General features: G+C 36.8%; 6 protein-coding genes, 1 long non-coding RNA gene and 2 pseudogenes across 7 annotated transcripts; 4 read left to right on the top strand and 5 right to left on the bottom strand.

The window, feature by feature from the left end:
• LOC120203174 overlaps window positions 1–572 on the top strand; it is a 1391-nt pseudogene extending 819 nt beyond the window's left edge.
• A 14884-nt stretch (window positions 573–15456) lies between these two features.
• Window positions 15457–17945, top strand: LOC120203179 (probable protein phosphatase 2C 27). Its single transcript, XM_039203525.1, has 4 exons — window positions 15457–15744; window positions 16231–16425; window positions 16773–16978; window positions 17069–17945. The coding sequence occupies exons 1-4, from the start codon at window positions 15565–15567 to the stop codon at window positions 17622–17624; spliced, it is 1137 nt and encodes a 378-aa protein (XP_039059456.1). The 5' UTR covers window positions 15457–15564; the 3' UTR covers window positions 17625–17945.
• Window positions 17946–18063: 118 nt separating this feature from the next.
• LOC120203173 (protein seele-like) lies at window positions 18064–21017 on the bottom strand. Its single transcript, XM_039203520.1, has 9 exons — window positions 20868–21017; window positions 20706–20732; window positions 20525–20604; window positions 19718–19790; window positions 19335–19392; window positions 18796–18847; window positions 18627–18651; window positions 18460–18551; window positions 18064–18309 (listed from the first exon to the last, which is right to left on the bottom strand). Exons 1-9 carry the CDS (start codon window positions 20961–20963, stop codon window positions 18264–18266), a joined length of 549 nt encoding a protein of 182 aa, XP_039059451.1. The 5' UTR covers window positions 20964–21017; the 3' UTR covers window positions 18064–18263.
• Window positions 21018–44376: 23359 nt separating this feature from the next.
• On the bottom strand, window positions 44377–45173 carry LOC120203177 (vacuolar protein sorting-associated protein 32 homolog 2-like). Its single transcript, XM_039203524.1, has 3 exons — window positions 44933–45173; window positions 44683–44797; window positions 44377–44556 (listed from the first exon to the last, which is right to left on the bottom strand). The coding sequence occupies exons 1-3, from the start codon at window positions 45022–45024 to the stop codon at window positions 44377–44379; spliced, it is 387 nt and encodes a 128-aa protein (XP_039059455.1). The 5' UTR covers window positions 45025–45173.
• A 2306-nt stretch (window positions 45174–47479) lies between these two features.
• On the top strand, window positions 47480–50377 carry LOC120203176 (F-box/kelch-repeat protein At5g42350-like). Its single transcript, XM_039203522.1, has 2 exons — window positions 47480–47707; window positions 48310–50377. Exon 2 carries the CDS (start codon window positions 48393–48395, stop codon window positions 50112–50114), a length of 1722 nt encoding a protein of 573 aa, XP_039059453.1. The 5' UTR covers window positions 47480–47707; window positions 48310–48392; the 3' UTR covers window positions 50115–50377.
• Window positions 50378–50790: 413 nt separating this feature from the next.
• On the bottom strand, window positions 50791–52213 carry LOC120203171 (annotated as a pseudogene).
• Window positions 52214–53804: 1591 nt separating this feature from the next.
• On the top strand, window positions 53805–54130 carry LOC120203178. Its single transcript, XR_005523792.1, has 2 exons — window positions 53805–53843; window positions 53924–54130. It is a non-coding gene; the product is annotated as an uncharacterized LOC120203178 (long non-coding RNA).
• A 389-nt stretch (window positions 54131–54519) lies between these two features.
• On the bottom strand, window positions 54520–65294 carry LOC120203175 (epidermal growth factor receptor substrate 15-like). Its single transcript, XM_039203521.1, is given in 14 exon segments — window positions 54520–55220; window positions 55622–55703; window positions 55790–56084; window positions 56187–56255; window positions 59842–59956; window positions 60033–60104; window positions 60558–60656; window positions 60741–60812; window positions 61130–61204; window positions 61590–61846; window positions 61942–62160; window positions 62960–63117; window positions 63119–64098; window positions 64774–65294. Coding segments are annotated over 14 exon segments (3099 nt in total). The 5' UTR covers window positions 64909–65294; the 3' UTR covers window positions 54520–54749.
• A 2252-nt stretch (window positions 65295–67546) lies between these two features.
• LOC120203172 (WUSCHEL-related homeobox 13-like) lies at window positions 67547–68558 on the bottom strand. Its single transcript, XM_039203519.1, has 2 exons — window positions 68224–68558; window positions 67547–68149 (listed from the first exon to the last, which is right to left on the bottom strand). The coding sequence occupies exons 1-2, from the start codon at window positions 68414–68416 to the stop codon at window positions 67659–67661; spliced, it is 684 nt and encodes a 227-aa protein (XP_039059450.1). The 5' UTR covers window positions 68417–68558; the 3' UTR covers window positions 67547–67658.
• Window positions 68559–72089: the final 3531 nt, after the last annotated feature.

Here is a 72089-nt window from a genome sequence, read left to right as displayed (position 1 = left end):
ATGCTCATGCATCTTACGCCATGAATGCTTATTACCAGATGCACGGCAGGAACTATTGGAACTGTGATTTCAAGGCAACAGGGCTTGTCACCTTCAGTGATCCAAGTAAGTTCACAAAAGACACCACCATTAACATGAATGTTCATTAAACTTAGAATCATAAGTTTATTGTTTGTTGGTCAGGTTATGGGACATGCAGGTACCCTCAACAGTGATTCACAAAGCCGAGATGTGGACTTTTGATGAACTCCTTTGTATTGTGCAGTGGATTTGAAATGTAATGTGAAGTAACATCAATCTTAGTATGTTTGTGAAATGAGTTTTGGTTTTAATGGGCGCCGAAAGGCAATCAATTATTGGATTTTGGAAAAGGATAATCCAATAGATTTTTAGCGTTTCTCCTTTGAAAAGAGAGAGGGAGAGAAAGGTGTTCCTCTTTCTCGGGCGGGAATCTTGGGTAGGGCTGTGGACCCCTAAAAATGGGCCATTGAACCATGTGCTGGACCCATAATCCCTATGTATCTTCTTGTATTTGCGTCTTTTTTGGTCAAATTTTGGTTTCGGCCTTTTACTATAATCAAGCTCTAAGCTTAATCTTTATTATTATTTGTTTTTGAAAAAAGTGAGGTCATCGTTAAAAATCCCTTTTACCAACATAAGATTGGGGTCCTATAAAGATAAAAGAGTACCCGACATTTTATTCATCAAGGTGGAAACATGTCCGTTTTTACATCGTTGGCAATAAACTCGGAATAATTCGAGCCAAAAGGAAAGACACCATAGAATGGAGGGCTCGCGTTGCCGACACGTGAGCCACTGTATTTGCTTCACTACATACAAAGATTACATTACATTGGTTGAAATTAACACAATTACGACGAATAGACTGCATATGAACCCCTAAAGTAGAATCGTCAACATACCGACTATGAAATTTGTTCACGAAAACGGTAGAATCAAGATCAAAAGCAACGTTTGTCCATCCTTCTTCTTGATCCATAGTAACCGCTTCAACGAGCCCATGAAGTTCGGTAAGTTCGGGTCGAAGCAGCCGACAGAAGGAAGAGCTAGACCTCCAAGAACAACTCCATGTTCATCATGTGCAATGACTCCCCACTGCCGTGGTTCAAGAGATTCGAAGGCTCCATTTAAATTTATTTTAATAGTTCCCACAGGCAGAGGCAACCACTTATCATCGTGAAAAGGTCTGATAGTCGGGCGATTGACAGAATTTTGAGCAGCAAGAAAGTCTAGGTATAGTGCCCGAGCGTTAGCTACAGTTACCCAGGTAGGTTGAACTCATCCATCATGAACAATCGAATTCCGTCCATTTCACATGTTCCATAGGATCATAAGAAAACCTACGAATTCCTCAAGACCTAACGTAGCTACTGCCGTTTCTAACCAAAGTAAAGGAGAATAACAAACTGAATCGATAATCGTACTTGGAATACCAACAAGCTGCAATACTTCCATCTCAAAACAACAGTCTCGTACCGCATGTAAGATAGTTTCCACGTCAAGTCGGCGACAAGGACATAATCCATCACCAATGCCCGCCGCCCGAATCCTAGAACCCACCGGCAAGGCTCCATGCGCTAAACGCCATGCAAAAATGCGAGCTTTAGGGAGTATCTTTATACTAATGGACAAGCAAAAGAATTTATGTGTCAGGAGATAACTTGAACTTATAAAATTTAAAAGGGGCGAATTTGAACTTGTAAAATTTAAGAGGGTCGAAAACATATTTTTAATAAAAATACATAAATTTTTAAAATATATAATAACTTTAAATTTTTAGGGGGACAATCGCGCCTTGAATAAGTCCATATCTATTTTAACTAAAATAATTTTTCCCTAGATTATGGATTCAATACCTTATTAAGAACAAAATTTTCTTTTCCTCCTCCTAAGTATCGTAAGGTGTTAGATTCTTTTTTAAATAATATTTAAGATTCGAATTTTAACATTACGAATGAACATAATAAATTAAAAGGATCATCTATATATAATGAAACCCTATAATATCTAATTCAATTTAGTCGATCAATTAGTCAGATAATAAATGTTATATCATCACATTCATATGACATAAAAAATTTAAACTTTTATATATGTATTAGGATACACTTACACTATGCAAAACTTTTTTAGTTTTATATAAATTTAGAATTATTTGCTGAGTGAATATAAATTTAATTTTATATTGTTATTAGATCTTATATGTATACATAAATGTGTATGATGTTTCAATTTTTGCTTGCTATAAAATTTAAATTTATATTATTATGTGATTATAATTTATATTACCAAACATTACATACAAAATTAAAAATATTACAATAATAATTGTATTTTCATACAATTATATAATAATATCTAGACACCAAAAAAACATCTTGGAGCACTAATAATTTTTAATATATATCGAGTAGGATTGTATTGATATAAATTTATAAACAAAATAAAAACAATAAAAAGCCATATTATTAAAGTTCTTTTTATAAATATTATCATATGATATGATTAAAGTTGACTTCTGTTATTTCTTTCTCGTGTTTTTTTTCAAAATTTTAATACATTTATATTATCATATAATTCTTATTTTTTTTAGTAAAGTATTAAATGGTTTGCGACTATATGACACTACTTTGTTGAGTCTTTTGATTATTAAAAGTTATAAAATAGTTCTTTGACTATAGAGAATTGCTTTGTTGAGTTTCTCGACTATTAAAAGTTAAAATGGACACCCAACTATTCATTATGTTTCAAACTCGTCATTTTCTGTTAAAAAATTAACGATCGTCTGAGTTGGATGTTAACAAGTTGACCGAGATATAATAGTCGTTTGAGATTATGAGATCAAATTTTATCATATCCCATTCAGCTTGTTAACATCTAACTCAGATGACCGTAATTTTTTTAACAGGAAAGGACGAGTTTGAAACATAGTGAATAGTCAAGTGATCATTTTGTAACTTTTAATATCGATGGACTCAATAAAACATTATCCTATAGTCAGGGGAGCGTTTGTGCATTTTACCCTATTTTTAATAATAATGACGTCATGTCAAGTTTAAAGTTGTACAATTTGTTCACATTAATGTTATATCTTGGCCTAACCATATACAAGAAATAATTACCAGAAGCAGATTAACATAAAAATATATATATTTTGTTCCCATGCTAACATCGAACAAACCCACTGGAATTTGGAATTTTGCAGAAAAATATTAACCCGAGTCTTTACATAGTATTGGAAAGGGGGGGGGGGTGTATATATATATATATATATATATATATATATATATATGCATGGTATTTGGTAGGAACATCATCAAAGGTGACATAAAAGAAGAAAGAATAAGAAGGCAAAGTAATGTATAGTGGAAAGCAGAATCAAATGAAAACCCAATGATAGCAGAATATAAGGCAGGAAGAATAGCATATAAGCTTACCCAGTAAATGCAGTAAAGTTTATTGTCTCTTCAAGTGGCACAAGGAAAAGCTATAATAATGAACTAAAACTCATCAGCACGATCCAAAATCAAACTGAAAAATTAGGGGATATGTTCATGTTCTTTTATATACAGACAATAATAACTATTTTTTCCGTTAGAATACCACCAGAAAAGATTGATCTTCGGAGAATTTCTCGGCAGTTAAGATATCCTAGAATATACGAATGTTACAACTCATTTATACGATCTCTGACGGATTCACGTGATCTATCAGAATCAAAATTAATTTATAGTTGACTACATTAATCGAGCATGCCAATTTATAAGAACTTGTAACATTTTAATCCGGTCCGACCCGATATCCAAATGATTAAAATGTCACACGAAATCACGTAAGTGACTAACTATTTTTTTAATTCATTTAACCAATATGACATCCAAAGCTCCCAAAATATAATACAATTACAAAATATAAGTGTTTAAATGGGGGAGCTACCAACAAAATCTCCAAAAATACATAAGTGAAAATATAGTTTACAATTCAAATAAATATTCAAGGTCTATGACAATACATGCCCACTATAATACTCGAGACGTATTCTACAAGATGAACAAGTCTGGAAATCCCAAATTTGGCAAAGAACTCCTCAGTTGGCACCTGAAAACTTGCGCACGAAAACACATTTCATATGCTGAGCTCACAAGCTCAGTACTCCAAATTCCCGTCTTTCATCCTTCCAATTCAAGCGAACCTTTTAACCCAAAAAATCACGAGAGTACCAATACTCCCCCTTGGATATCAGTACTTCATATCTTAGGGTATAGATACTTCCCCGAGTATCAATACCAATTTTACCTACAATGTTTTAAAAAATGCCTCGGTACCAATTCCCTCATATGGGAGTATTGATACTCTACCTGAGGTATCGATACTCTATACTAGGCCCTGACTATCGATATCATCTGAGCAATATCGATACTCCTTAATGGGGTATCAATACTCTCCTTGCAAACTCTTTTGAATTTTTGTCCATCCATGATGAACAATATCAGTACTATTCTTACAATACCGATATAATATGCCTAGAAAACTATTTACTCGTCTAAAACTTTCCAAATTCTCCTAAAGAGTCCCCAAGACACCTAAATGATGTTTAAAATTTATTTAGTACTTACGGGTCATAAAATGTCATCACTTCATGCATGAATAACAACAAATTCTCGTTTTCATGCTTTAAGCCCCCAAATGCTTCATAGACTCATACAAGCACCAAAACTACAGATGATGGTCTACAAGCAGTGAGGAAAGGTTAGAAGTGTGTTACCTTGCACCTAATAGTTGTAGGAACAACCTCAAGCTCACCCAAGCACCTAGTAGTTGTAGGAACAACCTCAAACTCACCCAAACACCTTTTTCTCTTTGCCCTTCTTCTTTGAGCTTGCACCCACTTCTATCACTAGAGCAATCAAATATTTTGAGTTATTGGAAGTTCATATAGGAGACTTAGGAAAGGTAGAAACATGATTCTAAATCTTAAAATGGACTAGATTCCTCTTAGGGTTTCTAAAACTCATAAACCCCCATTAAACCTCTTTCATGGCTAAAACTCTAAAATATGAGCTAGAATAGAAGCTTGGATGATTATGATTCTATTTTTTACATTCTTTAATCCGGAATTGAAATGAAGATTAACAAGTCTTCACCTTTGCTTGGCCACAAGAAGAAGAAATGAAAAAGTTTGGATAGTGAGAAGAAGACGCTGATAGAGGAAAAAGAGATATGAGATTTCTACAAGAATGACTCCATACAAATTAAGGATTTTCATCTTTTGAAATAAAAGGGGTAAATTGTTATTTTGTTCATTCTTAGTTTAACCCTAAAAAATTAAATACCCTTTTTACTATTAATTATGCCTCAACCAAGCCTAATCACCTCATTATTGGATATGTGTTTTACATAAGCTTATTAGGTTTATTTAATTCTCTCTCGGGTTAGCATGAAACTTCTAACCTGGAAATCGGGACGTTATAACTCTCTCTTCCTAAAAGAATTTTTATCCTCGAAATTTACCTGGGTAGAACAGATGTGGATACTGAAGTTGCATATCTTCCTCGATCTCCCAAGTTGCTTCCTCGGTACTATGGTTCCTCCACAATACCTTCACTAATGGATCTGATTATTCCTCAATTCCTTGACATCTCAATCTAAAATTCTTATCGTCTCTTCTTTATAGGTCAAATCTTAACTTACCTCGATTTTATTTAACAGAATGATGTGGGAAGGGTCAGACCGATACCTCTTAATCATTGACACATAGAATATATTATGGACATTCTTCATATTGGCGATAAGGCTAGTCAGTAGGCTACGGGTCTGACTCTTTCGAGAATCTCATAGGGTCCAATGAACCACAAAGTTAACATCACTTTGCACCCAAAACTAAGCACTCACTTCGAAGGTGACACCTTTAGGAAAACCTTGTTGCCCACCTCAAACTCTATGTCTTTACACTTCAAGTTTGCGTACGATATTTAATGAACAAAAACTTCCTTTAATAAACTTTGAATCAACCAGACATTCTCTTTAGATTCCATGATTAGCTCATGACCAACTATTTTCCTTTTGCTAGGCTTTGTCCAATATAATTATTTCCTACACTTCATTTTATTCAAGGTTTCATAGGGAGTCATCTAAATACTCGATTGGTAACTGTTGTTGTATGCACACTCGACTAACGACAGATGATCCTCCTAACTATCTTCGAGGTCTATCACGTAACATCTAAGCATATATTTAAATATTTGAATCACACATTCAGACTGACCATCAGTTTGCAGGTGGAAAGTGGTACTGAAGTGCAATTAGGTACCTAAGGCCTCGTAGAGTGGTTTTCAAAACCTCGATGTGACATGCGGATAACGGTCGGAGATAATCGATGTTGATACCTTATGTAATGTTACTATCTCCTAAATGTATAATCTAGCCAACCTCCCTATGGTGAAATCCGTCTGAACTGACAAAAAATGAGCATACTTAGTTAATTGATTGACCACTACCCAGATTGCATCGTGCTTCATTCACGTCATTGGTACCTATTCACAAAATCCATGGTTACTCTATCACATTTCCATTGTAGAATCTAGATAGGTTAAAGCAACCGTGATAAAACATAATATTTCACTTTAACTTACTCACAAACCAAGTACTTTAACACGAACTTGAATATTTCTTTTTTCATACCTGACCATCAATACAACTGAAGAAGATCTTGATACATCTTGTTCCCTCCAAAATGGACTGAAATAGACTAAAGTGCACCTCACTAAGGACTTTGGCTCATAAATCCTTGATCAATGGAACACACAAATACCCCTAGAAATACAACACATCGCTATTTCTCAATTCAAAACCACATGTTTCACCACAACGAGTTTGTTCGACCTTAGATAATAAGCGGATTTTGGTCCTCTAAAGTCTCTTCACCTCTTTAACTAACTCGATTTCAACTTACAACTCATCTAGAAATACCATCGGTGGTCAAACACAAGCGCGTAAGTAAGGCTTGGAGATAGGACATTTTCTTTTGACTAAAAGTGTCTGACACCACATTTTCCTTACCCGGATTGTGATCGATCACACAATCATAATCTTTAAGCAACTTCACCTAATGATGTTTCCTCATATTCAACTTTTTTTGCGTGAGCAAATACTTTAAACTCTTATAGTCGGTGAAGATATAACACTTCTCTCCAAAAAGGTATGCCTCTAAATCTTCAATGCAAATACCACAGGGCTAGTTCTAAATCATTAGTGGGGTAGTTGTGCTCATGCAGTTTGAGTTATCGGGGTACATACACTATTACATTACCCTTTTATATCAACACACAACCTAAATTGTTCAGTGAAACATTGCTAAACATAATATAGTCCTTACCTAACTCCGGTTGAGTCAACACTGGTGCTTGATTCAAATCTCCTTTAGCCTCTCGAAACTCCCTTGACACTTATCATCCTATACGAACAGCACTCCTTTTTGTAACAACTTGGTCATAGGATCGAAAATCATAGAAAACCCTTTTACGAAACGACAATAGTAACTAATAAGTCCTATAATACTGCGCACCTCGGACACATTTTGTAGTGGCTCCCACTCAACCACAGCTCGAATCTTTAGAGGATTAACTTGGATACCCTCTAATGACATAACATGGCCCAAAAATGATACCTATGATAATTATAACTCGAATTTATTGAACTTACCGAATAACTAACGCTCCCTCAAGATCTGAAGCACAATACAGAGGTGATGGTCATGCTCTTCTTCCGAACGTGAGTATACCAAGATGTCATTAATGAACACCACTATGAACTGATCCATATACTAGTGGAAGATCATATTAATTAAATTCATGAATGCAGATGGGGCATTGATGATCTTGAAATGTATTACTAAGAATTGATAGTGATCATACCGATTCTTAAACTTAGTCTTCATTGTTTCGGCCTATTTAACTTTCAATTGGTAGTAGCATGACCTCAAGTCAATTTTGGAGAATACCCTAGCCCCGTTAATCTGGTCAAACAAGTAATCAATCCTCGAAAGTGGATATCAGTTCTTTACGGTTAATTTGTTCAATTAACAATTATCAATGTAAAACCTTATTGACTCGTCTTTCTTCTTTACAAACAAAATTGACGCTCCCTACAATGAGATGTTGAGTTAGATGAATCCTCACTTTATAAGCTCTTGAATTTGCGCCTTAATTTCCTTTAACTCTAACAGTTCCATGCGGTAGGGAGCGATGAGCACCATAACTAAACTTGGCATAACCTCAATGCCAAACTATAGTTCTCTATCGAGTGTCAAACACGATAACTCTTTTGGAAAAACATCAGGAAAGTCTCTCACTGTGTAAATCTCCTTAAGCTCTAGACTCAGAACACGAGTGTCTACTATATGAGCTAAGAAAGCCTCACAACCCGCACTCAACAACTTGTGGGCCTCTAAGACTGAAATAATGCTCGAGGTAATACTGAGCTCCTCATTGCCCATCATTTTGGTTCTATCGGATTACGAAGTGAGTTGTCTAGCTCTATACCTCAAACTCACATCATGCTTATATAGTCAATCCATTTCAAGAATCACATAAAACTCTCGAAATGGTTGCACTATCAAGTCGACTAGAATTTTTATCCTCATATCTCTATTAGGCACCTACGGTAGACCTTGTCCACTAACACATCTAGTCTTACAGAACTTGATACTTGAAATTTTATCTCTAAATCTTTAATTGGGATAACTCTCTCTCGAATAAGGTCACAAAAAATATAAAAATGGGTTAATCCAGAGTTTACTAAGGTATTAATAGGCATACTAAAAACTGTAAAGATACCTAAGATAATGTCAGTAACCTCACAGTCCTCCTAAGATCTAAAGGTGTACTGGCGAGAGGCAACCTAGCCTCAGGACCAGTTAAAGATCTGGTGGTACCCCTACTATGCTATATATAGGTGGAATTATCTACCCTCTAAAAGGATCATCGACTCATCGGAGATGACTGAGTTGATCTTTGAACAGTTGGTGCCCACTACAAATACTGAAAAAGTGGCCTCATACAACCCTCTGATATCTGTCTGCAGATCAAATCCTATCCCGACCTCTGGGACTAAGAAGGTGTAGGTCTCCATGACCCTTACGAGTGTATGGCTCTCTTAGCTGAAGTCTGGGATGATCCAATAGTGTCTTGGCTCTACAGCTTTGTCCCACAATATCACTCAAAAGATAGGCCCTCATAATCAGGACCCGCTCAATAGCCTTGGCCTGACGAGTCAGCTCAGTGAAAACTCTAGTGGACTGGAAGCTAGATGAGTAAGGAGGCCCTCCCTAAACCTCATAGAACGATACTCCTCCATAACCACTAACTTCTGGGCATAGCGACACAAGTATAAGAACTCGTTCTCTTACTCATACACGGAGCAATCACCCTAAGTTAAATGTATAAATTAGTCCCTCAGGTTGTCGATATGGTTCTCGTCGATGTACTTTGCTCTGAACTCTGACAGAAACAATAACATGTTGCTGCTCAAGCTTTAGCGCCAACTCTATGGTCTCCCACCAGTCTATCGCATCACCTTTCAACAAGGCGGTGATACACTCTAAGTTACCCTCAAGGGTAAGATTAAGTTGTCACAAAGTACGAAATGTCTCATGGAGTTACTAGTCATCAACTACAGGGTTGTGTCACCAGAACCCAGGAAATCGGTTGTCTTCTAATGACAGATTTTCTCAGCAATAGACTCTTAAAGGGCTACAGGGGTGGAACAGATGAGGTGGGTACAACTTGTGTCCTAGGGATAGCCCTCACGATGTGCCATAGTGCTTGTGTGAGGTCTTTAAAGAAAGTAGCCTCGTCTATGTCTGCCTCCTTCGGGATACCTATATCATTGGAGTCGGGAACAAACTCGTCTCTCGTGTCTCTAGCAAGAGAGGAATGACTCTCCTCACGACCCTCCTAACTATAAGTGGGATCACTTACCTTATCCTATAATTTCCCAAGAAATGAGAAGAGTCAATAGTGTCATTTCCAGACATTTAAGTACACTTGACACTCTAGAGACATGTACATTATTGACACCTAACGAATCTAGCATGTGGGTCTTAGGAAAGACTGAATCTGGCCCTATGATATCACTAAATGTAACACTCTAATTTGACCCGACCTTAAATTCAGAGGATTAGAATATCATACGGAACCAACTAAGTGTCTAACCATGTTTTTTAAAATCATTTAACCAGTATGACATCCAACATAATATAGCTACCAAAATATAATACAATTACAAAATATAAGTTTTTAAATATGGGGGAGCTCCCAAAAAATCTCCAAAAATACATAAGTGAAAATAGAGTTTATGATTCAAACAAATATTCAGGGTTTATGACAGTACATGCCCACTATAATACTCAAGACGTATTATGCAAGATGAACAAGTTTGGAAATCCCAAATCTGGTGAAGAACTCCTCAACTGGCACTTAAAAACCTGCGCACGGAAACACATTCCATACACTGATCTCACAAGCTCAATTCCATACACGGAACCCTACTTTACTACATGAATCCAACATATATACATGCTACAAGTATGATTATTAACATTTGCATACACAATCATAACAACAAAAGTAAGCATCATGGTGTAGCTCGGGGTCACTTAGCATCACACCCCTCTTTGCTTACTAAATAACCTTAGGTGAGACCTGGGCTCCCTATCATTCGAGCTAGGTTCGAGTCACATAGCATCAAAACCTTACCCGACTAGTCTACTCCTCTAGAGTACTCGGTATATGGCTGGGCCACTTAGCATCGACACAACATCCAACAAGTATTTAAAGTGTCCAAACACTGACTTGGATATATCCAAATAATCCCCAACTCAATTATACTAACGTCGAGCATGAGTAACTCAAGTGCCCTTAATGTTATCCCGAACATCAAGCAAGGCATAACTCTTATGGAATCTTACCTCATAAAGATCTTATATTATCACACAATTATTAAGGTTTTCACTTGTAATCTTATTGTAAGGTTTTCCTCAACCCAAAACCCTTCTTTCATCCTTCGAATTCAAGCTTACCTTATAGCCCAAAAATTCATGATGATACTGATACTCCCCCTCATATATCGGTACTTCATCTTCTAGGGTATCGATACTTCCCCGAGTATCGATACCAATTTTACCTTTGATGCTTTAAAAAATACCTCAGTACCAATACCCCCATATGAGAGTATACATACTCTACTCGAGGTATCGATACTCCCATGAGTACCAATACCAAAATGGCTTACTAGAATCTGATCAAATCCCTGAGTACCGATACTAGGCCCCAAGTATCGATACCATTTGAACTATATTTGTACTCCTTGATGGGGTCTCAATACTTTCCTCACAAAACCTTTTGTATTTTTGCCCATATATTCCCAGAAAACTTTGTTTCACTCGTCTAAAACTTTCCAAAACTCTCCTAAAGAGTCCCCAAGACACCCAAATGGTTTTTAAAGTTTATTTAGTATTTAAGGGTCATAAAAGGTCACCAATTTATGCATGAACAACAACAAATTCTCTTTTTCATGATTTAAGCCCCCAAATTCACCCAAATACTTCATAGACTCATACAAGCACCAAAACTACACATGCAACTTTATAAGAAGTAATGAAAGGTTAGAAGTGTGTTACCTTACACCTAAGAGTTGTAAGAACAACCTCAAGCTCACCTAAGCACTTCTTTCTCTTTTTCTTCCTCTTTGAGCTCTCACACATTTCTCTCACTAGAACAATCAAATTTTTGAGTTACTAGAAGTTATCTATAAGACTTAAGAGAGGTATAAACATGATTCTAAGCATTAAAATGAACTAGATTCCTCTTAGGATCTCCAAAATCCATAAACCCCCACTAAACCTCTTCCATGGCCAAAACTCTAAAAGATGAGCTTGAATGGAAGCTTGGAGGAGGAGGATTCTATTTCTTACATTCTCTAATCCAGAATGAGAATGAAGATTAACAAGTTTTCACCTTTGCCTAACCATAAGAATGAGAAAGAAAAAAGTTGGGATGGTGAAAAGAAGACAAATGATATAGGAAAAAGACATATAGAATTTCTACGTGAATGGCTTCATACAAATTAAGGATTTTTAGATTTTGAAATCAATAGAGTAAATTGCTATTTTGGTCATTCTTAGTTTAACCCCAAATCATTAAAGTAATTTTTTACTACTAATTGGGCCTCAATCAAGCTCAATCACCTCATTATTGGACATGGGTTTTCAAAAACCTATTAGGCTTATTTAATTTTCTCTCGGGTTAACACATAACTTCTAACTCAAAAAATGGGGCATTACAGAAACCATCATTACAAATCGTATGATATCAACACTAAAGATCACTATGAAATATCTTAACCAAAAAAAATGGTTTGAAATTATTTTGCATAAATTATTCCTCTTTCTTCTTATGAAGATAGAGAACTCAACATCAGCCAATTATCGTATCACCATCAGCTGCGGTTCTTCATCTAAATTAATAAAGATAAATTACCAAAAGGTGACACAATTTATTTATTTATATTAACAATATAATGTCTCCTTATAAAATATTAACACATATGTTTATCTTATGGTAATTTTATGAGCATGAATGCCTTGGTTGCTTGCTCTTATCTTACTCTGCGTAACACTCTAATATAATCATGCAATATTTTACTAACAAAAATAAGCATAATAAATAATTAACATATACATGAGTAAACTGATAATTATATAATCGATTTTGGGTTACTTTTTTATTTTTTTTAAATCAATTTTAATTTAGGATAAATTATGCATTTAGTACCTACATTATCTTTTGGGTTTGTTTTAGTACCTAAAATTTTAATTTTTTCAAAATCATATCTAATATTTATTTTTGTTGCATTTTAGTACATCACCGTTAAAAACTTAATGCGTTTAATACGTTTAATACCTAAACTTTTTTTTTTCAAATTTATAGTTAAGTTTTTAACAGGGGTACTAAAATGAAATAAAAATTAAATTTTATGTATAGTTTTGAAAAAAAAATAAAAGTTTATGTACTAAAACATACTAAAATTAATAATTTAGGTACTAAACACGTAAATTACCCTTTAATTTATTGTATATATGTTTAATTATTTGTTCTAAAATTATATAATAGTAAGGCTTAATTCCCAAATAAGTGCCCAAACTATTCCTTTTATGCCAAATAAAAGTGTCTACGGTTTTTTTGGCTCATCCGGGTGCCTAACGTTACAAACATTATCTTTTTAGGTGCTCAGGTCGTCAACGCTGTTAGTTTTCCCCGTTAAGTGACACGTGTCAACACATGGTAATTTTTAAATTTTATATTAAATTTTAAAAAATAAAATTATATATATTTTTTAAAAAAACATAAATTTTGAAATAACCCCTAAAATTTGAAAACTTTCATTTCAACCCCTAAACCCACGTCGATCGTCGCCCTTTACCGTCGAAGAAGTTCCACCCAACCTTCCCTCTCCCGACAACCATAACCCCTATGAAATCATGATTGGTTGACGACCAATCGACCACAAATCAACGTTTTAAATCTCATAAGTCCTAGGATGGAAAACATGATCCCATGCGATTTCTACGACGAATCAATGACAATTAAACGACATATAACTAGGATAATGTCAAGGACTACGTCGGCGATGACGGTGGTGGTCGGAGAAGGCACTGGCGGTGGATTAAGGTTAAGATTTAATATTTTGGGGTTGTTTTATAATATAAGAAAAATTAAGGTTATTTTATAAACATAATAATATTTTTAATAATTTTTTAAATAAATTTTAAAATTATCAGGTGTTGACACGTGATACTTAACGTGAAAAACTAACTGCGTTGACGACTTGAGTACCTAAAAGGGTAACGTTTGTAACTTTATATACCCGAATGAGTAAAAAAACCGTACACACTTATGTGGCAAAAAAGACATAGATTGAACACTTATTTTGGCATTAACCCTAAGGGTGCGTTTGGTTCACGGAATGTAAGATTACCAGTAGGAATAAAATATTACCAGGGAATAGGATTACTGGGAATGTTGTATTTTGTGTTTGGTTGGTTTAGCAGGAATGTAAGATTACCGTGTTTGGTTAAAGGAATAAAAGATTATTGGAATGTATATTTGACCAAATTGTCCATATTATATATTTGTATAATATTACAAATTGTAAAATATTTATATATTTTCTTTAAAAAATTAAATTCATAATATTTATATAATTTTTTTACAAAATTAAAAATATAAAAAATGTTTAATGAAAGGATAATTTTGTTTAACCCTGAACTTCATATAAAAGTTTAATTATAGAATTTTTTTGTAAATCTAAAATAATTTAAGGATAAATTTATAATTTAACATTCGTAGAATTTTTATTATTCAATGACAGAAGAATGATATTTTTGAAAAAAAATAAAAATTTAAGGGCATTTTAGTCCAAAACGCCGGTAATGTTACAATACCTAAGGGAAGGGAGGTAATGACATTCCCGATAATATACCCCAAAAAATCTAATATCGGTAATAAAATATTATCGGAAATGAGATTCCCGGCCAACCAAACATGGGAATGTGGGAATCCCACAATCCTTGAACCAAACACCCCCTAATAGATAACAACCTCCATCCAATGAGAGGCAGCCACGCCAACCCCGGGAATGGTAACCTAACCTCTATGCTCTTTAGTAGAAGCGTTGAAGGAATCAACAAGGTAGAGATCCAACGGCTGGGAAGCTCCGGCGGAAACAAACTAAAACGTAGCCCAGCCGGTACAACCTAGAGTTCTCACCAATAATTGACATCCACGTGGCTGAACGCCATCCTCTGTGATTACCTGGAATCGCCGGAGGCCAGCCGCATAGCAACAGAGGAACAACAACTTTAATTTTTATCTTTTATTTACATTCTTTTTCATCATCCAATTCTCTCTTTTGGACGCCTTTTGCTTCTTCTATCTTTCCCTGTGTGTTTTCAGGGTTTTCTTCCTCTCCTTCGGACCAATCTTACAATTTCACCAAAGAACAAAAATTAAACGCCGAGCACCGATAAGCCCATCATTTCTACACCCTCTTTGTGAGCTTTTCTTTTCAGCTTTACTCGAATCTCTGGAGCTTGTTGTTTATTGCTCTAATCATCTTTTTTTCTTCTTCTTGAAACGAATATTTCTTGTTTCTGGAGTTATGATCTGGTGTTCTTTTAATTTTACCAACTGCTTCGAGTTATTATTTAAGAGCCCAACTTCTACATGGTTTGCTGGACCCCTTTATCAAGGGTAATTTAAGGGCTTAGTTTCATAAAAAGTTTTGAGTTTTTTTATGCTATCTGCAGAAGAGTAATTTGATCTGGGAGTTGACTTCCATTCCTTGCTCTTGGATTGAAAATTTTTACAGCTTCCCTTGACCAACTGGTTTTCCCAGATCTTTTTATTGCTTGGATGATTTTTTCTTATATTGCTTTAACTTGAAAGTGTTCTTCCGAGGTCGTTGATATATGGTTGAGAAAGGAATATGGCTGCACGTATAGATATTTCATCTCCATTTCCAATTGTAGAAGGTGGTTACACTAAGGGTAATGTATCAGACATGGAGAATGAGAATTTGGATAATGAAAAACAAGTCACTCATGGGAAACCTCCATGCCACCTCTCGATTAAGCAGTCAGGGAGGACGATTGCTGAGGCTAATTTGGTATGTTTGATCCTTTTTCTCTAACCTGACCCATCTCTTTTGATCATTATGAATTGTAGGAGCCTGAGCTTTGACTTCCTATACTAGCATAAAATCTGAGTGCAGCTTAGTTACTAGTTTAAAAGGAAAATTCACTAATAATTCTGCTCCATGAGGATACTGGTGACTCTTAGTGATGACCATTTTCATCTGCATTTGTGAATTGTGATGCATAACCTTCTGTGTTTCAACATTTATCCTATTTGATCGAGTTTTTAGGAGAAAATAAGGATTAGCCTGTTTATATTTTGTTGAAAATCATCACTAAGGGAAAGGGTTTTTGTTGTTTTCAGTTGATGCTCTGTTGTATCATAAGTGACAACATAAAATCACATTTAGGAATTAGCTACCGGAAAGTGTTTTCTGCTAGATTCCAGATGGTGTGTTTCTACTTCCTCACACATCATCCTGTGAAATGCTTTTACTTACCACTTTTCTCTTCTCTAGGAATTGGACGTTGGTATTGTAGTTCACAAGTCATCTTCCAATGAAAAAAGCAAGTTTTTGCCCCTCTTGCGATCAGGGAGCTGCGCCGAAATAGGGCCCAAACAGTATATGGAAGATGAGCACATTTGCATAGATGATCTTCTTGGTCATCTGGAGACAACTGCTAAGTTCCCTTCTCCAGGAGCTTTCTACGGGGTATGCTTGTTTTGAACTATCTTAGTTTATGTGGTCTGATTTATGCACCTCCTTCTATCCATCACGGTTTCTAGTCTGTGGTGAAAAACTCGTGTCCAGGCCGAAAAGAAAAAGGATGCCAGCTTTCTAGTCTTTTTTTTCTCCTAGCATTCTTTTCTCTTATATCGGCTGCCTCGTTATAACTTGATGCTTTAGTTATAAGGTTAAAGTATCTAAACACGTCAGTTATATTACGTGTACAATTAGTTTGGAAGCTGCTTTAGGAATCTTAATGAGGCCTCATCTTCTATCAAAAAAAAAAAACTGGTCATACTAGTGAATTGAACCTTTCAAATACATGTGGACAGGTTTTTGATGGTCATGGAGGAACAGATGCAGCAGTGTTTATAAGGGAAAATATACTTAAATTCATAGTTGAAGATGCGCACTTTCCGATTTGTCTGGAGAAGGCAATCAAGAGTGCTTTTCTGAAAGCTGATTATGCCTTTGCAGATGCTAGTTCTCTTGATATATCCTCCGGCACCACTGCGTTAACCGCTCTTATTTTCGGAAGGTAAGTGAGAGCCACGGTTCTGCAATGGTATTATTCATTTTTGGATGTTATTTCCATGAATCCTCTTCTAACGTTAGTATCTGTTTGAAGGACCTTGTTAATTGCAAATGCCGGGGATTGTCGAGCTGTGCTGGGAAGGCAAGGTAGAGCAATTGAAATGTCCAAGGACCACAAACCTAATTGCACGTCCGAAAGAATAAGAATTGAGAAACTTGGCGGAGTAATTTATGATGGCTACCTGAATGGCCAATTATCCGTCGCACGAGCACTTGGAGATTGGCACATGAAGGGGCCAAAAGGATCTGCCTGTCCCTTAAGCTCAGAGCCGGAGCTGCAGGAGATGGACTTGAGTGAGGCGGATGAATTCTTGATAATGGGCTGTGATGGGTTGTGGGATGTTATGAGCAGCCAGTGTGCCGTGACCATGGCGAGGAAAGAGCTGATGCTTCACAACGATCCCGAAAGATGCTCAAGAGAGCTTGTGAGGGAGGCATTGAAGCGGAATACTTGTGATAATTTAACAGTGATCGTGGTTTGTTTCTCTGTCGATCCTCCCCCTCAAATAGAAATACCACAAACACTTGTTCGGAGCATCATATCATCGGAAGGGCTGAATTTACTAAAGGGTGTGCTGGACTGTAACTGATGACACGGGATGGTCAAAAGAGATTTGTACACGAACACATCGGAGGGCAAAATAGTCGTGGCATTTTTTTCTAGTGAGTAGCTGCCCCCATTCACCATGGCTGATATTCATCCTTCATTCAGAGACATCCTTGTCATGTAGAAAATGATTCTTTTGGAGCTTTTCAAATCCTGTACACCTGAGATATCTTATTTTGTACCTCCGATTTGCAGGATACGTTATTTCTTTCTTCTTCCATCGTCTTCTTACTCCTGTGTAAATAAACTGAATCTTGACAGATGTTTAGCACTCTTTCACTAAATAATTGATATCATTGACCATTAATGGGTGAGAGTGGAATCTTATTTAAAACTCCAAAAAGAGGTCTCAAAATGGTCCAAAGAGCAAAATTTTTGTTTCAAGTTACAGAAAAAAGTCTCAATTAAACAGTGAATTCAGTTTCCTTACAGTTTCCAAAAAGTGATATCTTATTTGAAGTTCCAGAAAGGTCTCAACATGGTCCAAAGAGCAAAATTTTGTTTGAAGTTACAGAAATAATTCTCAATTAAATAGTCACGTTTCAGTAATGCTGCAACGCATGGAAACTTTTTTCCCCCCATTAAATCTCTTCTTATGCTGAACCACGATGACTCTGATGGTCTATAGTTCATCATTACTATCAGCATCGGAATCGGAATTGCTATCACTGCATACAAATAAGTGTTAATGTCAGAACACCAGAAACCTTCCAATGAGTGCTAGTGCTAGTGCAAGTGTCACAGAAGTAGACTTTTAGGATGGAGTCAGAACTGGTTTCTTGAAAATAGAGGAAATAGAAAAATAAAATCATGGATACCTTGAGTCGCTGCAGTGCTCACTCAAATCTTCGCATAGAAGTTTGCTTACTTCTCCTTGCTTAACAGATCCTGTCTTTATCAATTCTGTTAACTGCATGAGTTTGATAGAAGTAAGAATTAATATTTCAGGTATGCATTAGGATGATAAGCAAGATTGAAAATTCACCTCATCTTCAGTTTCCTCCAGTAACCTATACCATAACAAATATGGACTTGGTTATTATAATATAGCTGGCATTTGTATTATATAATATAAAAAAACTACTGCCAAAGAAATAAAAAAATCATAAATGACACTTGATCAGAGGAATAGTGAAAACTCCATGCAGTCTCACCGTCCACAATAAGAGGATATATCTTTCGAGTATGCCTTAGCTTCTTGCTTACCTATCAATAAATTAAAATGTAAAAATGGGGAAAGACTTTAGAAATTAGAACTTAAGAAACAAATGGACTATTAAAACAAAAAGAAAGAGAAACTAACAGCATCTCCAAGGACATGATAAACATAGAAGTACCTAGTGACATGAAAGTATAGAAAACAATGGCTCGGTTAATGGTCAGGAAGAAATACAGGAATCCTAGAGATACCAAGTAAAACCATCAGAGAGATGGCATATGCACATGCATGTGCAACTTATGCTTCATAAATTAACAATATATCCAAATGTATGAACCAAAGATCAAGTCCTTGATTTTTTTAGCCCGAAATACAATTAAGGGACTAATCACATTTGGAGTGATTTCAGTCTCTAATAGTGGTTGTGATTGATCAAGGGGCCTTCACCAGCTAGTTTTATGATGCACCAACCATATTTGTACTTGTCACTGCCCCAAAAAGTAGTAATAATAACAAAAACAAAATGACCCATACCAATAGTGAGAATGTCCCAGTTATCCACTTTGATCCACTCACGTCGAGTTGAATCTATCTGCAAAATAAATGAATAAAACAGATATGAAATAACATGCACTTGCATGCCGATATAAGCTGTCATAAACCATAAACAACTATAAAACAGATATGGGAGAATATGAACAGTTTGCATATGAACATAGTTGCGGTTCCTATACATTTGCATATTGTTCAATGCTGCCACAAGTTCAGTAGCTGTTACTACATGATAATAATTATATTGACAGCATAGTTGCTACAAGATAGCCAGTTAAATTTCAAGGAAAACATAACATCATGTTTAAAGATGAATTCACCTGTGAATAAACACAAGGAAGATATCGAGTCCAAGGAAGAGCTACCTTTTCAAGAGTGTAATCTTGCATATTCTCACAAAGCCCATCCAATAGTTCAACAGCTCTAAGTTCACTCATCCTAATTAAAACAAAAATAAAATTTTAGCAAAGATATCACTTATACAGGGTTATTAAACATTGATGAAAAGTTTGCATCCCTGCTTGCTATACCCATGCAATCTCCATCAATCCAAAAGGTCAAAGTAACAGTAAACTTGTGCCACCCATCAAATAGAAATGCTTTAGTTGAAAATCTCCCTTTGAAACTCATTGTTTAAAATATAGCCAAAAAAGTCATCATTTTGTGTTAGTTTACTAAAAAGAGCAGTTAGGGCTCTTATTTAAGACTGCTCACCTAACATGATCACCTTAATATTTACCCTTATGACACTTGTTAACAAACTCCTAGTGGCCGTAAAAAGTACAAATCTCAAATGTCGGACCTGAACCGTTGTTAATATCGAAAATGTCAACCATTTGTCATTGTTAAAAAGTTAATTATCAACTTTCTCCCCAATTTCCAGCAAATAATTGTGATATGTGATTTCCATATTAATAATTTGATGTTCGTTGCTCAATTTCCCACTTAATTTCACTGTTTCCATTTACTACCCTGTTAGATCTTTCATTCATTTTACTCCTACTGTATCATACAGTTCGTCATTGATCTTCAGCGCTAAGCCCGGGATCAAAGATAGACGGGAAGCTCTTTTAGTTCAATTTCTACAATAAAGAAATTTGATAGAGACTAGGTATCCGAAAAAAAATTAGCAATGTTGATTCCCCCCCCCCCACACAGGAAAATGGTTATACCTGTAATCAATAACCTTCCCTTGGCGTTGACCTTTCGAATCCAAACGATGTCTCATATCCAAATGGTTCCTGGGTTTCTCCTACATATATAAAATTATTGTATTAATTACCCAATTACAGCTCAATTTGCAGAAAGTGGCATTGATTTAAAGGTATATGTATATGGGAGATTAGCCCGTACCTTTGACAGTTGAATCTCTAGCTCTGCCTGCAAATCATCCAACGAAACAAAAAAAAAGTCAGTTGATATTTTCAAAAATATGAAGGGAAAAAAACGGAAATGGAATCGGTGAATTTGACTGCGAGTGAAACAGCATATGTGATCAACGGTTTCCATTATTACCGCGACGGCATTGCATGCAGCACATTTGTCGTCGATGCAAGCGGCCATGGACAAAATGGAGAAGATGGAAACGAGCCACAACGTAGAAGCTGCCATCTCCGATCTCGCTCAATGTTCTCGAATTTTCTAATCGCGATCGTTCAGCTTCTTAATTTGAGGAGCTAGAAGAAAATCGGGTTCGGGCCTTTACAAGCAAAAACTAAGCAGGCCTTAATAATACAACTGGGACCCGACCGGACTGGACCGGGTCGCTCGTGGCATTTAAAAGAAAATTTTCAGCATCTAATACGGATGGCAACCGAATTTGGCTTGGGTTGAGATAGAAATTAAAAGAGTAAACAATGTTTAGTACATACACTATAATTTTTTTGTCTTTTTAATATATAATTTTTATTTTTTTTAAATTATACTTAACGTTTAATTTATGTTTCATTTTAGTATCTCGTGTTAAAAATTAACGCGTTAGTACATAAACTATCAATTTTTGTTCGTTTTAATACACAAACTTTTAAATTTTTTTAACTTAACGTTAAGTTTTTAACAGAATATTAAAATAAAATAAAAATAAAATGTTAGGTATAATTTTAAAAAAATTAAAAGTTTAAGTACTAAAACGAACTACGTCTGATATTTTAAGTAGCAAACGTGTAGTTTGCCCAAATAAAAAGTGTTTAGATATCTTTTTTTTTTTTGCATTAATTTTTTTAGTTAGATTATTAATTATTAGAAAGATCCGAAAAACATGACTTTTTATTAATTGAAGAGTTAATTGAGATTAAATTGAATTAATTCAAATTCTAATAAACTAAAATGGTAAAATTATCATTAATCAAGTGGAAGGCATAAGGGCGGATCGAGCATCGTCTTCTCAGACCAATGAGACGGCGAAATACAATTAAAAGTTTATTTTTATGAAAAATATAAATTTAATATTGCACACCGAAATATATTATTTATATATTAAATAAATTATTTTTGTTTAAAAATGAAAACAATTTCAATATATTTTTGTGTGATTATTCTTTCTAAAAGTTTAGTTTTAATAATACAATTATACTTAAATTATTTGAGACACCAAGTTGAGCAAGAAAGTAGGATCCACATATCTAACTAGAGTTAAGCGTTTGGTCGAGTTTAGTTAAATTTAATTATTCGAGTTGATGAGTCTTATTTTATAATTTAAATTTTATTTAAAAATTTTCGAGTGGAATCGGATTATTCATATTTCTATTTAAAATTATATATATATTTGGTGAAACTATATGATTAAGAAGAGATCATACATAGGATATTAAAATGGGTCTCATTAAAAATATCCCTAACTTAATTGGGGGAAAAAGTACACAAACTAACATCAATAAGTACAACTGGCGTCATCACCATCAATGGGATGCCGAGGATCAATATCCGCATTAAGAATCGAAGAAATCCACGAAGGCGGTTCTGGTAGAAATACAACTTCCATGATATCATTCCGAGCATGATTAGCTAAAGCATCGGTCACTTTATTGCCGTCCTGAGGTATATACTTGATCACAATCTCCTGATTACGATTGTGAAGCTCGTCTAAATGCTATTTTCAGAAAATAAGTGCCCTTATAATCCTTCCGCAATACTCGAATGGCTTCCATGCTATCAAGTTCAAGAACAATATGACGGAATCTTGTTTCCCAAGCATAGACAAGGCTATGGTAAGCTCCCTCCGCATCCAAAACCAAAACACCAATTACCATCAACATTCCGTGCGACTCCTCCACAAGAATCATATCCATTAGTCGCATTTCTCGCTCCGTCCGAGTTAATTTTCACCCAATATCCCTGAGGTGGGGACCATCTGATTACCTCACGATTTTGTCGGGGAGCAGCAGGTGGTGCCAAGTTCTGCTATCTTAGCTCGCATCCACATGTCCACCATCAACTTGCTGTGGATTTCAACCGATCCAGGCCGCATAATATTAGCCTAAAAAATATGAGCATTGCGGTCTAACCAGATGTTCCATAGTAAATTACCGAACATCAAGTCTCGATGCTCCGATTATCCAACATGTGGAGTTGTACCTCCCAAATTTACATCTAGCCAAACCAGCTAAATCCATTCCCAAAAAAGTCGAAACATGCGAAGGTCCCACCAGATTCATCCAAACTTGATACGCGGTTGGGTAGTGTCTGAAAATATGCTCAATGTCCTCGAACGACCATGACTCCGCACATCGAGCAGCTCGGATCCGATGTAAATCTGCGTTTCATCCGTTCATCATTGGTCATCAACTTTTGGCAACATAACAACCATAAAAAGGCTTTAATTTTGGGCAATCCCTGAAACTTATGAACAGACATCCAAATCGAGTTGGGGTTCGCTGAGTTGTTTTCGGTTCTCACCTTGTAAGCAGACTTCAAACTGAATTTGTGATCTCGACCATTCTTCCAGCCGAGCACGTCCCTTGATAATCTTTGTTTCGGTCCTTTAATCGCAATAATGCAGAGAACAATGTCAGTCGGAAGTAGGTGTGCAAATTTGTGCCATTGATATGTCACATCCGCATTCGCCATCATGACAATAGAGGTGTCCGTAACTGTATGAGTTAAATTTATCAATCCTACTAAATCTAAGACCTCCTTCCGAGATTGGCCTGCAAACGTTTTCCCACTTAACCAAGTGAACTCCACGCTGCATTGGGGTAATTCCCCAAATAAATTGATTGATCTGTCTGTCAATACCATGACAAGTTTTTTTCGGTAACAAGGCCGTTTGTAAGGTATACATGGGAATCACGGCCAGAACCGTTTTTGCTAACACGATTCGGCCAGTGAAAGACAAACATTTCGCTTTCCAACCACTTAAACGCCGTTCCACCGTCTGAACAAGGTAATGATAAGATGCACCAGTGACTCGTCTATGCAGTATAGGCACTCCAAGATACCTTCCAAGACCCGTAACTTCCGTAAAACCAAAATCTCCACTGATCATGGATCTCATTTCGCTTGACACATTCTTTGAATAGAATATCGTCGTTTTGGCAATACTAACTTTAAGGCCGGATGCTAAACAAAATTTATTTAAAACCTCTTTAACAATAACAAGCTATTTGTAACATTCCAAAATACGGGTTAGTGACCAAAATTGTAAAATTTCAGAATATGGTGATTAAAGTAGAATAGTTGAATAGTTTAATGATTTATGTGGAGATATTTCCTGAAAGTTGTTAGTAATTATTAAAAGAATTAAAGGGCAAAATGGTCATTTGACTTGGAAATTATAATTAAATGATATATAGGCATGTGAGATAAGGATGAGGAGATATTTTCTCCACTTCATCTCCTTTGTTCTTCCATACGAGAGAGAGAGAGACATCAAAGGTGAGTTTGCTATTTTGTTAATTATTTGTTGTTTTAAAAGTTGGGTTATGATCACTAGATGATAACTAAGCTTAAGGAAAGCTTAAGTTGTCTTATAGTCAAAAGATGAAGAAGTTATAAGAGATTTAAGAAAACGAGTTTTTATATGAAATCATGGAATAGAGTTGATAAGTTGAATTTTAAGTTGAATTTGACTTGTCATCTATGAGAATAAGAAGATAGAAGTGTTAGAATTGTATTTAGAACATATTGAAATTTGAGTATGATTCTTGAATTACATATGAAGGATAGGATTTTGAAGTTATAGATGATTTTCATGGATATAAGTTGGTTTAAGTAATGGTAGTTGAGTTTAATGACATGATAGGGGTTTAAAATAGAAGAATTAAGTGAAGAATTGATGATTTTCGGGGTTAAAATACAATGTATGGGTAGAGGGAACCGATACCCTATGAAAGGAAACGATTCCCCCTCTTGGACGAAAATTTCCAGAATGTCCAGGGGATACAGATTCCCCTGGGGGGTATCGATTGTAACCCCCACAGACCGATACGGGTAACCCGATCCGATCCGGGAAGTCACATTAGGGCCACCGGAGCGACCCACTGTAAAAATAGCGGAAAATTTAAAACCTTTTATCAGAACATGTAAATTCATAAAATCATTTGCCACTACAAATAAAAGTTATCACTAATTAAAAATAAAAAAAATTTCATACTCGTATATAAATCAAAATACAATTGCATGCCCCCTAATCACATGTACCATACTATGCAACAATACCGGAAGAACTCCCTTACTGAAGTCGATAGATGCACTGGTACAACTTTTAACCTGAAAAGGTGAGTAATAGAGTGAGCTTCGAAAAGCTCAGCAATACAGAAATACCAGATGATGCTGAAGAACGTGCAGATACAGATAAACATACATATCCTTATTATTTTCGAACATTTACAGATTTTTATGCTGAGCAGAGATCCTACTGATATTTCAGATGGTAACGGACAATGAGCTTTCAGTTCAGACAAATATTTCGGATGACTAAATTCAGGAGATCAAAATAGGTTATCTAGTGTGTTCCTATAAAACCAGTAAAAAGATACATATTTTTTTAAAGCATATATATATACACCCCCATCATTTCACAATTTGTTTGTGTAGGTTCCCCGGAACCATACACCCTGCACAACCAGTAACAGTAAGGCCCTGAGCACACAGCCGAGGAGCCTGCAGTAATCTTCCTCCAACAATAAACCCCCCAGATAAAACATTTCTCCATCGGTAAACGGAGATATCAGAAATCAAAACATAATTCATATCAGATATCAGAACAGAATCCAGATCAGAATCAGAACAAAATTAAGGTAACGTATCAGAACAGAATTCAATTCGAAAATCAGATAAAATATTTATATAATTAGGGAACACACCAGAGTTTACAGGTATTATTTAGAGGTACTGTATCAGGCAGAGAAACATAGTTACAGTATGCCGATAGAATATCGGAATTCATAATCACTATTGGAAGAGTTGAATAACTGACAAAATCATCAATTATTCAGAATATGACTTGAGCTGTAAGGAAGAAATGAAGATTCAGAACATTTACAATCTATGTCGATGGATCGGATTATCAAACAACTCTTAAATGAATAACTCCCAAAATTAATGCTTGTCGATTGATCAATTCATTGTTCTTCCAGGGTATTTACTCTTTAATACCACAAACTCTTATCCATAGATCATTTTCGGAATCATCACTAAATAGATCTTCCAATGTCTTTATTTTAATTTTACGCTTCCAATATATCATGAAATACTGACGTGCTTGATTTGTAGTTCATGATCCAGAAGAACAGTACATTGTGTATGTTCATTAATGTTTCCAGACTCATTCACATCACTTACTTAATTCTTAGTGCTTGAGGTTGCTTAGTTCATTTAGCATTCAAGTATATTCCAGTTACTTCGGGATTTTCCAGAGTAATTTTGTATGTTTCTGAATTTCAGATACATATTGTACTTCCGTTCAGTTCAGTTTGGTCTTCGCGGTTGATTTGTCGAACAAATATCCAATTCTTAGTACCGAATGCAATCTAGAGTTGAGCTGAGCTGAATACTTCCAAAATTATCATTGAGCTAAACTTGAGTAGACGAACATGCATTCAAGTAATATCTATGTCGTTCAGGTACCGACATATTATTAAGGTTGATCGGCTCACTTAAGTTTTGTTCCATAACTTTTAAAGGTAGTCCAATACCTATGCTTATTTGGATTCCTTAATTAATCCAAGGTATTTACTTAGTTTAGGCCATAAGGTTATTTTGGTAATTTTGGTGTTCAGTTTTATTCAATTTATTTCAGAGCTCGATGATATCGAATCATTCCTGAGCTTGGTGATATTCTTGGGTCATTTCCATTACAGGGGTAATTTGGTTATTTTACAGATCCACGGTATTTCAATCTTTTTCCTCCATCCGATCTTATTATTTAATTCCAATTTATCTTTTATTCCAGTCCGTTCGAACAATTCTGATAAAAGAGCACCCTCCGATAAATTGTTCTTCAGGTATTTACTCATAACTCAGATATTTTCGGGTCAAGTGCCTTCTCGGATTTTACAAACGCAATATTATGATTTTTTCTTTACAAAGACAGAATATTAATAATTAATTTTGTACTTAATCGAGTTAAGTACAAATCCTCAAAGTGCTTTCTCCTTCAGGGTCAACTCTGACTATTTTACCTCTCAAGGGCATTTTCGTAATTTCTTAACCAGATAATTTCGATATTAGCTCTTAACGAAAATAATATAATATAGAGATCTTATGATTAATTGCTTCCTCGAACATTCTTTGATCTTGAAATGATTCCTTAAAAGACTTCTAGTATCTAGTATAAACCTTCTTGGGGTTAAAAATCGGTTATCCATAATTTCCAAGTAAAACTAACATTTCTTATGCACATCAATAGTTTTAGCAGATCAATAATTCTTTTCAGATTTATTAATCCACTTCCAGGGACAATTCTTGTCATTTTCCAACATAAGGGTAATTTCATAATTTTACCTAATCGAAATATTCTCATAATTTATCATCTAATTACCTTTAATGAGATAAATTATAATCTACATATCCATGGTTGATTCTTTTATCACTTAATTCAAGAACTTGTAATTTAATTCCAACTGTCCTCCAATTTCTTATAATAGTAATCTTAGCCATATTCAGTTACCTACTTTCTACCGTATTCGTATATAGCGTAGATCTTCATTAATCATACATACGAGACCAAACATTCCCATTCATGCATTTACCAATACCAACATGTTCTATAAAGCATAAAGAGGTAGTAAAGTATTACCTCGATTTCCGTACAATATTGATCGACCATAAAAATTCCATTCGAACGCCTTTGATCTTCAATTTAACTTCCAATAATTCCTCAGATACATATCAACATATATTATATCAGAAACAGAGCTTAATTGCGATAAACGGATCGAATCGGGTGATAAATCAGTGAAAAATAGCTTACTGGGTTCGAATTTGGCGAAACGGACTTCGGATTCGGATTCAGGACGTCGAAAACATAAAATATAACTTTTCGGAAATTTGGAATTTTTTGTCAAAATCAAAGTCAACGGGTTTGACCGACAATTTTGAGGCCTTCAGGTTCGAATTTTGAAAAACAGACTGCGGAATCGGATTTGGAACGTCGAAAAAATGTCAGGATAGGCATACTCGGTTGAAGTCAAAGGTCGTTTAATGCCCGATCAAAGCCGGTCAAAGTTTTGGTCAACAGCGGTCAACGGTCAACGGGTCACGGGTCGGGTCAACAGGTCGGGTAAACGGGTCGGGTTATGACCGGTCAACTATGCACCAAAACCGGTCAAACTGGTCATTTTTCCTTCCCCACGCGCAGTGGCAGCGCGTGGAGGCGCGTGAACAGTGCCCTGATATCGAAAAATTCCCGGAAAAATTTCTAAAAATTATTTTAAGCGATTTCGAGATACTTACAAAGCTCGGTTCAATTTTTTGAATTGCGGAGAGCTCAATTTCAACGAATTGGAAACTTTGACCGCTTCACCTCCACACGCGCCACCGCCGCCGGAGAAAAGGGAGGACACCGGTGGACTCGGAACAGCACAAGGAACACGATGGTGCGGGAGGTGTCGTAAACGGATGACCCGATCATTGTGAATCGATGAAAAACCAACTAAAACTGAGTTATTACCGACGATACTTCCGACTGAAATTCACGACGAACGGCGATGATTCACGACGAAAGGTTTGAGGGGTTTTGTTCCTCGGTTGACAACGAACACGATGGTGGTTTCGGCTTGTCGATCGGAGGTCGGACGGCGAGTAGATCGAAGTTGAAAGTTGGTTGATCGGAGAAGGAAAATCTGGAAAATTTTCCAGAAAACATACGGGAATGGGGGATTTATAATTCAACTCATATTAAAAATGGGTAAACCACGAGTTTAGTCACTAAACTTCCTGCACTTCTTAAAACGGTCTGCCAACTTTGGAATGTTACAATTTAATCCCCAATTCCTTCCAAAAATACCAATTAAATTCACCACTTTATAATTTCTTAAATTTAGCCCCTAAATTGGGGTGTTACAATTCTCCCCTCCTTAAAAGAATTTCGTCCTCGAAATTCATTCATGTCACATAATTATAGAAATGAAACTTCCATTAACTCTTCCATATCTTCGAGTAGATTTTATAGAAATACGGATTCTCCACTAATCCTTAACCAGTTCAGTATACATTCTTATCAGAACTTTTCATTATTTCAATAAAAGAATCCGAAAAAATGACCTTGAGTAATCAATTCAATCTTTGTCATAAGAATAGGCTCATAGAGCAGTAGCATATCCCAATTTCATTTATGGAGTCGGGTCAAAATTTCTCAGATGAGTACCTCTCATATGCCTCGTGTGGTACTTTACAGCGTTTAAACAGATGTTACTGGTTTTCCTTTTTTGTAAAAATATATCCTTAACGAATAAAAACTTTGGTCTACTCGTTACAGATAAGGACTCAGCCCTGGGGTTCCAGCTCAGAGAGGTACGATTGCAGTCTAGGGGCATGTACTGATCAGACATATTTTGACATTCGACCGGCCGGTCTATCTTGAAAATTTTTGACTCAAACCATAGCTCTGATACCACTAAATAAAACCCCCACAGACTTATGCGGGTAACCCGATCCGATCCGGGAATTCACATTAGGGCCACCGGAGCGACCCATTGTAAAAATAGCAGAAAATTTAAAACCTTTTATCAGAACATGTAAATTCATAAAATCATTTGCTACTACAAATAAAAGTTATCACTATTTAAAAATAAAACAAATTTTCATACTCGTATATAAATCAAAATACAATTGCATGCCCCCTAATCACATGTACCATACTCTGCAACAATGCCGGAAGAACTCCCTTACTGAAGTCGATAGATGCACTGGTACAATTCTTTTAACCTGAAAAGGTGAGTAATAGAGTGAGCTTCGAAAAGCTCAGCAATACAGAACTACCAGATGATGCTGAAGAACGTGCAGATACAGATAAACATACATATCCTTATTATTTTCGAACATTTACATATTTTTATGCTGAGCAGAGATCCTTCTGATATTTCAGATGGTAACGGACAATGAGCTTTCAGTTCAGACAAATATTTCGGATGACTAAATTCAGGAGATCAGAATAGGTTATCTAGTGTGTTCCCATAAAACCAGTAAAAAGATATATATTTTTTAAAGCATATATATATACACCCCCATCCTTTCACAATCTGTTTGTGTAGATTCCCCAGAACCATACACCCCGCACAACCAGTAACATTATGGCCCTGAGCACACAGCCGAGGATCCTGCAGTAATCTTCCTCCAACAATAAACCCCCTAGATAAAACATTTCTCCATCAGTAAACGGAGATATCAGAAATCAAAACAGAATTCATATCAGATATCAGAATAGAATCCAGATCAGAATCAGAACAGAATTCAGGTAATGTATCAGAACAGAATTCAATTTGGAAATCAGATAAAATATTTATATAATTAGGGAACACACCAGAGTTTACAGGTATTATTTAGAGGTACTGTATCAAGCAGAGAAACACAATTATTCAGTATGCCGATAGAATATCGGAATTCATAATCACTATTGGAAGAGTTGAATAACTGACAAAATCATCAATTATTCAGAATATGACTTAAGTTATAAGGAAGAAATGAAGATTCAGGACATTTACAATCTATGTCTATTGATCGGATTATCAAACAACTCTTAAATGAATAACTCCCAAAATTAATGCTTGTCGATTGATCAATTCATTGTTCTTCTAGGATATTTACTCTTTAATACCACAAACTCTTATCCATATATCATTTTCGGAATCATCACTGAATAGATCTTCCAATGTCTTTATTTTAATTTTACGCTTCCAATATATCATGAAATACTGACGTGCTTGATTTGTAGTTCATGATCCAGAAGAACAGTACATTGTGTATGTTCATTAATGTTTCCAGACTCATTCACATCACTTACTTAATCTTTAGTGCTTGAGGTTGCTTAGTTCATTTAGCATTCAAGTCTATTCTAGTTACTTCGGGATTTTCCAGAGTAATTCCGTACGTTTCTGAATTTCATATACATATTGTACTTCCGTTCAGTTCAGTTTGGTCTTCGCGGTTGATTTGTCGAACAAATATCCAATTCTTAGTACCGAATGCACTATAGAGTTGAGCTGAGCTGAATACTTCCAAAATTATCATTGAGCTAAACTTGAGTAGACGAACATGCATTCAAGTAATATCTATGTCGTTCAGGTACCGACATATTATTAAGGTTGATCGGCTCACTTAAGTTTTGTTCCATAACTTTTAAAGGTAGTCTAATATCTATGCTTATTTGGATTCCTTAATTAATCCAAGGTATTTACTTAGTTTGGGCCATAAGGTTATTTTGGTAATTTTGGTGTTCAGTTTTATTCCATTTATTTCAGAGCTCGATGATATCCAATCATTCCTGAGCTTGGTGATATTCTTGGGTCATTTCCATTATAGGGGTAATTTGGTTATTTTACAGATCCACGATATTTCAATCTTTTTCCTCCATCCGGTCTTATTATTTAATTCCAATTTATCATCTATTCCAGTTCGTTCGAACAATTCTGATAAAATAGCACCCTCCGATAAATTGTTCTTCAGGTATTTACTCATAACTCAGATATTTTCGGGTCAAGTGCCTTCTCGGATTTTACAAACGCAATATTATGAATTTTTCTTTACCAAGACAGAATATTAATAATTAACTTTGTACTTAATCGAGTTAAGTACAAATCCTCAAAGTGCTTTCTCCTTCAGGGTCAACTCTGACTATTTTACCTCTCAAGGGCATTTTCGTAATTTTTAACCAGATAATTTCGATATTAGCTCTTAACGAAAATAATATAATATAGAGATCCTATGATTAATTGCTTCCTCGAACATTCTTTGATCTTGAAATGATTCCTTAAAAGACTTCTAGTATCTAGTATAAACCTTCTTGGGGTTAAAAATCGGTTATCCATAATTTCCAAGTAAAACTAACATTTCTTATGCACATCAATAGTTTTAGCAGATCAATAATTCTTTTCAGATTTGTTAATCCACTTCCAGGGACAATTCTTGTCATTTTCCTACATAAGGGTAATTTTGTAATTTTACCTAATCGAAATATTCTCATAATTTATCATCTAAATACCTTTAATGAGATAAATTATAATCTACATATACATGGTTGATTCTTTTATCACTTAATTCAAGAACTTGTAATTTAATTCCAACTGTGCTCCAATTTCTTATAATAGTAATCTTAGCCATATTCAGTTACCTACTTTCTACCGTATTCGTACATAGCGTAGATCTTCATTAATTATACATACGAGACCAAAAATTTTCATTCATGCATTTACCAATACCAACATGTTCTATAAAGCATAAAGAGGTAGCAAAGTATTACCTCGATTTCCGTACAATACTGATTGACCATAAAAATTCCATTCGAACGCCTTTGATCTTCAATTTAACTTCCAATAATTCCTCAGATACATATCAACATATATTATATCAGAAACGGAGCTTAATTGCGATAAACGGATCGAATCGGGTGATAAATCAGTGAAAAATAGCTTACCGGGTTCGAATTTCACGAAACAGACTTCAGATTCGGATTCAGGACGTCGAAAGCATAAAATATGACTTTTCGGAAATTTGGAATTTTTGGTCAAAATCAAAGTCAACGGGTTTGACCGACAATTTCGAGGCCTTCGAGTTTGAATTTCGAAAAACAGACTGTGGAATCGGATTTGGAACGTCGAAAAAATGTCAGGATAGGTATACTCGGTTGAAGTCAAAGGTCGTTTAATGCCCGGTCAAAGCCGGTCAAAGTTTTGGTCAACAGCGGTCAACGGTCAACGGGTCAACGGGTCGGGTCAACAGGTCGAGTAAACGGGTCGGGTCGGGTTATGACCGGTCAAACCGGTTAACTATGCACCAAAACCGGTCAAACCGGTCATTTTTCCTTCCCCACGCGTAGTGGCAGCGCGTGAACAGTGCCATGATATCAGAAAATTCCCGGAAAAATTCCTAAAAAATTATTTTAAGCGATTTCGAGATACTTACAAAGCTCGGTTCAATTTTTTGTTCGGCGGAGAGCTCGATTTCAACGAATCGGAAACTTTGACCGCTTCACCTCCTCACGCGCCGCCGCCGCCGGAGAAAAGGGAGGACATCGGTGGACTCGGAACGGCAAAAGGAACACGATGGTGTGGGAGGTGTCGTAAACGAAAGACCCGATCGTCGTGAATCGATGAAAAACCAACTAAAATCGAGTTATTACCGACGATACTTCCGACTGAAATTCACGACGAACTGCGATGATTCACGACAAAAGGTTTGAGGGGTTTTGTTCCTCGGTTGACAACGAACACGATGGTGGTTTCGGCTTGTCGATCGGAGGTCGGGCGACGAGTAGATCGGAGTTAAAAGTTGGTTGATCGGAGAGGGAAAATCTGGAAAATTTTCCAGAAAACATACGGGAATGGGGGATTTATAATTCAACTCATATTAAAAATGGGTAAACCATGAGTTTAGTCGCTGAACTTCCTGCACTTCTTAAAACGGTCTGCCAACTTTGAAATGCTACAATTTAATCCCCAATTCCTTCCAAATATACCAATTAAATTCACCACTTTATAATTTCTTAAATTTAACCCCTAAATTGGGGTGTTACATCGATTCCCCCTAAATAAAAAAATGGAATTTGATTCATTAAACCGATTTAAGTTATTAACATCAAGTTTAAAGTTTAGGCTTCTGATAGTTGTTTTGAAATGATATATTTATGTAGATATTGAGCCTAAACAAGTTCCGGAATAATCAAAGGATTATAATCGAATCAAAGCAAGGCTAAGGTGAGTGCAATTTAATTTGTACTTATATTATTGAATAAACATTGGCTTGCGATGAGCTAGTGATGGAGTTACTATGGTAAGAAGTAACTCCTAAAATGTGATTTGATTGGTAATCTATGTGATGATTTGTGTGATTATGGGATATGTGTTAAAAGACAATGATCTAAATGACTTCATGAATCATGTGGTATAAGTTATGTGATTACATGTATGTATTAATACATATTGCTTGCATTACATGTTAATGTGATAATGAATAGGTAGAAAGGAAACAAATGTTGATATAAGAATCTATTATAAGATATATGATATGAAAATATGATAGTGAGCTATGTGAAAGAACTATGAGATATATGAGTTATATGGAAAATATATGCGAACAAGATATGACATCTATGTTTATATGAAACAATGCAAGGTGATATGAGCTATGTGAGATATGAATATAAAATCATATGAGAAGTGAAAAGAATTACATGAAAATAGACTAAGTGATTACATGTATATGTGAAAGAAGCTATGAGTTTATATGAATATGTGATATGAATGAAGCTATATGATACGATCTATGCGATTACATGCACATATGATATATGTTATATGAAATGACATATGAATAGGCAATACGTGATACATGTGATATGATATGGAATACATGGTTACACATACATGTGGTATGTGACAGAAGAGAAATGACAAGTAAGGTGAACTGTTAAATGATAATGCCCATGTTATGTGATATGGGAGCTAGGGTATAGTTGGCATGCCAAGGGTCGAGGGTTTACCTATGTTCTTCGGGACATATGGACTGTTTACCTATGTTCTTTGGGACATATGGACTGTTTACCTATGTTCTTCGGGACATATGGACTGATTACCTAGGTTCTTCGGAATCTATGGACTGATCCTTTGGGACATTGATCGAGCTGTGGTGACAGCATATTTGTGCACAACCTCAATGTACTCACATACCTTAAGTTCTCACTAGTGTACATGGGCTAATAAAGTGATATGTAGACGATGGGTTTATAAATGGTTATCAAAGGTAAGTGGTTTGAAATGTGTTACATGAACCATATGATGTTGTGTGTGTTTCTTAATGATAATGATAGAGATTATGATAATGATGGTATATGTTTATGTATGCTTTATGTTATATGAAATATTATATGTTTTATATGCCTCACTAAGTCATCGACTTAGCGTGTGATTGTTTCACACGTAGGTTTGGAAAGCGAAAAGAAAAGTAAAGAGGAACAAGACAGGTCAGTTCTCCTTACCGAATGTCAGATCAGAATAGAGGTGAATAATATGTATTTTTGTATATAAAGTTCTAGTTGGCATGTAATCAAAAGAATATATTGTATAAGCTCTGAATAATTTTGTAAATGTTTTGAATAATTTAAATGTTATAAAAGTTTTTAAATTACTCACTATTTTATACGAATAAATTTTTGAAAAGTCAATGTGACACTTCGGACTCGTATCCTGGTCGGATACGGGTTGGGGGTGTTACAGTAATCTATCGATGCTTCAGCAAGTAAAATCATATCATCCGCGAAAAATAGGTACAATATACCTGGACCCTGTGTCGACGTACGAAAAGGATTCCACTAGCTGGACATTATTGCAGCAGTAATGATCTGTGACAACCTTTCCATGCATAAAACAAAGAGGTAAGGTGAGAGCGGATCTCCCTACCAAATACCTCTTGAAGGGTTGAAGGACTCCATCAAATCACCATTCCACAGAATTCGAGCTGAAACCGTAGTAACACACTACATTAATAATTTACTCAAAGCTTTCGGTATCCAATGTCAACCAAAGTCGCGTGAATAAAGCTCCAATCAAGACGGTCATAAGCTTTCTCCAAATAGTTTTTCAGTGTCATCCTCCCTTTTTGCCGATTTTACAATTCATGGTGATAGGTATGACTCATAAATATACCAGTAAAGAGGACAGGGGATGGAGCGGAGTGAGAGAAGCGAACATCAACTGCCCTTACAAAGAAAGTCTTGTAGAGGGGGTTACGATTATGTGGGTTGGGGGTGCGGGGGTGCAGCCCCTGCGGTACGATACAAGGTTAATTATGTAATTATGTACCAGGTTTTTTTATTATAAATAGAGATGTAACCTAAACCTATGAGACATTGAATAAAACTTCTAGCGCCGCTTAGGCACTGAGGACGTAAGCACATTGCCAAACCTCGTTAAAATTCTTGTGTTCTTTCGTTTTCTTTTCCCGATTTTTCAACAATTGGTATCAGAGCTCAGCAGCAAAATTTGAAGTTGTGAAATTCAATGGTCAGGGTAACTTCGGATTATGACAAACGAGGGTAAAGGATCTGTTGGCGCAGTAGGGATCCTGAAGGCTTTGCGACCAACAAAACCGGCGTCGATGGAGGAGGACGATTGGGAAGAATTGCAACAGCGAGTGGCAGGAACCATACGATTATGCTTGGCGGATGAGGTTATGTATCACGTCATGCATCTGTCATCTCCAGATGAAATTTGAAGAAAGTTGGAAAGTCAGTTTATGCCCAAATCCTTAACGACAAAACTGTATCTGAAGCAACGATTGTATGGGCTGAAGATGCAGGACGATCATGATTTGGCGCAACACGTGAATGTCTTTAATCAAATCGTTTCTGATTTGGCTCGGCTTGATGTGAAAATTGAAGATGAAGACAGAGCGATGATTCTGTTGTGTTTGTTACCTCCCTCTTACGAACACATGGTGACTACTCTTACATATGCGAAATAGACTATCAACGTTGAGGAGATTACTGCAGCCTTGTTGGCTCACAACCATCGAAAGTAGAATGCATGGGAAAACTCTCAAGCCGATAGCTTATATGTCAAGGGTAATCGAGATCGTGGACGGAAGCCAGAGAATGCAGGGTCTGGCAAGCGGAATTCCAGATCCAAATCTAGGGATAAGAAGACAATTCACTATTACAAGTGCTAAGAGTCGGACATATGAAGCGAGACTGTCCGAAGTTGAAAAAGCAGGCTGATGAGAAGCGTGATGTTTCATCCAAGTCTGTGAACGTGGTCGAGGATGACAATTCTGATTGCAATGAGGGTGATATGCTTTCTATTTCAACGACTCAATTGATGGATGTGTGGATTTTTTTATTCTGGTTGTTCTTATCACATCACGTCAAATAGGGAATGGTTTTTGACATACAGGTCGATTAATTCTAGTTCTGTTTATTTGGGTGATGATCGATGCCGTAATATTATTGGTATTGGTGATGTCATAATTAAGATGTATGACGGCTCTGTTCAGACGTTGAGTGGTGTTCGGCATATCCCAGATTTGAAGAAGAATTTGATTTCTTTGGGCACTTTGCACAAGAATGGTTTTATCCCTAAGGCTGATGAGGATAGGGAGACCATTCGGATTATTAAAGGAGCTTTGACAGTGATGAAAGGAAAGATGACTGCAGGGAATATTTACAGATTGTTAGGGAGTACCGTTGTAGATGGAGTTCATTCTGTTGAGTCCTGTGATGATACAACCAAACTGTGGCATATGCGTATTGCTCATCTTAGTGAATGTGGTATGGCTGTATTACATAAAAGAAATCTGTTGCATGGTGTTAAAAGCTGTAAGCTCAACTTTTGCAAGTATTGTATTCTTGGTAAACAGACTAAAGTTCGTTTCAAGACTGCAAAGCACACAACTGAAGGGATTCTTGATTATGTGCATTCGGATGTATGGGGGCCTTCCACGACATCGTCTTTTGGTGGATCTAGGTATTATGTTACCTTTATTGATGATTTTTCACCGAAAGTTTGGGTGTATTTTTTGAAACATAAGTATGATGTTTTTGAGAAGTTCAAGCTGTGGAAAGCTGAGGTAGAAAACCAAATAGGACGAAAAATCAAGTGTTTGAGGTCTGACAATGGTACGGAGTACACAGATTCACAGTTTCTACGGTTCTGTAAGGAGTATGGGATTAAGAGGCATTTTACAGTGCGCAAGACACCACAATAGAATGGTATTGCGGAACGGATGAACATGTCGTTGAATGAAAGATCCAGATGCTTGCGGTTGAATGCGGGGCTTCCCAAACACTTCTGGGCTGAGGTTGTTAACATGGTGTGTTATCTTATCAACAGATCGCCAAGGGCATCATTGGCTGGGAAAGTTGCATAAGAGGTATGGATTGGTCATGATGTTAGTTTTGATAACTTAAGGATTTTTGGTTGTCCTGCTTATGTGCATGTACCTGCTGATGAGAGATCCAAACTTGATGTAAAATCGAAGGAGTGCATTTTTCTGGGTTACAAGAAAGGTGTTAAAGGATTCAAGTTCTGGGATCTAGTTGTGAAGAAAATTGTGATCAGTAGAGATGTTGTTTTTGATGAACAATCCATGTTGTAGCAGAAGAAAAACACGACAGTGGTGGATTTCAAGCAGTTTCCAGTTGAGAAACCAGAAACTTCTCAACCGACTTCTGGTGGTTCCGCTATGGATGATTTGCAGGATTATAGTCTCGCCAGAGACAGGGTGAGACGGACGAATATAAAGCCCCCGAGCATATTGGGTTTTGAAGACTTGGTCGTTTTTGCACTTACTGTTAGCAGTGATGATCCGATTACTTTTCATGATGCCGTTACTAGTCAGGAAAACGACAAGTGGATGGCTGCCATGGTTGAGGATATGGAGTCTTTGAATCACAATCGTACATGGGAGTTAATTCCCCTTCCTGAGGATAAGAAGTCGATTGGTTGCAAATGGGTGTATAAAAAAGAAACCAGCAGTAACAGAAAAAGAATGGGGAGAAGTTCAAGGCTCGTTTGGTAGCAAAGGGTTTTTCACAGCAGAAAGGAGTTGATTATGATGAAATCTTTTCTCTTGTGGTCAGGCACACTTCAATCCGAGCAATACTTGCATTGGTGGCTAGTTGGGATTTGCATTTAGAGCAGATGGATGTTAAAACTGCTTTTTTGCATGGTGATTTAGAGGAGCAGATCTACATGCGGCAACCTGAAGGTTTCACTCAACCTGGAAACGAGCATTTAATTTCAGATTGAAAAAATCTTTGTACGGGTTGAACAGTCTCCGAGACAGTGGTATAAACGGTTTGACTCCTATATGATCAAGATTGGCTATAACCATTGTGAGTATGATTGTTGTGTCTATGTTAAGAGCCTTGATGATGGTTCTTTTATTTTTATGTTATTGTATGTTGATGATATGTTGATTGCTGCGAAGAACATGGATGATGTTATTGGTTTGAAAACCTTATTGAGTCAAGAATTTGATATGAAAGATTTAGGTGCTGCAAAGAAAATTCTTGGAATGGAAATTTGCAGGGACAGAGACTCAAGGAAACTGTGGCTATCTCAACGGGGTTATGTTGAGAAAATGCTAGAAAGGTTTGCGATGAGCAGCGCAAAACCAGTTAGCACTCCATTGGCGAATCACTTTAAGCTCTCATCAGAACAGTTCCCGAAGACAGATAAGGAAGCTGAAGATATGGCAAAGGTTCCGTATTCTAATGTTGTTGGCTGCTTGATGTATGCAATGGTATGTACTCGTCCCAATTTAGCTCATGTTGTTAGTCAAGTTTGTAAGTACATGTCTAAACCTGGTAAGCAACATTGGGAAGCAGTCAAGTGGATTTTTCGGTATTTAAAGGGTACTGTGGGACATGGAATTATTTTTGGTAGTCAGCGGGATAATCCTTTGGTTGTAGGATATGTGGATTCAGACTATGCAGGTGACTTGCATAATAGAAGATCTACGACAAGGTATGTGTTTACTCTTGGTGGAGGGCCTATTTGTTGGAAGTCTACTGTTCAATCTGTTGTGGCACTATCTACAACTGAAGCTGAATACATGGCAGCAGCTAAACCTGCAAAAGAAGCTTTATGGCTTACTAGTTTAGTGAAGGAGTTGGGTGTTCAACAAGGTGGAGTTCAGTTGTTTTGTGATAATCAAAGTGCTATTCACTTGGCTAAGAATCAGGTGTATCATGCTAGAACTAAACATATTGATGTGAGGTTCCACAAGATCAGAGAGTTGGTTGCATCTGGAGAGGTTTTGTTTCAGAAGGTACATATTGATGAGACTGTCGCTGATATGTTCACCAAGCCAGTTACGACAGACAAGTTCAAGCATTGCTTGGACTTGTTGAATGTTTCGAGTTGTTAAAGAAGTAAGGTAACCAAACCCACATTGAAGTTTTCAAGGGGCAGAATATTCACCAAGGTAGAGATTTGATAGGTATGACTCATAAATATACCAGTAAAGATGACAGGGGATGGAGCGGAGTGAGCGAAGCGAACATCAACTGTCCTTACAAAGAAAGTCTCGTAGAGGGGGTTACGATTATGTGGGTTGGGGGTGAGGGGCACAGCCTCCGCGGTACGGTACAAGGTTAATTATGTAATTATGTACTAGGTTTTTTTATTATAATAGAGATGTAACCTAAACCTATGAGACATTGAATAAAACTTCTAGTGCCGCCTAAGCACCGAGGACATAAGCATATTGCCGAACCTCGTTAAAATCCTTGTGTTCTTTCGTTTACTTTTCCCGATTTTTCAACACATGGAATGTATGATCTCCTGTGTAAGGATGATATTATCGGTTATCGATCGGCGAGGCACAAAACTAGTTTGATTGTCAGTAACCCACCTAGGAAGAAACGGTTTCAGCCGATTGGCCAAAACTTTCGAAATCACTTTATAAATTACTGTACACATGCTAATTGGTCTAAATTCTGTCATCCATTCCGGGAGCGACACTTTAGGAATAAGAACTAGAATCGACGGATTAATTGACTCCTGTATTTCTCCGGAATGAACAATCCGCTTTACATATTCACACATAGAGCCTTCTACAGTGTTCCAATCGCGCTGATAGAATCCAGCATTGATCCCATCCACCCCTGGAGCCTTGGAATGTCCCATACTAAACACAACCGAGTGGATTTTGTCATCAGTAACAGGAAGTTCTAATCTAACCCGATCACAGGCCCTCAACGGCGAAAAAATACCCTGATCACAACTGTGAATACAAACTCCACTGTCCCTATGAAATAATTTTTGTAGAAATCCAAAGCCATCGCAATGAACTCCTCTTGATCAGTACACCATCTACCATTGTCCATTTTTAACGCAAAAACACGGTTGGCACGTCTTCTCAGAAGGATCGAAGTGTGAAAGAACTTAGTGTTTCGGTCCCCATAAAGCACCCATTTAGAGCAAGCTTTTTGCCTCCACAAGGATTCCTCTTGATTCAAAATTGAATCCAGTTCTAATTTTAGTTTATCCGCCAAATGCAACAATGAATCCGATGACATTCTAATCATAGCTCGGTCTATCCTCGGATTCTAGCCTGCAACTGACGCTTTCTCAAGACTATATGGCAAAAAACGTTGGTGTTTCATTCTACCACCTCGTCACTGAAACTCTTAATATTCTCACTTAACGAATTTTCCGAGGACCACACAGAAATTAAGAAATTAGTAAAATTTGGATGTGTTTGCCAAGCATCAATAAAGCGAAACAGACGATTATGAGTATTTCCCCCAATGTCAGTCAACGAAACCAGAAGAGGACGATGATCCGATCCCAACCTGTCCAGATGAAGAACATGAGAGTCCATAAAGGAAGCAGTCCATCTAGAATTCACCACACAACGATCAAGCCTTTGATACAAAGAACCTCTCACCCAAGTAAAGGTAAAGTCCGCAAACAAACGACCGACCCTCCTGCGATTCTGCGCACCTCCCATTCTTTCTTTATCAGAAAGAATAACGTTGAAATCGCCTCCCACGATCCACGAATGGCATCACCAGGATTTAGCATCGCCAATTAACGCCACATAGCTTTTTTTTGGGCATACACAGCAATGAGTTGGAAACGGGTATTCTCATCAGTGGTTTGAACCATAAGATTGACGAATTGGTTAGATATCTGAATTATATCTACAACCCCGTTCTCATTCCACAAAATCCAGGTTCCTCCGCTGAACACTTGTTCCTCCACGCGGAAAGAAGAATGAAAACAAAGTCTGTTAACAATTCCATCCGCAATCTACCCACTTACTCGTGGTTCAAACAACACAACAATTGTCGGTTTATAATCTTTGATGAACGAACGAAAATATTACCAAAACAATCTGCTCACGACCCCCTGGCAATTCCAGAGCATAAACTTCATTAATACACAAATAAAAAGAAAGGCACGAACCTCAGAGTTCGGCGTGACCTCCCTCGCCCGTCAACTGAGCAATTGGCATATCGGAGATAGATTCATCCTCTTCATCTGAAGATTCAATAATTGGTGAAGATGTGCCTTCCTCCCCTTGTTGGTATGCCCGATATTCCCCTCCTCCAGCAGCTACCCTTTCCAATTCACTCGAGACATGTTGGACAAGAGCTGCCACCGACATACTTTGTTTTCCATTTATGTCCTGATATCGACCAATAACCGAACCGAACCAATTTTGACACTTTGGCTCTTCTTTTGGTTCGCATCCAACGCTGCACGCTGTCCAGTCCATCCGATTTTTGAAGTTCCAACATGTTCATCTTCCAGAATGGAAACAACCTTATGGACTCCTTTACCATGTGCGACCTTTTTTCCACGATTTTCACCTTCGCTGATTGCCCTAATGGAATCACTTCCATTTTGTCGGGATTCGTTCGTCCTTTCTTTGTCTTGGCCATTAGAAATTTTGTACGCCTCATTTATCAAAGGTTTTTTTTTGCACGAGTTTGCCTATTATCCTCAGCCGGTTTACTACTATAACCCCGAGCTACTGTCACATCAGTCTCTCGTTGCGCAATAAGCAATGCCTCGCCATGGTGAACTGTATCCCCATTATCCTCAACCGGTAAGGGGTCGTACTTGGATCCACTCCCACGTTTTGCCGATTAATTCCCGTTCTCTTCCGTCTATTTGTTACCAACATCCATGGTCCAAAAAGATTAGTTTTATATATTTCTGTTTTAGCGGGTACTGAAGTCTCCGGTCGTTCCACCGATCTTATCGCATTACCCTCAATGCTATCCTTTCTAGCACCAGATATCTCCTTGGTATGTCCATAAACTCCACACTCATAATATATATTCTGCAAGCCTTCGTATTCTAACTTTTGGAGGATTCCATCAATTCGAATACAAGACAGTAATGGCTTAGTTAGGTCCTCAATTATTGTAAGTCGTGCAAATTTTTCCCTCCCGCCAGCATCAGTATTGTAATCTATTTTGATTACTCTACCAATAAAGGAAGCAATGTGTCGGAATAGAGCCTTATTATAGTATCGATAAGGAAGACCCGACAGACGAACCTAAACAATCACTTGAGACGGGTGACTCTTCGAGGTAGAAAAACCCCTACTCCAGGACTACACTGTTAAATAACTCCCATAGTCCACGGACCATCCGTTAGGACCTTGTTATAATCTGCAACATTCGAGAAAGGCACGAGAAAGTAATTATTGTCCATATCGATGATGCATAGTTCTCCCACTGGTTTCCAAAAGTGTCATTATTCGGTTAACTAACACCTTGTATCCAATAGCACGACCAAGAAGCCGAACAATGATCGCATTCCGCATATTCGAATCAATTTGTTCATGGACTCTATTCGAAAATTGAATAGAAGGTATAGTCCCCCTATGACCCATAATGATATCTTCCGGAGCCACAATCACTTCATCCTTGATAAAATCTGGCATTCGAATAACCTCTCCATTCGTATTCTTGGACCCGCCTACCATACTAGCATACGTCTGTTTCTCACTCCCAGAGTTATCCATCGTACCTGCTTCCACACCGTTTGTCCCTCATTGTTCACAATACTATTCGATAAATTTAATCCGTCACTCTCCATTAGGGCTGTAAATGAGACGAGACAGATCGCGAGCTACTCGAGTATTCTTGGATCTCGAGTAGCTCGCGATCGACTCGATCAAGGCTCGGTAAATACTCGGATCGAATGGACTCGACTCAAACTCGAGCTCTTAACAAGCCGAAACGAGCTACTCGATATTCGACTCGAAAAGCTCGTGAGCAGCTCAAAAAAATGTTATATTATAATTTTATATTTTTTAAAATTACATTATAAAAAATTTATTAAAAATACATTATTGATAATTATAAAATTTTAAAAATATATTAAAAATTCTATAATACAAACTACACTCAAATTTTAATTTTTTTAATTAAGTAATCCAAGTTCAATTGTTACATTGTATATTACTAAAAGAAAAATAAAAACTCATTTAATTAAGCACATGTTAGATTATACCCTAAACCCTAAAACTAAACCTTAAATCATAAGCCCTAAGCCCTAATCCTTGATCCGATTATGTGATAGGGTACTAAAAGAACAATAAAATCCCATTTAATTAAGCACATGTTAGATTACACCCTAAACCCTAAGCCCTTAATCTAATTATGCGATAGGGATTAAGTTATGCACATGAAGGTAACATATAAATTATGCAAAATGAAATTAACCAGGGTTTATATGTAAACAAACTAATAAATCACACTTGGTCAAATCAATCAATAGGTCCATTATCAAAACAAACGGTGATCAAAACATAAAATAAAATAAAATAACCCGAATCATAAAAACGTAAACCTTGATTAATGATGAAATTAAAAGATTACAAATATAACAGGTTGAATTAGAAGATTACCTCAAAGTGCCATCTCAGCCTGCAATGTCGCAAGTTCATCTTCCTCGGCCGTGCGCTTTTGAGGAATGGGACGAGTCGGTTGATTGCCAGGAGGCACCTGCACCGGTGCTGCAGGAGCTGTTGTGGGTTGGAGAAGTTGTTCTTCCAATTCAGTACCTTCGAGTTCTGCCTCCAATTCATCCTACAACATCAAAAGTTTTCGACTCATTGCTCGATATGTATAAATGGTAGACATGATATATTTAAACATGGATACATAGTAGGAGATGATAAGAGAAGATGAGAGAATGCGACTAAAAGTAATAACCTCGTCAAAATCAACTGCAGCTCCAATAGGGGTTGACAATGCTTCTTGAATCTGTTTCATGTTTTCGTTTTGTTTGTTGATCTCATCCATTGTTTTGTCGACATCATCTATGTTCCTGTAAAGATAGATATTTTCAGTAAAATAGTGTTTCATGAAGGTCCAAGAATAAGTACCAACAGCTAAATACATGGCACATATTGCAAGTTTAAAGCAGATTCTCGGCTAACAATACATATAAATATGTACGTACGTTGCTTTTTGCATTGCCTTCATTGCAGCTGCTCCAGTTCTCAATGCATCTACAATTTCGGTTGTAGCTTTAGCACCTTCTAACATTATCATCTACAGTTTCGGTTGTAGCTTTAGCACCTCCTCGATCGATTTAGCGGTCATTGCAGAAAAAGGAAATGAGCAACAAAATACTCTTATTGACAGAAAATTTCAAGAAAAGCATATGATTTATTGATTGATCTTGAATGCAACTCGAAGTTTATAAATCTAAATATTTACAGAGCATAAAGGAGAGGAAGAAAGGAAAAGTAAAAGATGCTCCGTGGTTGGAAGACAAGGTGGCGCTATTGCACATAAAAAGGCTCCTTGTTAGTCCAAAGCCTTTTGAATTTATATTTCACACCGGAAGCTGAAGAGAGTTAGAGCGCTGGAGAGTAGTTATAAAAGAAGTGGACTAACGGTTGTGTCAAGTATATCTTTCTCGGCCTTTTCGCTAAGATTAGTGTATGTTTATTAGCTTAATATATGATACGTAGGCTAATGGCTCATACGATATTAATTTTTTTTGAGGGTGAGAACCTTTAATAGTAGCTCGAGCTCAAAATTGAGCTAAAATTGAGCTTTTGATATTGTTTTTTGAGTTTGAGTTTTTTTGAGTTCGAGTCAAGTTTGAAAATTTAAGGTTCGCGAGTTTTTGAGTTCAAGTTGAGCTCGGTAATATTCGAATTCGACTCGGTTTGTTTATACCCCTACTCTCCATTGTTGTAGTTTGCACCTTTATATTATTGCCCGTAACTGCTCCGCCGCACCCCTTCTTGATAGCATGCACATCGTCTAGGGGATTGTGAGGAAAAGGCCTCTCTCTTCCCGGCGTTGCAGTGATGTTCAGGATATTTTCTGGTGGTCTACCGCCAGAGTGATCGTATGATTTCTGGCTGGACGGCACGTTAGGGTTTACAGCCCTAGGGTTTTCGTTAGGGTTGATGTTTTCCACTAATAAATATTTTAAAATTATTTGCAAATACATATAATATCATTGTATCATTTGTTTCTAATTTAAATAATTTTCTATAATATTCATATACAATACATAAATATTTCTCTATAATTTTTTTTATATATATCATACGAAGTTAAGAGATTCTACTCAAATTTAGAAATTAATCCACAAAATTACTAAAGTGTCATTATTTAAGTTATTATTTGAATTTTATTTTATAAGCCTCAAGTTTAATTTTTTTTAAATCGAATCTATAAAATTACGAGTAAAATAATTCAGATCAAATTTTTCAAATCAATTTAAGTAAACAAATCAATTTATGTTTTTTTAAACTCGAACATTCGACGATTCGTGTGTCTACACAGGAAAATTAAGAATTCTAATTAGAGCCCCCAACCCAATCTTTTGAGACAACCTTTATTCTTTATTTATTTTATTTTAACCTTCTAGGTTTAATTTTTAGTCACTTTCTCTTTAATTTATATATGATTAGTACTTTTATTTTAGGTCAAATTCTTTTATCAGTCCATATGCTATATGCAAAATGTACGATCCCTATATTTTAATTGAATCATATTTAATTCCTGTGTTTTTAAAACTTACAATTAAAAAGTAAAAAAATATAAATATAATATAACTAAAATATATTTTCAAATAACATTAAAAGAATTCATGTAATCACTTTAACGACAAAAATTATCGATATTATTGATTTATACCTATAATAACTTATAAAAGTAAATGATGAATTATTTCAAATTAAAGTAAAAAGATTAAATAAAGTAGACTAATTAGAGGGATCTAAACCGCTATTACACCACCTTTTGAGGATTGTTTAAGGAAAAAAGGAAAAGAAGAAACAAAAATATTAATTAAAAAAATGAAACGAAAATATGACTGCCTGTTATTGAGAAACACCACAGCCGCTAGATCATGGAGAGCCGAGCCAACTAAAGCTGATCAACGGCTGTGATTTTGTCTTGCACGATAATGAAAATTGTGAAAGGCGTGGCATATAATATAAGAATGGAAGGGAAATGATCACGTGCAGCAATAATATACAGTAAAAAAAAAGTTTTGTAAGTTTTATCATTGTTTAAATAATAAAATATGTAAAAAATATCGAAAACATTATTAGACGTTATCGATTTTTGTTATTATTGAATTGTTTACTGGATTTAATAAAAATAACTGAAAATATTATTAGACGCTATTGATTTTGTTATTATTATGTACTTTTATTGAAAATGTTTAAAAAAATAGAAGGTTAAATATTAATTTTTTTAATATTTACGATAAAAATACCTAACAATAACAAAATCGATAGCGATTAATAATGTTTTTAGTTATTTTTATCAAATTCGGTAAAAAAAAAGCTAATAATTACAAAATTAGTAACGTTTAATAATATTTTTGATTTTATTTTTCGATTTTATTATTTAAATAATAATCAAAAATAATTTTTTTATCGTATATTAAAGCTGCGTGTGATCATTTCTCTTCTTTAATGGAAGCTTCATGGGAAGTTGAATAATGTTTAAATAAATATAAAAGAGAGGGATAATGGCCAAAAGGGTAAAGCGAAGGGCTGAGTCGAGTATTTTGAGTTGAGCTGAGTTGATGGGTCGTTTTCTTTTCAATCGGTGCCGAGTCGCTTTACCAACCAAACTCTCGTTTTCGTTAATTTAATTTATCAGTGGATTCTAATCATCAATCCTTCTCAGCTTAATTGTTTTTCGTGTTTCTTCTTGCTTCTTTTGTTGATCGCAACCCTCGATTTGTCGTTGTTGCAGTGTAAGTTTCTTCTCTCGTTTTAAGAATTTAGGTTTCTCAGAAATTAGTCTTTTTCGTTTGAATCATTTGTTGAGCTGAATTAGTGCCATTGGTTTGCTTTGAAATGAAATGGAAAAGGAAATCTGGCGATCTCATTAGGATCTGATCCAAACGAGTGAGATTTTTAAAAATGAAGTATATGGATCTGTGAACAAGGATTTATTCCTGAGAAAACGTTGATTTTAGCTGAATTCTACCTTAAATTATCGCTGCCGACGTGTGTTTTCTGGAAGTAATGAAACGTGATGATATTCATTGCTGTTCTTGTTTGGCTTTCACATCATTAGTTTCGATTTGCTTTCATATGCCATAGCCTTAGCCTTCTTTTCTGATTCTTTTTGGAAGTAATCGCTAATCAAACTCAGTGTATGGTCTTTGCATTAAGTATTTGGATATTTGTCTTATTTGAGTCTTTGTTATCTGATTAATAAGTTTATTAGTAGTACTAGGGAGGCAAGGGCTCCAGCCTTTCTTGTTTTAGTTTAACTCTTTGCTAATACTTGTTTTCCCCTTTCTATGTCCCTCTGGCTGCAACCTCATCGGCCTGTTTTTTTTTTCTGTAGATGCAAGGGTTTAAGTAACCAAAATTCAGCTAGCAGTATAGAAAAGGGTGTGCACCTTTGCATGCCCAGAATTTGAGACTATCATGTTTGCTGAGAGCGCGAATGAGGAATCGCTTGGTCAGGATTTTGAGGCTCTGACTGTGTTTAAACGGCTTGTGAGGAGTGTTATCCAGAAGTTGAGGAAGAAAAACCATAGAGTTGAAGGGGATGAAGATGATAAGGTGAGAGGGGTTTCACTGAAATGTCTAACTCTATATGGTAGAGGTGGTGGTTGCAAAGTCGGTGCTGACACAGGTGAGGAATTTGGTGATCCGAGTATCAGTGAAGAAGGAAAGCTGTACAAATCAATTTGTGATATTGAGGAAAATAATTTCGATTGCTTCTCGTTTGGCATGGAGGAGAAGTTTTGGAAGAGGAGCAATAGAAAGGATTTAGATCTTGACGAATCGGTACGAAACAGTGGGATGCATATCTTTCTTCCAGATGATATTCTTGAGATGTGCTTGGTGAGACTACCATTGACAAGCCTTATGAATACCCGCCTCGTGTGCAAGAAATGGAGACACTTGACTACGACTCCTAGGTTTTTGCAGATGAGACGAGAAGGTTCATGTCAAAAGCCATGGTTGTTTCTCTTTGGTGCTGTTAAAGGCGGCTATTGCTCTGGGGAGATACATGCACTGGATGTGTCTCAAGATCAATGGCATAGGATTGGTGCTGATATCCTCAGAGGAAGGTTCATGTTCTCAGTTGCCTGTATGCAGGATGATGTTTATATCGTTGGAGGTTGTTCAAGCATAAACTACATTGGGAGGGTGGATAGGAGCTCATTCAAGACGCAGAAAGGTGTATTGGTCTTTAGCCCTCTCACCAAATCTTGGCGCAAAGCTTCATCTATGAGATATGCTAGATCAACGCCTATTTTAGGAGTATCCGAGGTCTGTTCAGATTTCTCAATCATTCAAAGCCATAAGAATCGACATGATAGGCAGTTTCCTAGATCTCGAGTTGGTGGGGTGTCAGATGTTTATGAGGATCCTCACAAGCTTTCACTCAGACGCCAGTATAGAAATGCTTTTGATGTAAATGAGCCTTCATCATTACCAAATAGAAAATCGTACAAGTTTATAAGACAGAGAAGTGAACAAGCAAATACAAAGGGTTGTAAAAGATTTGTGTTGATTGCTGTTGGAGGTCTTGGATCTTGGGATGAGCCATTGAATTCTGGTGAAATCTATGACTCTGTATCAAATAAATGGACTGAAATCCAGAAGCTGCCTTTAGACTTTGGGATTGTTTGTGCTGGGGTCGTTTGTAATGGGATGTTCTATGTCTGCTCCGACAATGACAAGTTAGCTGGTTATGACATAGAAAGAGGCTTCTGGATTGGAATCCAAACCTCAACATTTCCTCCCCATGTTCACGAGCACTATCCAAAACTTGTTTCTTGTAATGGTCACTTGTTTGTGTTTTATGTCTCTTGGTGTGAGGGAGATGGGCAAATTGGTCGGAGAAACAAGGCCGTGAGAAAATTGTGGGAGCTAGACCTGATGTATCTTACATGGACCGAGGTCTCGGTGCACCCTGATGCTCCAATGGACTGGAACCCTGTTTTCGTTGCCGACAGGAACTTAATATTCGGGGTTGAAATGTTTAAAATATTTGGTCAGGTGTTGGATTTCTTAACTTTGTGTTATGTGTCTAATGTGGAGATGAGTTGGAGCCGTATTTCTAGGAATCACTTGGCTCATGAATTAGATTCTTCTTCCTGCATAACTAAGACAATGGCGGTGCTACATCTATAATGCCTTCAGCAACGCACTGCAATTCAATCGGAAAATTATAAAACATCACAGCTGCTTGATCGGGGATTTTGCGCATACATTTCTTTTGGCCTGTGAATTTTTCGTATTTATTTCTTTGAATTTCCACAATTTGTAAGATGGCGACCACATCTGGTCTCTAGTGCTTTATTCAGTGGTAGCACAGGTATGGTCATTTGTAGTAATCTTCACAGAATTTCTTCAGCATTGTTCATAGACGGATTATTTATTTTTCATTTTGCTTCTGTTGCATCTTAATAAATTTCTGCCATGTTTCCTTTAAGAACTTGAGCTCTACAATTAATAGTAGGTTCTACTTGACATCGAACAGTAGAGTTGGACGAGTGCATGAAGAGTTCGAGCTCAATTTCAAACTAAATAAAGATTGAGTTCGAGTTTGAGTCAGAGGTAATGAACATCCACCATGGGGTTTTGTTCGAATCAGAAAATTTCAGATGATCGAGGAACTCAAAACGGCAATAAAAGAACTAAAGGCCTACAACATTCAATGCCAAAAACAATAGGTAGTTCGTGTAAAGTGATGAAGGTCAATGAAAACATCATAAAAACAAATGAACAATTTCTTGAAACCCTCTACAAGTGGGAAATCCATCAATATACACTAATATCTACTTACAAAACTATCCATTTAAGACAAAGGATGAAATTGAAAATACATACACGTTGATACTCACCCAATTATGCAGGAGAGCAATACAATAAATTATCACATGTTCGGAAATATTCCGGAGAAATTTGGGATCTTATCAACGTGCTCCAGGGCACGCTCGGCAATCTGCCGGGTTCTGTAGTCAGCATGCTGGAAGGCATCGACAAGTGCAGTGCTTACATTTTGATCTCCAGAAACTTCATATGCTATATCTTCGGTTCTTAAAAGTCTCTCAACAACCCAAACTGCTCTTCTCCTCAAGTTCTCTGTTTGTTTCTCGAGTAACACGTCGAGTATGGGCTTAATTGCCTCTGCCTCGCACAAAACGAACACTCCCTGCTCAATAGCAACTCCATCCAACAAGGTGGAAAGTGCAGCACGTGCTACTTCAACCACCTTCGCGTTGGTGTGGTCCAAGAGCGCAACCAACTTATGTACAGCCTGTCCTTCCAAAAGACAAAAGCTCTCTTTAAGTGAACATGTTCCCTGGTGAACACGACACAGTCCTGTTATGACAGCCTGTTTGCTAAAACATGGAAAGATAGAAGCACAGACTCCGGGTGGTGGCAACTCCGGCAATCTTGTCAAGCTTTTGGATTCTTGAGATAAGTTCTCCAAAGCGGTGGCAGAGACCATCTGGACGTTGTCAAGACCATTGGCCTGAAGCAATTCGATGAATAACGTTGCAAGAGTGTACTCACGCCAAAGAGCAACAGCATCAGGCTCATCCGACAAGACAAAAGTAACCCTTGCAAGCACACGAACAAGTCCTTCGAGGAATGGTGTTACAAAGCGGGTGCCCCTGGTCTCTCCTTGCTTGATTTTGACAACTCTAGAGATGATCAACTGAAATGCACTTTCATCTAGCATTTGCCTCGTGAGGCCCAAATCCCTCTCCGGCAGTTCAGCTAAGAGGCCAGCAGCTGCTGCCTGTTCTTCGGAAATTCCTGTGTTTTCCGATATGACTCTAATTAGGCTGCTGAGCTGACCAACCGTGCCACGTAGTGCATCTGCTAATTCCTGACTCATGTAAGGAGAGAGATTCTGCAGAAGTTTTATGCACGCCATTCGCAAATCCTGCTGCGTGACCTCTATAAACTGAACCAAACTGATAGTTGCTCCGGAGCTTTTAATTACAGCAAACAACATTCAGAACTGTAGTTTGAGAACTAGTGAGTCCCACAAGAACTTGAAGAAGTTTGAACTCGATTGTTGGACCAGTGTTGCTGATTAGATGAAGTAAGTTATGGACATTGTCTTCAGATACAAGAGTCTGATGGTCCTGTCCAACAGGAATGGAGCCGACATCATATCCCGAGTTTACAACATTGGACAGAATAGTGGCGGAGACTTCTTTAAGTCGCATGGGAAGCTGATTAGCCCCAACAGTAAAGAGGTCTTTGACAAGAAATAGATTTATTAATAAATTCAAAGAAAATATTTAAATTATATGAGAATTTGAAATTTTCAGAGAGGTGTCAGACTCAGCCCCCTTCTGTCCATCCCCGATGTTTATGTCACCCAGCATTGATCTTGTTGTGTTTTTTTTTCTTTTCTTTTTGTTTTAATATTTGAAATACCAAATACAGGGATGGTTTGAACTAGCGAGTGCTCGACATTCCACGGGTTCTTATCGTGTGAACACTGTCTTGTTAGTTCATACGTCTCATCCTTCTGCTACATCATTGTTTGTAGATGAAGGAAATGGTATTTATCAGCTTTATCTACCGAAGTAATTGAATTCGGATTTAATTCTTTTTGGAAGAGTGATTTAAGCTGCCTTTGCGAACTACACTGGAGAAGGTTATATTGTAGGCTTGTAGCACTGAATTCTCACTCGTATTGAGGCATTAATCATAGGGTTTATTTGTTTTCTATCTTTTTTTCTATAAAGAACTTATTCGATTCATGATCTGTAGTAATTGACTCTGTAGAACCGCACTTCACGTTATGTAAATGGGGATCTGGTAATGAGAAGTTGTTGGGAGAGGAACAATCTAGCCAGGACAAATCGCATCCACAGCTACGACACAGGGGTGCTACCCAGCTTTCTGGTACGCTTTTCGCCCTCTATATAGAAGTTGACGCTCATTTTGGCTGTCAACATGCATACCACATAGACAGAAAACTACTTAAAGCTGAAACTATTTGCAAAGAAAAGATTTTGGAACTATTGTTGTTAGGCTAAATCTTGGGTAATTTTATGCTGAAACCAAGTGATGGGTACTGTAATTGCAAAACATAACTGCTTCTTAATGGTTTGGTATGGTTTCTCACATTCTGCTTATGTTTGTGTAAAGAGGAGAAGACATCGTCGGAGAATAAAGCTTCGTGTGAAATTGACGACCAGTAAGTATCCTACCACACTTATGGAGCCTGTTTATGGTTTTGATTCTTTTAAAACTTTAAACTAGGGAATGCCTTTAGATTGTGTCTTCTTTTACTCACTCTCACGCCATTTTTGTTGTTGTTTTGCATTTGATTTGAGTTTTGAAATTGGAGAATGCTCGTCTTTGTTATTTGGGAGTGGCAGTGAAGCATCTCTTTTGGTTTGTTTCCAGGGCTAACTAGAAAGACCTTTTTCTGTGATATGTGATATATCTATTAAAGAAACTTAGCCAGGAAAGATTTTCCAGTTTAATTTAGTAAATTTGGATATAGAAACAATTACTTGGAATCGGGAAGTTCTACCGTACGACGGCCTTAATATACGGCTAAAGAAATGCGCTACCGGTTTTGTTATTTTTTTAACAAAACCGGTAAAAAAATTACCGGAAACATTATTATTTCTACCCAAAACATTATTGAGCGCTTTACTTAGCTTGGTAATATAACTGGTAAAACGCTACATAAAATATTATTACCAAACCGGTAAAGCGCCCAATAATAACAAAACCGGTAGCGTTTTTCCTTAGCCGTATATTAGGCTGCCGCACGTGAGACTTCCCCTTGGAATCATTTTGGTAAACTTTCTGTCTCCGGTTTAGGTTCAAAAGGAGAGATCTAAATCGCTGTCTCCGCCCAGCTATCATTTGAATCAGGTGCGCACTCAACTCAATGCTTTCGAACACGTACAGTACAAGATGAAAGTTCCCTTACAAGATATATCATACTATTGCAGCACAAGATACAATTGTAGAGATAGCAAACACATGCTCGGAAATGCTCTGTGCTTTCGATAAACTCAACAAGAAATCGGGAGGCAGTAAGGATGAAAAATAGTTCTCATTCCGGTAACTCTGCACAAAGCATGCCTCCATTTATGCTACCACCTGCTATGCTTTTCCTCTCTTCTGAACTTAACAACTCGGACATACGTGTCGATATTCCAATAGAGAGAAGAAGAAGAGAAGTATGTATAGTTCTGAGGTGAATGCACTCATAACATAATTTAATTTTATGCTTGTTACATTTATATCTTGTAGACTTTGGAGGCTGTTGCCCCCTTGTTCAAGTATTTGGTTTACATGAAATGTATTCTTGATTGAACATAGGTTGCATGAAGGTATTAATAATCATAATAACATGCATTTTGGGGACTTGAATTGTGAGGTGCAATTCACGCTAAAGTTATATTCTACAATTTGGGGATGTCAGGTGCAATTCACCCTAAAGTTATATTCTACAAACATAATAGATTATTACTGCAGAACAAGCCTTGATCATCTACAACTTAAGTGGGACGAGAAGGCAGAGCAGACATAGCTAGAAAATTTTGAGTTTTTGATTATTTTTCAATCACTATTCTGGCATGCCAAGTTGCCAAAAAAAATGTCGCGCCATATAAAAGAAATACAGCCACAACTTTACAACAATCCAATTCCATGCTCTGCACAAATATTTAAACACAACAGTGCATAGCAAAAAGGTAGCCAACCAAACAAAAACAGCAAATGAATAGAAGAGCCCGCGTGAAAATTACTTCTCTTTACCTTTTGGATTACCAGCTAGAAAGCGCGCCAATCTTTCTTCGGGCTATGTTGGTCCGATGAGACTTTAAATGGGCCGCTGGAGCCGAACGGGTCGGAGTCATCGAATGAGAATCCATGGCCAAAGTCTTTGCTGCTATTTATGGAATCAAACCTAGTGAGCGTTTCGGGTTGCCGTGAAAATCCACTGCTAAAGTCTTTGCTGCTGTCTACGGAGTCGAACCTCGTGAACCTATCAGGTTGCGTTGAAAATCCACCATCATTCATGCTGAAGGAATCAAACCTTGAGAAACTGTCAAAATCCCTTGACGTCTCACTGAACCTTGATGGAGAGTTCCCAAATTTGGAGGCCGGAGTGCTGGGAACCGAGTCTTCAAATGTAAATGGACTCTTCTTATCATAAAAGCTATCTGCACGAGGTGATTCTGTTCTTGTGTGTACACCAAAATCGCTTGATCCGAAAAAGTCTCTGTGCTCCGAATCCACGTCCTGCCATGTGACATTAAAGATCAAGAATTAATACATTTCAACACGTCAGACCGAGAAAGGATCATAATGAGTACACCAAAAATATATTAAACACAAAAGAACCAGAGTTTGTTGAGGCTAAGCTAGGTAAATCAGCCAGGTTTATGCCTTGTGACAGAGAGCTGAGAACAAGGTTACGGGCGTGTTACATCTTGGCATAAAACTTCACAAAATATTAAAAGTTAAAAGACATCTATAAAGTTTAGACAAATCAACAAAATATCCCAAACTATTTACTATTTTTACCCCATGGCCACCATACATTGTATATACCATTCGATTCATCATTCTACATAAATGGCAAATCTACAATATCTTTGTAACCTAAAATAAAAAGTGCGCTTTAAGAAGTTCAGGGTCACCTTGGTATTAACAGAATTAAATCCCCAGACAGAGTCCGTATCATCATTATCGAAGGTCCCCCATCCTGATTCATCAAAACTTCTGTGCAGAAAAAAAATTAAGTTAGCTAGCAAGAGTGAAAGACAAAAATAGTCAACTACAAACTAAAAAGTTCTATGCATCCATACCGATGTCTTTCTGAATCTGCTTCAGTACTCTTCTCAAAATGGTCATCAGAAAATTGTCGAGATGGACTTTCTAGAGAGTTTCTCTCTGCAGGACTACCATGAGGACTTCTGGCGGATTCATCTTCACTGTGTGCATATGCAGACTCGCTCTCAAAGGCATATTCAGCACTGAAGAGATTCCCAGTTTTTCCATTCACATAGGAGGAATCAGGGGTCAAGCTACCATTCGGAGATGCTTTTCCTCTCTGAGAGTCGGACACATTTTTCACATCCATGGTGAGCTCATTTCCAAATCCTGAAATTTGAAGTGAAAAAACACATAAAATTGTTACAGAACCCCGTCGAGTTAAGCATAACTTCATTTGCAGAATCCTAAAACAGTAATGGAAGGAAGTACCTTCATCTTCAAATTTGTCCCACTCTTCGTCCCAGAGTGCTGCTCCCTCAGGTACTCCAGGTTGCCAACCTTCAAAAGGCATTGCATATGAAAAGGCAAAAACGATCTCTAATTAATTAGTAAATGAATTTTTCTTTATTATAAAAAACAAAGACAAACAGAAAACTGAAGGATCATACCATACATGAACAAAGATAATAGTTACAAGTTACAACAATTAGCAAACATGGATTTATTGACAACTTATGTACTACCATTTTGAATTTCAAAAGTTTGTGAGAGAAGCTCCCGCTTCTCTCTAGAATCAAGGTGACCTAAGACAGGTGTATTTTCTCTTTCTTCTTTTTGGCTGGGAGTTTAGGTGGCCGCACCACCGTCATCTCCGACGTCAGACGACGCCGGCCGCCACCTCCGGTGGCCGTAGACCACCAAACTTCCAAGGTTTTATCGTCTCGATGCCAGCAACAAGGATCTAGTCTTTGTTTCATGAGGGAGAGCCTACAACTCAGTGGATCTAGGCCGAGGCCCCTCGACTTTTAGCCTGTCGGCAAGGCTTCTTCTCCGACGACGGCGCGAACAATCATAGCAGTTAAGCCTTAATCTTTACTATCTCCATCTCCATGCGGCAATCGTCTCTTCACAAAGCAACCATGGTAGCCACATTCATCCCCGATCTTTAGCGGCAGTTTAAGCCATATCCAACACGTGAAACAGTCCAATAAAATAAAATAAACTACAAAACCCAACACGCCAACAACCCTTTTCAACATCTTCTATTTTGTTTCTGTTCGGCCTCTTACTTTGTTTTTCTTCACCCTACCCATCTTCCTCCTGAGAAAAAAAAGCAAAAGATATGAGTTCCCAAGATCTTGAAGCGGGTCTTGCTTCACCACACCAAAACAAAAATCCATCCAAAAGTCTTGAACAGCAACAGCTTCTGCTTTCAAAAAGGACGGCCAAGAAACGCGATGAAGTAACCAAGAAAAAGGCTGAAGCCGCCTCTCGCCGGACTAAGACTCACCGTCAGTCCGAGATAGAGGAAAAGGAGATCGCAAAACCTTTGAAAAAACCAGATAATAAGGCGAATCGTGTGGATATTCTACTGCCGAAGGTGACTGAAGCGGAGCTACAAAAGCAGAGAGATGGGCAGCACGCAACGATGGTGCAGAAAGCAGAGGCGAGGAAGAAGCAGAGTAGTACAGTGGTGGAGGAAGAATATGAGAGGATGGTGTTGGTGACAAACAAGAATAGGGATGATTTGTTGGTTGAAGTAAGGAGCGTGTTGCGCAGATTTCTGAGGCGGAAAACCTACCACAGGATCTCCACGGTATTTATTAATGGTGGAAGAAAGACTATCCAAAAATCAATAATGGGTATAGAACTGGCTGCTTTACGTTATACATTGATAACTTACCAGATAAGATCCATTGGAAGCGGTTTGGATCGTTATTTTGCCCCTACGGTCAGGTTATTGATGCCTTCATTCCAACCAAAAGAAATTCAAAGGGGTTTGTTTCGGTTTCATTTGCTTTGCAACAATTGGAGAAGCCAGGAAAGCAATCTCAAAGATGAATGGCGCTCGCATTGATGGTAGTAAAATAGGAGTCTCTTTGGCTAAATACAACCCAAGACATTCTTTTTGGATAAAGTCTTCGCCAGTTGTTCACCCAAGGCCTAAGATGGAAGTTGTTACAAGAAATAATCTCTATACAGTAAACGGTGTTGTTGACGAAGCTAAACTTCAAGTTTTGGATAACTGCATAATGGGTTGGTGCAAGAACTATACCAAAATCGGCAATCTTGCTAGCCAAATGCAAGAGAAAGGACTCAAGGGTTTCTCGTTAATGAGAGCTGCTGGAAATGTAGTTCTAATGATATTTGAGGACTCTGCTACGTTGAGAAGGGTGAAGAATGAACAATCAGAGACTCTTGCAGAGTGGTTTTCCAAAGTTGACGTTTGGTCAGAGAGTCTAGTTGTAGAGTGTCGTCGAGTATGGGTAGTTTGCGAAGGGATTCCTTTTCACGCGTGGAATTGGGGTACTTTCAAGAACATTGCAGCTAGGTGGGGCAAATTATTAGCAATTGATGAAAGCACTCAGTTTCCTTCATCTTTTGATCGTGCAAAAATTCAAATCCTCACAGAGACTAAAGTGAGAATTGATGAGTCATTGGGTTTGAAGGTCGGTTCTAATTTTTTTAAAATCATGGTGCATGAAGTTGAGCCTTCTTTCAAACCAAATTCTTGGATCCCTGAGGAAGTCGATGATTCTTCAGATTTAATTTGTTCTCTTTGGGCAACGTCGGAGAATTCTTTGTCAGGATCGTCGGTGTCATCCTCAGCTTTAAATTGCCCCGTCGAAGATGTTGCAATTGAAGGTGCCCACATAGAAAAGGTTTCACTCATAAAGAGTGTCAAAAGTGATGAGTGAGGATGATCTTACTAAAAGTGGATCTACCGATTTTAGGTTAGGAATGTCTCCTTCTCCTTGTTTAGATTCAGGGTTTCACACAATGGAGGCTGTGGATCAATCAAAATTAAATATCGTGGAGCATCTAGTTAATAAATCAGTTGATCATTCTGATGGAGTTAGCCTAAGGGCCACGGAAGATGTTCTTATGATGGGTCTCACTACTTCTCATGGTTTATCCAGAGACGCAATACAATTAAAGGAAGATACCCCACTGGTGCCCCTATCCCTGTGAAATTAAGAACAAATCATTTGGTGAAGAAATGCAAGACAAAGAAAAGAGTTCCGAATTAAGTGGCAAGGATACATGATTGAAGGGAAGGAAGTGTGGTTTCGATTCATTGAAGATAACTTTTGAGCTGATTTTTTTTGTGATTTTGAATCATGTTGGTGATTTGTGGAGTTCCCTCCAGAGACGGATGTTTTCGTTTTAATGGTTTAAGGTGTTGTTTTCATGTAATGTTATGCTATCAACTGTTGGGTTGTTTTTCTTTTGCTGGAGGTTTATCTTAGGTATAGGGTGATTGCCTCTAGACTTTTGTGGCCGAGAAGGCGAGAGTTTTAGGTGGTTATGTTTTTTGTAATGGTGTTAATCTCCGTTTGAGGGTATTTCGTATTTTCATATGTAATGGGTGTTTTATTCAATGAAATATTGGGTACTCTTTTCTTCCTTCCAATGTTCATTAACATACTTCTTAGTATGTGGACGAATACGAAGGGAGTTTTTAATGAGACCTCCAACTTCTATAAAAAAAAGGGTTCTTAAAGACCGAAAACAAAAATGAAAATAAAACCGTGGTTCCATGCCAAAAGAAAATCTAAACAGACATTAACAAGCCAAATGACAGCAGAGAGCAGACCAAAATATAGAAGTTTAGGGTCATAGGGGGAGCCACCATATATAGTCCACAGCCCATAGACATAACCATGAAAATCAGTAAGATAGATCGTCAAACACAACCATAGACATGCTCAAATAAAATAATATCTCCACAGAATTACCAAGCTAATAACTTTTGAAAGGAAGTATTGAACTACAATATGGTTAGGCCCTCAAGAAGTTGGATCAAAAAGTAAAATGCAAGAACACCAAACATGATGGTAAAAATATCATACTACACTACAAGTCTTCACTCAATGAAAGTTGTGAGAAATAACTACCTTTATCAATAAAGGATAAAAGGTACCTGTGGGTAGCTCAATTACTGCAGCTGAGTTAACATCATGTCCATGTTTCTTGCTTCGTTCAGTCAGGGCTTTCATTAGCTCCTCAAGATCCGATTGTATGCGGTCAGCACGGACCTAGTTAAGTGATGATGCCTCAGTGTTGGAACATTTTACTCATTCAAACAACATTTAGTTGATAGGTTTAAATTACCTGAAGAATACCATCTGCACTGCCCCCTTGTTCCATGTTAACAATAGCCTGGTGCAATTCTGTCTTCCTCTCCTAAAAACAAGACAATTACAAAAGTTGGTGAAATTAAGAAAAGGGGGCCTGAAAGGGATATGAAGACCTACATACTACATGATGACGTGTTGCTAGTAGGCAAATGTTGTAGCCATATGTCAATTTAAAGAAAGAATGGAAGGACATACTAGATTAAAATGCAGAAATATAATTTTAGGATGCAAAAAAAGGAAAAAACACAAGAACAAAGACCCAGACATGTGAAACAAGGCTTAAAGGTTAATAAGTCATATCCTCTTATCCTGAAAAAAAGATGATGGCTTGACAGACACTCGGGCATTACGATGAGGATATCAACATCTAGATATTTCAGTCCAGGAAAATTCATGTGAAAAAACCCTATGCAATACAAATTGTTAAACCAATACAACGGCTCAAATAGCCCAAACCAACTCAAGGTCATTCAAGAATAAAAGAAAAAGTAATGATTACCTGAATCTCACGAAATTTTGCCTCTTCAATTGTTAATTTGGAAGCTATTTCTGCAACTTGCTTGTATCTCTCTTCGTATTTCTTTGCCAACATTTCAGCCTGCAACACAACTTGTTAGCCAGAAATCAATAAAATTATGTCCAAATAAATGAGATGAACACTTCTTTACATTTTAGGCAGTACCTCACGCTTATCTGCAATTGCCCTTTCCGTGATTTCATTCAGTCTATTATCACATCTGCTTTTATACATGACCTGAACATAAGGACAATGGAACTAGTATAAAAATGGTTGAATTTTGAAGTTCTAAAATTTCCCAGCCTTGGCATACAATTCACCAATTAAATTAGGAAAAGAATCAGCAATCAGGCTTTGCATTTAAATCTTAACGAGAGTGTTGTTGAATTATTAATGTAAAATTCATGCACACCCCTACACTAGTCGTTCTAGTTCTTTCTATAACCACAATGAGGAGCTTTACTACAGGTTTAATCAAAATGAGAAACACCCCCCCCCCAAAAAAAGCACAAGTGTCTCCAAAGAAAAAAAAAAGCGAAATAGAAAATACTCACAAGTTCCTGCATTTTCTCACGGTAGAACTCAAGCTTCTCCTTGGAATCCAAAATCACTTTTTCAGTTCCATTAACCTGCCAAATTTCAAAGAATTATGCTCCTCGTTATCCTCAAAAGGCTATGGAAGGCTAGCTTAGGTAAAAAAATTCTTTTCAGAAGTGTTAATAAAACAATCCTCAAAACTCTCACCAAACCTATGGAAGAATGGAGAAGGAACAACATAAGTGGGTACATGCCCACATGTGTGTGTATGTGCCAGTGTTTGTGTGTGTGTGTGAGAGTGAGAGTGAGAGTGAGAGTGAGTGAGAGTGAGAGTGAGAGTGAGAGTGAGAGTGAGAGTGAGAGTGAGAGTGAGAGTGAGTGAGAGTGAGAGTGAGAGTGAGAGTGAGAGTGAGAGTGAGAGTGAGAGTGAGTGAGAGTGAGAGTGAGTATTTGAGCATTATCTTGAAGATGTCATGCCTTGTCTCCATTAGCCATTAGATCTTGGGCTGTTCCGTTCTCTGAATTCTGTTCAGTATTATCAACTTGAGTTCCAAAGGAGTCATCCAAAACAGGTGCTCTTGGCTTTTGTTGGTTGGACATTGTAGTAGTATCAGCAGAAGCATTGGGAAGAATTGGAAGTTTTAAACCAGTTGAGTGAGTAATCGGCTGGGCACCCATCCCTGGTTGGGCACCCATCCCTGGTTGGGCACCCATTCCTGGCTGCTGTCCGAAACCTAATGGCAATAGTCGTTTTTTTCAAGATGATTCTTGGATGACAACAATGGGAACTAAAAAAATTAAAGAGATTAGAAGAGATTCAAACTTCTACCAGGATTGGGACCCCAAGCTGGATTTCCATACGAAACATTGGTTTGGCCTGTCATGGACAAGAGTGTCTCATCAAACATAACATTTTTTGGGAGTGCAGATGGAAGAGGACGGCCTTCCCTATACCGCTCCATCAAATAGAGAGCAAAACAGAACTCTCTCAAAGAAAGCATGCTATCACTATCCTGATCAGATAAGTCCCATACCTGCTTCAAAACCTCTGAAAAAGACAAAATAACAATGTTAAACATGTTTACCAGAATAACAATGGTCTGCATTCCAGCAGGACCGACCATGGAATACCAGAATAACAATGGTCTGCATTCCAGCAGGACCGACCAAGGAAATATTTCAAAGAAACACTGCACTGATAGAACTTCTCCAGCAAGATTCATGCCAAAATATTTTAGTCAAAACAAGGATTTATGGAATGATACCATCTAAAAAAAACTAGGTAACATCAGCTTACAACCCTAGCAGCAAAAAGTACTTTTACTACCCAAAACCTACAAGAATATGTAGATTATAGATTCCTAAATATCTGTAAGTTAGTTTGAAATTCAAATTCTTAGTCTTATCTCTAAATCAGTTTTATAGAGAAGTTTACTTTACTTAGGATTGTTCTCTAGAGTTCTATAAATTAGGAAGGAACTCTACTTTCGTAATCAAGTGAAAAATAAAAATCAGAAAATTTGGTCTTCTCTAAAACTCACAGAATAAAATCTTAATAACCAGCATAATTAAAAACAAACCTTTATCTATATAACTCCAAATGATAATGATAATATTCACACAAATTTTCTGAAGAAAAAAAAAGCCGTCAGACCACAGTACAATAACAAAATATATGTTTTGGGCTTTTAGCATTTGACGACAGGGAATTCCTAACACTATTTCTCATGCATAAGAAATCACCATACATGTTACACAAGCTAAGCAGATAATGCCATCTATGTCATGCATCACATTCATATCTCAGAAACTAATTTGAGTAATAACAACATATGAAGTGACCATACCTCTAGGTAGCCTCCAACTCAAAAATAGATTCCTCGCCTGCTCACCAGTTATTTTCCCATCTCTGTCAGTGTCCACTTCCATGAACACTTTTGTATATTTCTGAACATCAGATGGTTTCATTTTTGGCCATGGAGGCTGGGAACTGCTCGAAGTAGCACCCAGCTCCAACAGAGATTCCAGATGGTGTAATAGAGGAGGAACTTTGAGAAGAAGCTTGCTGGCCTGAGATTAAAGAAGGGTATGGCCTTTGACTTTGACTACCAGCATAAGGCACAGACAATGTACTTTGCAATGAGTCAAGAGAGTTGGACTTAACTAATGGTTGGGGCACACTTGAAACTGGTCTAACCCCTGATGAGGTGGGTGCACTGTGCGGAGCAAAGGTTTGTGCAGATAATTCTTGCTTTGACATAAATGAGGCTGCAGAAAATGCATCACCTCCAAATGTGGAGTTAGAAGCAGGTCCATTTCCAGAAACAACCAATGCTTTAGAATCATTAGCAGTAGGCTGGGAAGGCAACGAAACTGCTGTTTGAAGCTTTGGTGCTGTTGATGGAGTGAACCCTCCTGGCCCAGTTGAAGCTACACCAGTCTTTCCAGCAAGCCAATTGCTTGGCATATTTTGATTTGTGAAACCAGGACCAGTTGCAGCAGTGGGCATAGATTGATGCGAAAGGGAAGTCATACCAGTGGGCATAGATTGATGCGAAAGGGAAGTCATACCAGCGGACATAGCTTGAGGTTGACCAACTGTACTACCTCCCCTAGAAAACTCGGGAGCTACAATACCTTGAGGACGCAGGGCAGGTGCAGTAGGCATGGTTTGCGGGGGTCTCATTGACAGGTTTTGTTGAGAAGGGAACTGCTGCTGGCCCATACCAGCATTTGGAGCTTCTGGTCCTCTGAACCCAGGACTTGAAGAGGATGTTGGCATAGCTGCACCCATCTGTGGAGCGGATGTAGAAGGAAAATTAATTTGTGGCGCTGGAATTTTTGCTGCAGCAGGACCGTATAATGCTGCCTTGACAATGTCTGGTGTTAATTCACGCCTTTGTGCTACAGTCACAAGCTTGAGAGCATTAAAAAACTCTGGCTTACTTAGGGAACCACTATGGCTTTGATCAGCATATGTCCATATCTGAAATCATTGGATAAAACAATATGAATGAATCCATAATATTAAACTCCTTGCTTTAATAAATTAATACAAAAAAGAGGTATAGGGTACACGAATCACTATAGAGCATGTATAACGGCTAGATGTGTACTAATCCAACACAAAAATCTAGAAATTAAAATTTCCAATCCCTAAACTATGCCATTCACTATGCAAGTTTTGTTTAACAGGCAGTACATTAATAAAATCTAGAACAAACTGACGGTCACTGGTTCAGCGGCTAGCAAAGGAAAGTTTAAACATTTAAAGCATCCATAAGAAACATAGTCACAAAACAACTAGAAAAAGTCCCTATAACGAATGAATTAAGTTCTACTGTCAATTGCAACTTCAGCCAGCAAGACATGCATCTCAGTACAATCGAAACCTTATCCATTTGAAAAATTATTGACGTAGTAACTAGTAAAAGGAACAAATTCCACATAAGCAATGGACAAGTTGGTCAAGAGAAATCTGAAGAAGCAGACTGATAATTGTACAAGAGAAAAACAGCTACAAAATGTTTACGTTTATTGAGAAATTTCACCATGTTACAATCAAATGCAATCTAACCTAAATTCGGTAAGTTCCCAGAAATCCCGATTATAATAGAAAATGAAACGTGAGAGAGAGAGAGAGAGAGAGAGGTAAAGGGACCTGAGCGAGGACTTGTTTGGACAAACCGGATCCTTGAAAGAAAGAAACAGCCTCAGCTCCACTAATTCTGCCATCCCCATCTAAATCTGCTTTCCTGAAGTAAGATTCGAATGGATCCTGATTTTGCCCCGCCATCTCAACGCCCCAAAACAAAGAATCGAAGCAGATTCCGAACTAATCGTATAACTTTCCCAGATCAAGCTAGAACAATAAAATCCAGGATCAGATCACAAACTTGAGTACACGGGGAAACAATTGAATCAAAAAATAGGAAATACATTTCGAAAACAAAATTCAAAAAGTGTACAGAATCAAACGGAGAGTGAAGATGAGATGGGATTCACGGTGTTTTGGTGGTTAGATCGAGGAGAGGTGAGGAAATAGAAACAAGAGACGAGGCAGAAGAGGAGGAGAAAAAGAGATCAAAACGATCGTTGGCTAAATTATTAAGAAATGGGTGAAGTAGGAGAGACAATCGGATTCAGAGATGATGTGGGCTTGGTGGGCTGGGTCTAGAAATCGCCATGAACAAGAGATTGTGAACCATTTTAGGATGATATTTTTTTATCGTGGTTTTGCATTTAGCCCAAAACCCAAAGTTCAAATTTTCTTGGATCGTACAAGGTAGAGTACATTACTTTAGACAAGAAATTCCCATTGTCTTGGCTTTATCTGCCACTTGCCGCGGTCAGCAGAGAATCCTCCAACTCAAGCCTTCAACTTTTGCTTGCGTTGCGAGGATGGTTAAGGATCTCTTTAGCATTATATTAGATATGAATATATATTTATAAACATAATGACATTCATATTGCGTTTTTTAATATATTTTTATTTTAAATGTCATCTTTTTACTTTTATAAATATTTTTCAAACTTATAAACTTCTAACAACCTTATTTCTAAAAATTAAAGATAAACTACACAAACCATGATTTTTTTTTAAAATTTTGATCATTCAATTTTTGGGAGTTATATTTTAATTATTTACGTTATCGATCGATTATAAAAGTAATCACTTAGATATTAATTTTTATAATATTAATAATATGAAATATTACTAAAAATTTACTTTTTAATTCACATTAAACTTTATTTAAAATATAAATTATAGAAAAAATAAAAAACATTTCAACATAAACTAAATTATCTCCGTGGTTAAATGAATTGATATTATTCTTATATATTTTAGGTTCGAGTATCAGAGACTATAGAATACTTAAGCGACCTTTATTAAATAGTTGAAAATATTTAAAACATATATATTTCACTCTAAACTCAAATATGACTAACTCTATCCCAAAAAATAACTCAATAAAATTAAATCGGTTCAAAACTTGAACCTATCGAATTCCGAACTTGTGCCCATCTCTAACCCAAACCACCACATTACTTCTGTTGTTCGACGTTGTCTCTATGATGAAAGTCGCCAAATCTTAGTTATTTCTATCTTATTGTGCTTTCTCAGTTCAATTTTTTCTTAAAAAAAAAAAAAACCAAAGTCTTCAAATGTTGTAAATCAACCCTTGAGCCTTTAAACTTCACTTCATCCGATCTCTCAGATGGCCATCAAAGTGAATGTGTTATTTGTTTCACCTATTGAAATTGGCAACCCAAGTCCTATACCAAAATTCGATAAGTAGTCCTTTCTTATTTCTCCTCTTTAGTTTTTGGTCACTTGATTTTAGTTTTTGAATGATGATTATTGATAGTACTACCTTAGCAACAACATTGTTAAAAAAAACAACGAACGAAAGATGATAGTGCCAAGGAGGTGATAGGGATTTTTTTTTTATGATTTATTACAATGAATTAAGTGTTCGCTGTAAATATCAATTGACGATAAAGTTTGATGTATTGAGAGGTATGGACCTTTGCGGCTAGTGTGGTTTAGATGATTGCTTTTGGTAATGATGATAAAGAGGAGGGGCTTGAAGTTAACGGTGGTTATGTGTGAAAGTGGTTTGATCATTTTATAATTAATTATAAATATAAATGATTAAATTATAACTTGTTAAAGTTGAATGGTCAGAGCAAAATAAAGCAAAATTATTAATTATACAATTTACTAAAAAAACATGAAGATAAAAAGGCATTAGAGTTCCTTGTACTTTTAAAAAGATTCAACATAGCCCTCATATTTTTTTTTAATACGACTCTCCAACTCGGGAAAAAAATTTAAAATGACCCTTTGACCAATTTTTTTTGTCGTTAACATTATAGTACATACGTGTCAATTCACGATGCTGACGTGACGATCCACAATGCTAATGTGACGGTCCATAATGCTGACGTGGCAATCCATCAATCATGTTTCAGTTACAAATTTAGCCAATCTGTTATGTCACCCAACACATTAATCTATCACCCTAGACTACCATGTCAATACCATTGGACTGTCATGTCAGCACCCTAAACTATCACATCAATATTGTAACGAAACGATGAAAAACGTTAGTCTAAGAGTCACATTAAGTTTATTTTCTGTGTTGGAAGATCAATTAAAAATAATAATATGAGGTCACATTGAATTTTTTTTAAAAATATATAGGGACCTCTAATGTTTTTTTTCAGAAGTAAATATCCAATCAAAAAAAGAATAAATGCCAATATTTTAAAATTTTCAAAAATTATTTATCAGAACACTCTAGAAGATTAATACAACAATGCTAGAATAAAGGATATAAGCCAATTTGGTTAACTCAGAAACCAAACAAATAACTGAGTATATGAACAATGTCATTAGCTGAAATTAACATGGTAGTCGTATATAAATCACAACTCTACGTTTGCTTAACTAAATACTCTAATATGATCAAGCTGTTGTGATTGTTAATCTCATCTTTCCTAAATCAAAACCAAGAGGTTCAATAAAACCATGGCAAGAAATCATCCGAGCAAGCCATATTGTTCGACTAGATTAGTGTAAGAATCATAGCCTCGTGACGATTCCACTTTCCCAATCAGCTGATCGATTCCTGTATCAGAATTCTGGAAATAGAAGCTTTCAACCCCGTTTGCAATGTTATTAACCAAGTCTGAACTCACCGGTTTCGTCCTCTGATCCTTTGCCCCCACATCTTCCGTTCGTGCCCCTGGTTCTCCGTTGCCGGAACCAGAGGATGCCTTTGACTTTCTTTTCGAACGAGCACGACGATTCTGAAACCAGTTGTACACATTCGTTTCGGAGATCTGACCGTGCTGTGCTAGTTCAGCTGCTATCTCCTTGATTTTCTGCTTGCCCGGAGTCCCGGTTCCTTGCTCGTATATATTCTCGAGAATCTGGAGTTGCAGCGCGGTCGGAGTCCATCGCTGTCTCGCGGTGATTTTGTGGCCAATTGATAATATCGGGTCACAATATAGATTCCCCAGTCTGATTCCTGAGAGACAAAAAAAAATTAAATTGAATAGTCCATTAAGAGAAGAAGAAACAAAGGGAAAGGGGGGGGGGGACCAGTGAAATCGTGGTGGACAGATATTGATTTGTGTAACTCGGCGAGCTGCTCAGAAATGGCGGCGTAAGCAACGATCTGTTTCCTCAATTCCTCGACCTGTTCATCGGTCATCACTTTCCCGCAAACCCCATTCTGGGTTTGGTACTGCAAATCCTCGTCTGCTTGTTGCATCTCTTGATTTTCCCACTCCATTTTCGCGGGAAATAAGCTTGCCCTTGGAAACCCAGTTTCGATTTATGGAGAAAGAAGCGGCAACAAAGATGGGAATTGCAAATACTTGATTATAAAACGAGCAATTAAGGGAGCGAAAAACTGCATAAATTAGCAGAGAGGAGAGAAAGTTGGTCATTTCGCGTCGGTACTGCCGGGTTGCGCGGGTAAAATTTGTGTCTGATTATGGGAACTTTTTTGAGCAGTTGGGCCAATGGCGATCGTGATAGCCGTCGGGGGAGGGAAATTCCGTCAACCACGTTTGATTATTGAAATTCTAGTTTCCAAGTAAAACCACGGCTGAAAATTCAAACCACATCTTTCGTTTGTTTTTAGGCTTAATACAAAAATATGTGCATGAATTGGGCCTTAAAATACATTTTAGTGCTTAATTTTTTTTTTAAAAAATATGTATTTAATGTTCTTTATCGCTATATCTTTTAAATAAAAATATTATTTAAAAAAAAAAGGAGGGGAAAAATCAAACCCTCTTCTCTCTTATAGTTTCTCTTCCTCTCGTCGTCCCACTTCTGACATCAAATGATCATCATTGATCGAATTTTGTTCAAAACACAACGAGAAACACAATGGTAGCGATTGTGTAACAAATACCTAAAGACCATCTGGAACATTTTGGAGTAAAAGTATAATGTTGAAACCAGCAAGTGTTTTATGTAAGAGTGGTTCAAAGTTTCAAATAATAAACAGTAAGTCGATCATGAATAAAATTTCAAACTGTATGGATTGATATTGTGATCGTCATGTTAGTAAAATGAATTTTCTTAAAACGATCGTCGATGAAGCGATGAAAGCTCCGGTGGGTAGCAGCCTAGTTCGTGGTACTTTGGAGTATTTTCGTGGAAAGATGTCTCCATCCATGATATTTCAAGAACATGCAACATGGAAGCTGATTCACTTACAAAAGCAAGTAAAACGTCTATTTTGAGTAAAATATTTATGAACTAATAATGAATTCAATATGTTGGACTTAAATATTTATTTTTTAAATGCACAAAGATTAATTTTTTTTTAATAATAAAAAATAAAATGAAATTTTAATAGGATATAAGAACTGCCAGTAGACTTTAATCAAACTTATCCACTCTCAAAAGAAAGAAAGAAACTTATCCACTCTCACTGCATAATGATATCTCGGAGTAAGGTAAGTAATAATATATTAGTATAATGAAATGAGATATTAAATCTTCTAATAAAATTAAAAGTAACAAATTGAATTGAGAGGTTTCTCGGTAATGCTCAAATAATTTGTATACTAACATAAGGACGTGAATGAAAAATATTTTTATAGTCCGAGGATTAAACTAAAATATTTTAGGACAAATTCTATGTTTAATACCCTGACTATAACTTTATTTCATTTTTGTCACTCAACTATTTCCTTATTACAAAATCACACATGGTGTTTAGTTTTTATTTTTATTTTGGTCACACACCGTTAAAAAATCAACAATGGTGTTGATGCATTACCATAAGATAATTTCACATCATTATTGAAAAAAATAAAAATGTCACATCAGTAGGACGGTAGGTGATCAAAATGAAACCAAAACTAAGCGTTGGGTATATTTTTGAAACAAAAAATAGTTGAGTGACCAAAATGAAACAAAAAAGATAGCTAAGGTATTAAACGTGTAGTTTACCCATTATTTTAAATTTTATAAATTAATGAGTAAACTGTACCGGAGACCACCAACTTTAGTCCCTTTTCATTTTGACCACCATTTTTGAATTTTTCTCAAACAGGTCACCCAACTATTTAAATGCATTCAATCGGGCCACTTGCCGTTAACAGCTAACAGAAATACTAACGTGACAATTAATAAAATTAATATAATTCTACATTTAGTTCCTATTACTTATATATTCTATCGATTTAATCCTAATTTTAATTTAATTTAAAAAATTAACCTTGAATCAGGAGATATCACGTTACACCAGCTAATTAAATGGGAAGCAATGTAATAGGAAACAAAATAGAATAAATTGGATTACATCACAAATAAATGAAATAATGATCGATTTAGGCAAAGGATTGTGGGATGTCAAATAATAACATTCAATTAACAATGTCATAACATTACGATTGATGTGTCCAGTATTAACCTAGTAGGTTATACTTCTTTCGAAAATATTCACCAATAACTTACAAGAATGACTATATCTTTATAGCAATTCAAATAAGCTTACTAAGAATGCTATGACAACACAATCAACAAAAATCTCTCTTATGATAAATATTATTCTTATAGACGCTGATACTATTCATGATATAGCCACTCTCGTAGTATTACTGGCAGTTTATATCTCTACAAACAAGCAAAAAATTAAATCAAAGCAACACCAATCAATAATACTAAAGCAAAGCGAATAAACATTAAATTCATAAAATATATTCAAAATGAAGATCCAAAGTTTAACATCTCAACATAAAATAAAATAAAAATCTTAACAAAATAAAATCACCTTCTCTAGTTCAATCTAAATCGCTAAGATAACTCCAAATCGATCGTCAGCCACTGCTTTCACGGTTGTAACTTACTTTACGTTCAAGTGTTGTTTTTCCAAAGGTTTTTTACGATGCCATGGCGGCGGTAGTAGAGAAAAATAAAGGCGGCTATAAAAATTAGGGTTTTCAAATATGAGAACAGTGTGTAGAAAATAATATATTTATATCCCATCAAAGTTAAAGTTTCCACCAATAGGAAAATCCCTTTTTTATGAAAAATTATTTTTAAATTCAAATTTCAACCTTTTATCTCGCAACTTTATCAACTCATAAAATTTCTCTAATCGCTTTATGACTCAGCAATTGTTGCAGAATCGTCTCAGCAATCCAATCCAGCATCAATGTGCAACAACGATTACAACATTAACAATGTCACGACATTAGTATATCAATTTACAACAAAAACATTAAAATTAGGCCAAGTATCAATAATTCACTCTCAATATGCAAATGATATAAAATATGTTAAAATATATCTAAATATGAATCTAAAAATACTAAATACAAGTTTAACCCAAGTAAAAAATGCTCTAAATAATAACTCTTTTGGAGAGTTACTAAGACCACACTCGGCTTCTTCGACATTACTAACCGTTTCACCGCCCTAATTTTTTTCAGTTCGCCAAATCCTCTTACATTCCATGTGATACCATAGAAATTTAACATAGATTAACATTGGATAAACGCACCTCGAGTAGCGTACAGCTGCGACTCCGACTCCTTACCAACACCCTTCGGCCTCCTTCAAGCCTTGTAAACGTCTAAGCACCTAATCCTCAGACGTAACGAATTCTAGTCTGAAACTTTTTCCCACCATGAATGTGGCTTCTGCCTCTAGCTTGCCATGGCCATCGATTAGATTGCTAGTTAGGTGCGTGTTACCCAAACTCTACTCATCTACCTTTTTTTTGTTTTGGAATGTGCTTTCTTCACTGGAATCCTTCTTGATTGCGTAAATTTCCTTTTCCCTTTTCTGTCGCCTCTATCTTAGCTCTACATCTTGACTTCTTTTTCGATCGGACCTCTGTTTTATCATCAACGATCCCCTCACACTCCTCAATCGATATTAGATTGGTTGGATTTGAGATTATGGGCTCGTTATTATTGAAAGCTTGACAATCTACGACC

This window comes from Hibiscus syriacus, unplaced genomic scaffold (assembly GCF_006381635.1).
Source record: "Hibiscus syriacus cultivar Baekdansim isolate YM2019G1 unplaced genomic scaffold, ASM638163v2 tig00009107_pilon, whole genome shotgun sequence".
Classification (NCBI taxonomy): Eukaryota; Viridiplantae; Streptophyta; class Magnoliopsida; order Malvales; family Malvaceae; genus Hibiscus; species Hibiscus syriacus.
Note: the sequence above shows the minus strand (reverse complement) of the source record. Positions and strands in the feature narration are given on the sequence as shown.

Bases quoted from the DNA above. Each gene is read 5' to 3' on its own strand.
- LOC120203179 (XM_039203525.1), top strand. From the start codon at position 15,565: ATGGCTGCACGTATAGATATTTCATCTCCATTTCCAATTGTAGAAGGT. The intron at 15,745-16,230 runs GTATGTTTGATC...TCTCTTCTCTAG, and splicing joins CGATTGCTGAGGCTAATTTG to GAATTGGACGTTGGTATTGT. The intron at 16,979-17,068 runs GTAAGTGAGAGC...ATCTGTTTGAAG, and splicing joins ACCGCTCTTATTTTCGGAAG to GACCTTGTTAATTGCAAATG.
- LOC120203173 (XM_039203520.1), bottom strand. From the start codon at position 20,963: ATGGCAGCTTCTACGTTGTGGCTCGTTTCCATCTTCTCCATTTTGTCC. The intron at 19,393-19,717 runs GTAGCTCTTCCT...TTTATTTTGCAG, and splicing joins AAGATTACACTCTTGAAAAG to ATAGATTCAACTCGACGTGA. The intron at 18,848-19,334 runs GTATGGGTCATT...ATTTATTGATAG, and splicing joins CTGGGACATTCTCACTATTG to GTAAGCAAGAAGCTAAGGCA.
- LOC120203177 (XM_039203524.1), bottom strand. From the start codon at position 45,024: ATGATAATGTTAGAAGGTGCTAAAGCTACAACCGAAATTGTAGATGCA. The intron at 44,798-44,932 runs GTACGTACATAT...CTATCTTTACAG, and splicing joins AAGGCAATGCAAAAAGCAAC to GAACATAGATGATGTCGACA. The intron at 44,557-44,682 runs GTTATTACTTTT...TTGATGTTGTAG, and splicing joins CTGCAGTTGATTTTGACGAG to GATGAATTGGAGGCAGAACT.
- LOC120203176 (XM_039203522.1), top strand. From the start codon at position 48,393: ATGTTTGCTGAGAGCGCGAATGAGGAATCGCTTGGTCAGGATTTTGAG.
- LOC120203172 (XM_039203519.1), bottom strand. From the start codon at position 68,416: ATGGAGTGGGAAAATCAAGAGATGCAACAAGCAGACGAGGATTTGCAG. The intron at 68,150-68,223 runs GTCCCCCCCCCC...TTTGTCTCTCAG, and splicing joins TGTCCACCACGATTTCACTG to GAATCAGACTGGGGAATCTA.